Consider the following 60,948-nt stretch of genomic DNA (forward strand, 5'->3'; position numbering starts at 1 on the left):
GCCCTTGTTGTATGAATTTGCCTCATTTGGATATATGCCCAAGAGTGCAATTGCTGGGTCTTCAGCCTGGACTCTTAGGGGAATGCCTGGACCCTACCCAGAGTGAAATGACAGACTCTAGATATCCCCTATGTGGAAGGAATTGGCAATAGGGTGGGAGGCTGGGGGAGAAGGGGAGTGCGGGAGGAGGGGAGTGAGAGGGAACTGGGATTGTCATGTAAAACAAGCTATTTAAAATTAAAATAAAAATGATTTAAAAAAGGGATGAAGAAGGACATTTGATATTTATCAAAGGAAATGTCCATCAAGATGAAGTCTCAATTTTGGACATCTATGCCCCAAATACAAAGGCACCTGCATTAGAGAAAGAAACGTTACTAAAGCTAAAATCGCACATAAAATTTCACACACTACTAGTAAGAGACTTCAACACTCTGCTCTCACCGCTAGACATTAACTCCATAAAGAAACTTAACAAAGAAACAAAAGAACTAATAGAAGTTATGACACAACTGGGTTTAACAGATATCTATAGAACATTCCACCCAAACACAAAGGGATATACCTTCTCTAAAATTGGCCACATAATAGGAAACATAGCAAATATCCACAGATACAAAAAAATTGCAGTGACCCCCTGTATCTTTTTTTTTTGGTGTGATAATAAAAAATTAGATTTTATTTATGGTAATCAAGGAGCAGAAGGGACAGATTTAGAACAGAACCCTACCCTTTAAAAGAAAGGAAACTCTGCCTAAGGCAGTGATGTCCTGGAGGGGTCTCTGTACAAATCAGTAAGTATTTTTTTTATTTTCCAGTTTAAATTTAGATAAGAAACGAGGTTGCTTCACAAGTCAGTTCCAGGTCCCTCTCCCATTCCCTCCCCTCCTCCCGTGCCCTCCCCCCAATCCCCCCCCCGGTTATCCCCTCATTCCCCCAGGGAGGGTGAGGCACTCCATGGGGGTGTCCATAGTCTGTCATTTCATATAGGGCAGGGCCTAGCCCCTTCCCCAAGAGTTCAGGGTGAGAGTGTACCTCACATTGTTCTATGGGAGTCCAAAGTCCGTGTGTATACTTGGGATGGGTACTGATCTGCTGCCCAAGGCTCAATAGATTCCCTAGGCCTCCTCACTGACACCCAAATTCAGGGGGTATTGATCAGTCCCATGCTGGATTCCCAGGGTAATGCCTGGGATTCAAGAGTTAACCTTTGTCTAGTCAGCTGTTTCTGGGGGTTAATCCAGCCCAGTCTTAATCCCTTTGATCACCAGTCCTCCCTCTCTGTTACTGGCTTTCTTGAGTTCAGCTCAGTACTTAACCAAGGGAGTCTGCCTCTTCTTCGATCAGCCACTAAATGAAGTTTCTGTTTCCCAGACTCTCTGGCCATAGGATTGTAGGCTGGCACTCCCCAGATCTATGTCTAAAATCCATATATGAGAGAGTACATGCCATGTTTCTCTTTTTGTGACTGGGTTACCTCACTCAGGATGGTTTCTTCTAGTGTCATCCATTTGCCTGCGAATCTCATGATTCCATTATTTTTTTCTGCTGAGTAGTACTCCATTGTGTAGATGTACCACATTTTCTCTATCCACTCTTCGGTTGAGGGACATCTAGGTTGCTTCCAAGTTCTGGCTATTACAAATAAAGCTGCTATGAACATAGTGGAACAGACATCTTTGTTGTATGAATGGGCATCTTTTGGATATATGCCTAAGAGTGCAGTTGCTGGGTCTTGTGGTAGGTTTATTCCCATTTTTCTGAGGAATCTCCATACTGATTTCCAAAGTGGCTGAATCAGTTGGCACTCCCACCAGCAATGGAGGAGTGTCCCCCTTTCACCACATCCTCTCTAGCATAAATTGTCATTGGTGTTTTTGATTTTAGCCATTCTGACAGGAGTGAGATGATATCTCAGAGTTGTTTTGATTTGCATTTCCCTGATGGCTAAGGATGTTGAGTACTTTCTCAAGTGCCTCTCAGCCATTTTAGACTCCTCTTTTGAAAACTCTCTATTTAGTTCTGCAGCCCACTTTTTAATTGGGTCCTTTGCTGTTTTGGAGACTTGCTTCTTGAGTTCTTTATAAATTTTGGAGATCAACCCTCTGTCAGATGTGGGATTAGTGAATATTTTTCCCATTCTGTGGGCTGCCTTTTTGTCTTTCTGACTGTGTCCTTTGCCTTACAGAAGCGTCTCAGTTTCAGTAGGTCCCATTTATTAATTGTTGATCTCACTGTCTGTGCTATTGGTGTTATGTTCAGGAAGCTGTCTCCTGTACCAATTCGTTCAAGGGTACCACCCACTTTCCCTTCTAAGAGGTTCAGTGTGGCTGGATTTATGTTGAGGTCTTTGATCCATTTGGACTTAAGTTTTGTGCATGGCGATAAACATGGATCGATCCACATTCTTCTACATGCCAGCACCATTTGTTAAAGATGCTTTCTTTATTCCATTGTATATTTTTAGCTACTTTGTCAAAGATCATATGTTCATACGTGTGTAGGTTAATACCCGGGTTTTCAATTCGATTCATTTGGTCTACCTGTCTGTTTTTGTGCCAATACCAAGCTGTTTTCAGGACTATAGCTCTATAATAGAGCTTGAGGTCAGGGATGGTGATGCCTCCGGACGTTTCCTTGTTGAACAGGGTTGTTTTGGCTATCCTGGGTCTTTTGTTTTTCCATACAAAATTGATTATTGTTCTTTCAAGGTTTGTGAAGAATTGTGCTGGGATTTTAATGGACCCCCTGTATCTTATCAGACCTCCGTGCATTAAAATTAGAATTCAACAACAACACAAATTGCAGAAACCCTACAAATTGAACAATGCACAATTGCACCATCCCTGGATAAAGGAAGAAGTAAAAAAAAAGAAATTAAATACTTCCTGGAATTCAATGAGAATGAAGACACAACATACCCAAAATTATGGGACACTCTGAAAGCAGTGCTGATCGGAAATTTCATAGTACTAAGTGCCCACATGAAGAAACTGGAGAACAGTCACACAAGAGAATTAATAGCACAGCTGAATGCTTCAGAACAAAAAGAAGCAAACTCAGTCAGGAGGAGCAGATGGCAGGAAATAATCAAATTAGGGCTTAAATCAATTAACAATAAACCAGGAAAACATTATGGCGAATCAATGAAACAAAGAATTGGTTCTTTGAGAAAATCAACAAAATAGACAAACCTCTGTCCAAACTAACCAGAAGACAGAGAGAGAGCATGCTAATTAACAATATCAGAAATGAAAAGGGGAACATAACAAAAGACACTGAGGAAATCCAGAGAATCATCAGGGCATACTTTGAAAATCTGTACTCCACAAAATTCAAAAATTTAAAGGAAATGGACAATTTCCAGGATAGATAGCACTTGGCAAAACTAAATAAAGAACAGATAAACAATATATATATACATACATACATATATACATACATACATACATATATATATATATATATATATATATATATATATATATAACCCTTAATGAAATAGAAGCAGTCATCAAAAGTCTCCCAACGAAAAAAGCCCAGGCCCAGATGGCTTCAGTGAAGAATTCTACCAGAAATTCAAAGAAGAGCTAATTCCAATACTCTTCAAAGTATTCCACAAAATAGAAGTAGGAGGCTCACAGCCAAACTCTTTTTACGAGGCTACAATTACCTTGATACCCAAGCCACATAAAGACACAACTAAGAAAGAGAACTATAGACCAATTTCCCTTATGAAAATCGATGCAAAAATACTCAATAAAATACTAGCAAACTGGATTCAAGAGCACATCAGAAAAATCATCCACCATGATCAAGTAGGCTTCATCCCAGGAATTCAGGGATGATTCAACTTTAGAAAATCAATCAGTGGAATCCAACATATAAACAAACTGCGAAAGAAAAACCACATGATCATCTCACTAGAAGCTGAAAAAGCCTTTGACAAAATCCAGCACCCCTTCATGATAAAGGTCCTAGAGAGATCAGGGATAACAGGAGCATACCTGAACATAATAAACGCAATATACAGTAAACCAACAGCAAACTTCAAAATAAATGGACAGAAATTCAATGCAATTCCTCTAAAATCAGGAACAAAGACTGTCCACTATCTCCATATCTCTTCAATATTCTACTTGAAGTTCTAGCTAGAACAATAAGACAACAAAAGGAGATCAAGGGGATAAAATAGGAAACGAAGAAATCAAGCTTTCACTATTTGCAGATGATATGATAGTTTACGTAAGTGGCCAGAGAAACTCCACAAGGGAACTCCTAGAGATGATAACACCTTCAGCAAAGTGGCAGGATACAAGACTACCTCAAAAAACTAAGTGGCCCTATTATAAACAGATGATGAAGTGGCTGAGAAAGAAATCAGAGAAACATCACCCTTTACATTAGCCATACACAGCATCAAATATCTGGGGATATTGTTAGCCAAGGAAGTGAAAAACCTGTATACCAAGAACTTTGAGCCTTTAAAGAAAGAAATCAAGGAGGATACCAGAAAATGGAAAGATCTGCCATGCTCTTGGATTGGTAGGATCAACATAATAAAAATGGCAATCTTGCCAAAAGCAGTCTACAGATTCAATGCAATCCCTATCAAATTCTAGCACAATTCTTCACAGACCTTGAAAAAACAATAATCAACTTTATATGGAAATACAAAACACCCAGCATAGCCAAAACAACACTATATTATAAAGGAACTCCGAGAGGCATCACCATACCTGACTTCAACCTCTACTATAGAGCTATAGTCCTGAAAACTGCTTGGTATTGGCACAAAAATAGACAATGCATGCTCCATAGCCCCTACCCAAGAAGTCCTATAAACACTGTACCCTATTCGGTTTGCTGCCTCTTCTCGCCCTAAAGGTAGTTGCCATCCTGGAATTTTCCCCCCCAGTAAACCTCTTGAGGAAGGTTTGTTGTGGGGTGTGACATGTTTGCAGGAGCAGAACCTAGCTATAAAAACATTCACTGGCCAGGCGGTGGTGGCGCACGCCTTTAATCCCAGCACTCAGGAGGCAGAGGCAGGCGGATCTCTGTGAGTTCGAGGCCGGGCTGGACCGATAGCCTCCGAAACAATACAGAGAAACCCTGTCTCGTAAAAACCAAAAAAAAAAAAAAAAAACCAAAAACATTCACTGAACTGGAACAGAGCAAAGTAAATCAGAATGCATTACTTTTGCTGAGGAAATGTTCCCTCAGTGTGTGTATGGGGGTGTTAGTGGTGGAACACAATTCTGCTCTTCCCAGGGAGGGTTTTCCCAGCAGAGCTGGGAAGAGCAGAATTGTTACACCTGCACTGAGAAAATCTTTCCCCAGAGCTGTAAGCTTCTGTGCTTGCCATGACTTTGTGGTATTTTTTGACTCTGGGCTGCCAGGATACCTTTCTCTCTGGGTTGCAATGCTTACAGATACCTACCCCATTATCTACTTTCAATTTTAAAACTTCAGTTTTAAAAATTAACACTCCCAGAAGAAATGATCTAGTCCTTAAAAGACTGACACTCAAGAATTAACCAAAGTCTTGGCCAGTATATGCAAAAGACCCAGGTTCAATCCCCTGGCAATGAAAAGACACAAAATAGTCTTTAAATATCAGTTCATCATTCCATATACATAATTAATATTCTCACCTGATTGTTTTAAATTATGAATGCCAGATTATAAACCATGGTTATCTACTGGTTTTGAGATTTGCGTGAATTTTGCTTTTGTTTTTTGTTTATTTTTGAGATAGAGTTTATGTTACCAAAGCTGTCCTCTAACTCATGATTGTCTTGCCACCGCCTCCCAAGTGCTGGGATCATAAGTATACATACCACACTCTGTTTCATTTTGCTTTCTATATCCATCTTATTCATCATGGCTCTCTAGTTCTTCCTAAAATAACTATTGCAATAGTCTTCTAGTAGTGATGCCCAATGGCTCCTACTTTCTATTTAGAGCACCCCTCCCACAAGGGCCTGCATTCTTCGATACAAGCACCCAATAGAATGATAGAATGCAGGGAGAGAGACATGCCACCTTAAGGAAGCAATTCTACTTCTGTGCCCTTCGGAATATGAGCTGCCACGCGAGAGTGCCAACCCCATGCTGGGGAGACCAGTTAGAAATATCAGTCATGTATTTTTATTTATGTTCATTTTATGTGAATGAGTGTTTTCCCTTTTTGTATATATTCTGTATGTATATGTGTGTCTATGTATGTATGTATGCATGTATGTGTGTGTATTTCTGTGAATATATGTGTGCATATATATGTGTGTATATATGTATATATATGTGTGTGTATGCATGTGTGTGTGTTTGTGTGTGTGTGTGTTTGTGTGTGTGTGTGTGACCATAGAGAGCCCTCTGATACTAGAAAAGCATGTCAGATTCCTGGAATTGGAGTTACAGGTGGTTGTGAGTCACCATGTAGGTCCTTTTTATTCATTCATTTTGCCTTTCACATCATGCATCTCAATCCCATTTATTTCTCATCCCTGTGTAGCCACCCTCTGCCCTTGTATCCTCTCCCCCATTAAGAGAAAAAAGGAAAAGGGAGACTTGTCATGGAAGCTGTAGCATGATATGCTGAGTCACACAGTAAACCCTTTTGTCCATTTATTTTCACATGCAAGTGTTCATAGCAGGAAGTCATTGGTCTGGTTTGAGAACTCTGCTTTCTATGCTGGTCTGGTTTGAGAAGTCTGCTTTCTATGCTGGGCCCTCACTGGAACTCCTCTGGGTTATCCTGCTTTTGCCCTGTGTCATGGAGATCCTGCAGATATGGTTCTGCAGGACTAGTCCCTTCATGTGCTCCAGCATATCACACATGGGATGGATATTGGGGTGGGCCAAACCATACACCCTGTTTCTGGGTCTGGGTAGTTGCAGGATTGGTCAACCCACCAGTATTCCCTTGTCCTCACCACCAAGGTGAGCTCTCCTGAAATGCCCTGACTAATTCACCTCTTGCAGAAATGAGCAAGGGGAGGGGCCAGTTCTCCTGCTTTCATGTCCTCAGGGTCATCTCTACTGTGTTGTTCAGGTGAGGTGTAGGGGCCACTCTCATGAGAGCTGCAGCTGATGAGGGGAAGAAGTAGCTCTCCCACTCTTATTACCTTAGGGCCAACTCTCCCACCTGTCTCATGACAGATGATTAATAGAAACAGCCCTTCCACACTCACAACTTCAGGGCTGGGTCACCCACACATCAGCCATCAGGATTGGAGTGATTGTGCTGCCCTACAAGGTGCAGAGCCTGATCTCCCGGGTGTTGCAGAAACAAATATCTTTAAGCCCTGAGCCATATCTCCAGACCCTATTCTGTATTTTTATAAGGCATGTTATAAAATACATCAACACACATACACACACCAAAGACTGTGTACTCACCTATAATGTACTCAGATCAAAAACCTAAACCTAAACCTAAGTTTGTGATGCTTGGCTGTATCTTGGACATCCAGTACCCAGACTCTCTTCAATCTTTTGTAAACTTCTCATTCCTGTTTAGGGAAATGTTACCAAAGCAAGGCATTGGTGGTGCATCCCTTTAATCCCAACACTTAGGAAACATTGGCAGGCATATATCTGAGAGTTTAAGGCCAGCTTGGTCTACAGAGTGAATTATAGGACAGCCAGAGCTACACAGAGAACATCACCCTCCCTCCCTCTCCCTCTTTCCTATCCCTCTTCTTCCCTCTCCCTCTCCCCCCTCTCTGTTTCTCTCTCACACACAATGAAGAAGAAAAAAGAAAAAGAGAAAGAAAATGTTAACACAAGATGAGTTTTTTATCTCTAACACTCTCAAGTAAATATTTTTCTTTTCAGAATATTTCACAATCAAATTCTGAGGGATGAGACAGATGTACTTCCCATCCACTGTCTAGTCCCATCAGGCTGAGCAGAAGACACCATCACATACTGCTTTTGCTTGATATCAACACCAGTGACCTTACCCCCACAGTCTTGATAAAGCTGCAATACCCCTAACAAGATGCCAAAACAATAATAGTCCAGAATCTGATTTGATATTACAAAATAATCTATGGTGTTAAATGTGTCAGCAAACACTTTTCACCCAAGCCCTCAGAAAGTTGGCACAGGAAAATGGCAATTACAAGGCCAGTTTGGCGCAGTGAAACACACACACACACACACACACACACACACACACACACACAATCTGCATGTCAATCAGAAACAAAACCCTCTCTGTCCCCTGTTCCACCATCATCCTTGCTCTCCTTTATGTAGCATTACAGAAGTGTCATGGAACACACAGCATAAAAGAGGAAGGGAAAGGAAGAGAGATCTGGATTTGGGAAACCACACTGAACATAGCTGTAACATGTTCAATAATTTGTGTGATAAATAACCACCTGGCAGGCTACACTTTTCAAAAACTGAAACATATATTTTATATATTCAATATGCAGAGCATGTGTAGAATGTTTGTACACATGTGTTCATATCTATACTTCAAAACTAAAGTATCCCCGTTTGCTAAAAAGAAGAACTCGAGCACCACATGACTTTACTGAGAACAGTCACATGGTCAGGACCCTTGTAGGATAACAGTATCACAGTCTACACCATCTCTTACTACTTTATTTTATATGTCTGAGTGCTTTGCTGTATTATGTATGTACATACAAGGTGCCTGCAGAGGTCAGAAAAAGAATATCGGATCCCCTGAAACTAGAGTTACAAATGGTTGTGAGCCACCATGTGGGGGCTAGATGAAAAAAAACAAGTCCTCTGCAGAAGAAAAAAGTGCTGTTAATCACTGAGCAATGTGTCCAGCCCCTGCCCCCTTGTTAAATTTTACACCATCTAACCGAAATCCCTACTAAAAAATCAATGATGTAAAAGAATCAGGTAACATAAGAATGTACGCTTACACCGTTTAAAAATGAAAATATGGTGAAACTCGGGAGAGCACTGTATATGTGGGTTCCTCTAGACTATGACTACCGCCCCACCACAGGATACAGCACAGGTGCAGATCCAGCTGTCTCACTGTGTGTCAGCCACAATGCAGTAGTATAGACCAGTGTCTCTCACAGAAACTCAGGGCAGACTCAGAGTGCTGAACTTCCTCTCAGCAGAGATAAACAGAGATGCCAACTCATTTGCCACATGGACCTTATATCCTTGAACAATAAACTGTGGTCCCTAATTGGGAACCTGCCAGTACCAGTAGATATACTTATTTGTAGCGATGCTCGTGTGGCTGCAAAATACATTTATTTCTTGCCCTTCATAGGAGTCCATGGAGAGGGCTGGGTAGTCTCAGTATGGCTCCATGTGGCTGTGGGAGTGAACACAAGCCTCATTCATATCCTAGAAGAAGATGATTATCACCCTCATGCAGTTCCCGTGGTTCTATCTCAAGCAGACCTATTCCTTACTCTTCTTGCTAACCACACTCATGGACCCAGCTTACTTGCCATTTGTGTTTCTGGACAAAACTATCCTTTCTTCTTACTCAAGACATGCCAGGGTCATGCATACAGTGGTACCTGCTTAGTTTTTCCCTTTTTAACATGAATGTGAGTGACCAGTAACCTTACCCAACACCTTTACTACCCACAACACAAAGTCCACATAAAAGCTGAGTAACTGTCAACACAAAATAACACCACAAAATTTTCTTGGACATCTTGAATAAAGAACAGCTGGCCTTCCAATTTGGAAGTCTCTGTCCAGCATTCTCAAGCACAGGTAGCCATTCCTTTTAGTCCAAAAAGAGCTCACCCAAGATCATGAGCACAGTTGCTTTTTGCCAACTGCTTCATATTCTCGTTGTAAGCACAGACTGGATTGCAGTTCCTTTGCTGAGTCTGAGCTTAGACTAGAGAAGGAACCAAGGAAGAAACACAAAAGACACTGTCAGACACCACCTTGCTACTCTCACCTGGGTGTGATCCCCAGAAAACAGCCAATAGCTGGGCAGCAACTGCTAGGAGAGAGACTTCTTTTCAATATTCAAAGCCTCACAGCAAAAGGAAGTTAAAGGGAGAGGCAGCCTCAGAGGGTAGCAGTGTGGATTTCATGTTAAATGTTTGGCAAGGTCTAATCCATACGAGGATTATGAAGCAAGTACATAGCAGGTGAGTTGACTCATGCTCTTCTTTTCCCATCCCTCCTAGACAGCCCCAGAGGGAGGTCAGCTACTGTAGATATCCAACAGTCACAGACTCAGGAGACAATCATATCACTCAACATAATCGTCACGACCTACCATACTGTGCCCTGAAATATACTCCATTGGCCCCTATAAAAACAAGATAAACCAGGAATCCCTAATCTCATCCCCAGAAAAGAACAGATGAAAAGTCTGAACTGGGACCTTTCATATCCTCACATGTGGGTGTCTTTTTTTAATATATATTTTTATTTTTAAATTTAAATTAGAAACAAGGTTACTTCACATGTCAATTCCAGGGCCCTCTCCGTTTCCCTCCCCTCCACCCGTGCCCTCCAAACAACACCCCCAACATCCCCTCATTTCCCCAGGGAGGGTGAGGCCCTCCATGGGGGTGTGCATAGTCTGTCATTTCATCCAGGGCAGGGCCTAGACCCTCCCCCCAAGAGTTCAGGTGAGAGTGCATCTCTCATTGTTGGATGGGAGTCCAAAGTCCATTTGTATACCTGGGATAAATACTGGTCTACTACCCAAGGCTCAATAGATTACCTAGGCCTCCTCACTGACACTATGTGTGTATCTTTTAAGGATCCCTAAGATGACATATCATCTGCTATCCAGGTGCTGTTTAATGGATATCAAATAGAAAGTAGATCCCCTCCCCTGAGGTCACTTTACTAGGTAGCTGGGACATTTTGTGAGGAGCCTTTCATGGAAACAGAGAGAAAATGAGACAACAAACTTATTTTATTAATGTGACTAAGACACCCCAAAAGAGAACCCTCTTGCAAAAATAATAGGAGAGAAGGGAAACTGCATCACAGTTTTAAAAGTACGAAGTAGGCACCACAGTCTACTGCAAACCAAGTCTTCTAAAGGACAAGTTTGAGTACACCATGGAAATACGATTTTGTACAAATGGAAAAATGCATAATTAGGTTAAGATGGTGAAGGTAGTGATAAAGCCTTGTATCACATGGAAGGAATGGGGTTTCTTCAATGAAGAAGCAGCAAAGATCCCAAATAGATGCTTGGGTTTGAAATTTTGTCTTATGTTGTGTAGTAAACATATAAAAAAATAAAAATAAGATTCCAATTAAATCCTTTCTCTTCTTTTTTGTTTAGAAACAATCTTATTTTACAAATTAATCCCAGTTCCCTCTCCCTCCCATCCTCCCATACTCCCCACTGACTCCCCCATCCTTCCCATACTACTTGCCATCCATTCCTCAGGGAGGGTAAGGCCTTCCATGGGGGATCATCAAAGTCTGTCACATCATTAGGGAGAGGCCCTTGGCCCTCCCTCCCCCATATATCTAGGTTGAGAACATGGACCTCCATGGGGAGTGGGCTCCTGGTGTCCATTTGCACACTAGGGATACTCATGGGACCTCTGACAGTGAAATCCTTTCTCTTCTACGAGTTGCTGTGGGCAATGTCTCTTTACAGCAATATAATTGTGACAGGGTGCTTCCCAAATGACTCTACATTGTTTGTGTAAAGTTGACATAAAACTGTGCCTCAAATTGACACACAGTCACATTACTATTTAATGAGGACCTTTCCTTTGTACTCATCCCCCCCAAGATGTCAATATCACACCTTTCAACTTTTAAAATTCCCAGAGTAAACTCAATTAAAAACTCAAACACTCTAAAATTCTGTCTCTTTAAAACATCCAAAATATCCAAAAATCTCTCCTAATTTCAAGTCTTTAAAATTCCAGTGTCTCTCTAAAAATCTTAAGTCTTTCATCTGTAAGCTCTTATAATACTAATAATAACTTAAATACTTTCTTACTCTGAGATGAAACAATTATGACACAGTCATAATTGAGTCAAAACTAAACCCAAGTCCAGCAGGGTACAGTTCAAAATCACTCAGTCTTCTATGGTCCAAATGGCTCATTTCTCCAGTTCCACTTTAAGGAGCACACAAAGCTTGTTTCTTAAGCTCAGGCCAGCACTGCTCTACAGTGCTTGGTGGTCTTCCTTTGGGTGTGGCATCTCCAAAATACTAGAGTCCCTGCTACAACTGGGCTGAACCTTTACCAATAGTCTCTCCTGAGCTCTGTTCAGTGACTCTAATCTTGTCACATGGGACAATACCTCAACCGTTCTCCATAATCCTTTCATACCTTTAAAAAAATAACCTAGGAAGACCTTGCCCATTACCAAGTCCAATAGTCAGCACAAGGTACATCCTGGCTCCCTCTGGACTACAGCTTTTGTGTGCTAACCTTAACACTTCCCAGAAGATTTTGCCTCAGTGATACTGGCCTGTTCTTAATCACAGCTGATGCTTCAGCCCCAATTGGCTAGTATTGATTGCCTCTGCAAAGCAAATGTTCACTTTAGTGGTTTTTATCTCTTGTTAATCAGCCAAATCTTCAGCTCCAGCTGATGAAAAGCACAGATTCTTAATTCAAGGTATTTGTTTTGTTTTTGTTGTTGTTAATTTGGTTTAAGGCTTCTCAGTCTTGGGAAACTTTTTGTTTTTCTTCCCTAGGTTTTTCAAGACATAGCTTCTTGGTGTAGCCCTGGATGTCCTGTCCAACTTTTTGTTTCGTTGGTTCTTTGTAATTTTTTCCATTTCTACTTTATTAATTTTATCCCTGATTTTAATTGTCACTTCCCATCCACTTTTTACTTTTTATTGTTTCTTCTTGGAGAGGTGTTGTTTGTTCTTGTTTTCTCTAAAGCCTTTAGGTGCATCTTTAAGTTATTAATTTGATATCCCAACAGCTTTTATGTAGACATACAGTGTTGTAAACTTTCTTCTTAGGACTGCCTTCATTTTTTCCATAGATTATGATATGTTGTATTTTCATTTCCCTTCAGTTGTAGGAGTTTTTAATTTTTCCTTCTTCATTTCTCCCAAGACCAGTCAGTTCTGTAGTCATTAGTTTCCAGGAGAGTACTTCATGTGGTTTCAGTTGCTGTTGATATTTAGCTTTATTCCATTGTGTCAGACAGAATGTGGGATGTACTCTCAATTTTCCTATATTTATTGAGACTTTCTTTGTGTCGTAATACATAGTGTATCTTGGGGAACATTCCATGGAAAAGAATATTTATTCCTTACTCTTTGGATGTAAAGTTCTGAAGATATCTCTTAGGTCTGTTTGACTTATGATTCATTTCACCCCAGAGTTTCTCTGTTTACTTTTTTCAGATGACCTGCCTATTAGTGAGAGTAGAGTATTGAAATCACACACTGTTGCCCCTTTCTGAATGAACGAGGAATGGATTGGAGGCTACACCAAAGGTGGCGGGAGGGGAAACTGGTTAGTATAAAAAAAGAAATTAAAAAAGAAATAAACAGAAATCATCCACTATCAATGTGTAGTAATCATTCTGCTATTTTATGTCTAATAGCACTTCTTCTATAGACACTGGGTCCTTCTGTGACAGGTGCACATATATTTAAGATTGTAACACACTGTGGATTTTACCTTTATTAAGTGTGAAGTGTCCCTCATTTTCTCTTCTGACTAGTTTTGTCTTGAAGATTTCTTTGGCAGATTTAGAATAGCAATTCCTGCTTTTTTTCCTAGTTTAATTTTCTTTAAGTTCCCCTTTTCATCCTTTTACCCTGAGGTACTAATTATGATTTTTTTTGTGAGGTATGTTTCTTAGGCAAAAAAATTTTTTGATCTGCTACCCTGTTTTCTAATGCATTTAGCCTGTATTTCTATTGGAAAGTTGGTTCCATTAATATTAAGAACTATGAATGGTGTGTGTTAATTGCTACCATATTGTTGCTTTGTGTTTTATTGTACCACTTTTATTTTAATGTTCTGGATTTATTTATTCTTTGTGCATTCTTGAGTATGCTTAACCTTGCCTTTGGATCTCCTTTCAGTATCCTTTATAGTGATCATAAATTTTTAAATCTGTTTTTAAGGTTTGTTTTTTTAATTTTATTTTTATGTTATGTATATTGGCATTTTGCCTGCATTCGTGGCTATGTTAGGGTGTTTGATCTCCAGGAACAGTGTTTATTGACAGGTGTGAGTATCCATGTGGGTGCTGGGAATTGAACTTGGGTCCTCTGGAAGTGTAGCTCTTGCTCCTAACTGCTGAGCCATCTCAGTAGTTCCTTAAATCTGTTTTTTTTGTCATGGAAAGTTTTCCTATATCCATGGATTACTATTATTAATTTGCCAGGTATGATATTCCAAGTCAGCATCTGTGGTTTTTAATAACTTGTAGAGCATTATTCTAATTTCTTACAGTTTTCAATAATCTCCACTGAAAAAATAAGACAGGTGCTCTCCTTTTTCTGCCTGGAACCATGGAGACACTGCTGGAGAAGAAAAAGCAGGTTCTTGCTGTGCCAGAAACCCCTAAGAAAAATCGAAGGAGTTTCGCAGAGTTGAAGGTAAAAAGCTTTAGAGAAAAGTTTTCACTGAAGACACTATGGAAGGCATGGAGCAAGCTTAGCTATGAAAAGGCAAAGAATTACCACAAGGAATACAGGCAGATGTACCAGATGGAGATTCACAAGGTTAGGATGGCAAGGAAAGCTGGAAACTTCTATGTGCTGGCAGAACCTAAAATGGCATTTGTCATCTGAATCCAAGGTATCAATGGTGTAAACCCAAAGGTCCACAAGGTGTTGCAACTGCTCCGTCTTCGTCAGATCTTCAATGGCACATTGTTAAACTCAACAAGGCTTCATTGCAAGGGGGTACCTTAACCTGAAGTCAGTAAACCAGCTCATCTACAAGCGCGGTTATGGCAAAATCAATAAGAAGAAAATTGCCTTGAGAGACAATTCCTTGATTGTTCGATCTCTTGGTAAATATGGCATTATCTGCATGGAGAATCTAATTCATGAGATCTATACAGTTGGGAAACACTTCAGGGAAGTGAATAACTTCTGTGGCCTTTCAAATTATCTTCTCTACGAGGTGGAATGAAGAAAAAGACAAGTTGTTTTGCAGAAGGTGGGCTTATAAGACGGATGAAATAAGGTGTTGCCCAAATGTTTTTTGTAATCTGATCAGTTAATAAACAGTCACAACTATACGAAAAAGAGAGAGAGAGCTGCCTTTTTAATGTAATTCACTTTTTCTTCCTTGCAGCCTTCAATATCTTTATTTATTCTGTACATTTATTGTTTTGAATACAATAAAATATGCAGCTTCTTTTCTGATCCTGTGTATTTGGTTTTCTACAATGCCTCTTAGACCATGAGAGGCATCTCTTTCCATACATCAGAAAAGTTTTCTTATATGATATTGTTGAAAATATTTTCTGGGCCATTGAGTGACCAGGATCTCTTGTTTCTCTATACCTGTAACTCAGAGGATTAGTATTTTTATACTTTTCCAAAGTTGCTATATGTTCTACTTATGAGCAGGGTGGGATCTTATATTTCTTTTTACTGAGTAATCCAGCTCTTCTACTTTGCTTTCAAGACCTGATATTCTCTCTTCCGTTTGATCCGATCTATTAGTGAAGCTTTTCTCTGAATTTTTCACTTTAATTTCTGTGATTTATTTGAGTTTAATTGCATTTTTTTGCTTTTTTTCATTGAGGTTATCTCTTAATTAAATTCTATTTCATGTCTTGTATTTTTAGTTATTCAATTGTGTTTTCAGTCTTTACTCTGGCATTTACCAATATCCTGAGTTCTTTCATTGTGTTTGTTATTGCTGTTTTGAAATAATTATTTTTGTGACATTCAAGTTGCTTTTCTCAAGGAATGTTACTGTGAGAGTACTGATTTTTTTTACAATAATCTGTTGTCTAGATTATATATATATTTTTGCAATGGCATCTGGAGTTATGTCCTTGATAGTGTTTTTTTGGTATGGGAATCTTGTCTGTATTTTGTTTAGGGAGCATTTCGTTTTTTGATCTCCATTTTTTGTTACCCCAACTTGTAAAGTTGTAGATCAGCTAAAGGAGACTTAGGGTTTAGTCTTAGGGTAATTTTGTCTTGATGTTCAAGTGGGAAAATGGAATTAATTTTGTTCAAATAACTCTAGGTGGGGTTTCTAAGACAAGGAACAAACTTTCTTTAGAAATAGGAAACAAGCTGTTTAAAATTAAAATAAAAAAATTAAAAAAAGAAAATTCTCACAGCTAATATTGAGTATAATAAGAAAAATTAAAAACCCAGAGACAGGTTTTAGGGTTCAAACTTCAAGCTGAAGATCAGAGAATCAAAGCAGGTGGCCACTAGCTCTAACCTCTACTTCTGGGCGAAAGGGCTAGCCTGTCCTCAGTGTGGCTGAATACTGAATGCCCTGTTCCTATATACTTCCCTAGAGCTGGGATTAAAGGTGTGGGATCCCAAGTGCTGGGTTAACCTTTGGGTGAGATGTTTGTCTTTTAGACTGGATCAATTTCATGTAGCTCAGTGTGACCTTGAACTGGCAGAGCTCCATCTGCCTGTATTCTGAGTCCTGGAATTAAAGGTATGTGCCACCAATGCCTCGCTCTATGGACTGCTAGTATGACTGCTGGCATTAAAGGTATGTATCACCACTGCCTGCCTCTGTGGCTTGTGGCTAGTTTTGCTTTCTGAATCCTCAGGCAAGCTTTATAAATCATAAATAATATATCACTATACTTGAGGAGTTTGAGGGAGGGTCTTGGAACTTGTTATACAGCACAGTCAATGGAGTTAGCTCTGTAAGTCTAATGTCCCCACCTAGAGATAGCTGATTAGAATGTGGGCCATGGGATTTTTGGAGTTGTCAACAGGAGCCTAGAATTCTTTTCTCTAACAGAGGACCTAGGGCAGACTGTAAGGTTGGGTAGAGTTGGTGATGAGTCTAAGGTTCCTACCTGTAGAAGTGGCTGGGGTGGGTAGCAATGGACTTAGTGTAGCTGCCAGCATGAATCTAGGGTTCCTACTTGGAGATCAGGGGAAGAGGGCATGTTATAGGGAGGAGTGGAGTCTGTGGTAAAAATATGGGGTCCCTACCTGGAAAGAAGACTTGGCAAGGACATGTGGTGCTCAGGAAGGATGGGGTGGTGAGGTTTGTATTAAAAGTATAGGCTCTCTACCTCCAAAGTCTATGATTCTTAACTCAAGACCAGGACCACAAGTGTGTCTTTAAAGTGCTTTTACTTATTTCTTTACTAATTCTATTACTATAAAAAGTTGTTGAAACACTAACTGTATTGGAATATGGTGTTTGAAGTAACCAAAATCTGTGTTCCCTGGCCATAATCATTCGTATTTGATGCTCAAATAAATTTTATGATAGTGCCTTTGAAGGGAGAATAATTTTTATATTAATACTTGGTACTTCTAAAACTGTGTCTTTTTATTCATCCATGACATTTCTCACTTCCACAGGCATTCTCTAAAATTCCAATATCAGCCTTAAGCTTTTGTTCTTTTTCAAGTGTCACTACTTGTATCTTTGATCATTTTTATTGAGTATTAATATACACTTTGAGGAAGCATGTAAACCTTTTGTCTTTGTTTTGTTAATTATTTATTCATTTGATTTTGGTGCTTGGAATTGGACCCAGGACTGCATTCTTGCTAAACACATACCCTGCCACTGAGATGCAACCCAGCCCCTATTTATTTTATTTTCATATAAATCTCTAATGTGATTTGGTCCTGCATATAGTCACCCACGTGTGAATTGCCTAGTTATAAGAGAATGATCCCTATTACTGACCCATAGATTTGTAACTCCATTGCAATTACCTGAGAGATGCCGCTAAAGCAACTGTATCACCTTAAAAATCAGTAAGTTGCAAGTATATTACAATTGATTATAGTCCACACAAAAACTTCATAATGTCCCTTACTATCTGCCCTGGTAACTCAAGAGCACAAAGCAAGCTCATGACTTCCTAAGAGATAACTCAGTTTTCTTTACTTACAGCATCTTGTCATTCAACAAGCCAAAAACTAACCTAAACTTTTGAAACAAACAACTGTGTCCTTCTGAATGTCAATATCCATATTTATTCATACCATTCACCTAGATTCAAGATCTTAGCCTAGCTTCATCCTCCCTCCCATCTGCTCTATACAGTGAATTAAAAGCACTGAGCCTGTAAGCATGTATAAGTGACTTCATATTGTTGACACAGTTCTACCAGGTGGACAAAGGCAGCTTAAAACAGCTGCTGGAACTGATTAGCCTCCCTAAGTGACAGGGAAATTTTACTTCTGTTACAGAAATCTATTTTAAAACAATGTGTTCAAATTCTACAAAGATCTAATACTCTATCCTTCCAATGTCTAATATTTCTGAAATTACAGCAATGAATCTAGGGATTCCTTTTTCTTCCTCCTCCAAGAATTAACTTATAGCTGACATACAGTGCTCTCCTGGGTATGACTAAATTTTGTGATTCTCTCCCTCCTCTGTGAGCATATAATGCAGGGCTCATTGACAATGCTAATTCATTTGCATGAATTAATCACCTTATAACTGTGATACATTTAATGAGGTCCCCTGAGGAACTCAGCTCTCTCTATTAGCTACTCCTCTTTCCCCTAGATAAGTGTTTTGAGGACAGAGTGCAATTAATGAGAGAGGCTATAATGAACCACTAGAGACATCATATTATCGTATCTGAGATGTTGGTGTGAACCAGAAAAACACAAGAGATTAATTTTAAAAGTTATGCTTTCCTTGGGGTTGTTCATCTTAACAGACAATCCGTGTGAATATGCAATTTATCAAAAATAACCAACTCTTGGTTTACAGCTTCCCAGAACTGTATGTGTCTTGTTTTAAAATGCCTAACCTCCTGAGTGTCAGTAACCCGGGAGAGCAAAGGCAAACACATGTCTTCTATCCCTATTCCTTTGTGCCTAACTTCCTTTTTCATTAAGAAAGAACACAGTGTGCATAGGAAACTGTTAGTCTAGTGATTGCTGTGTGCAGATTTAGTCTGTTCATTGAAGTATCTCTTTATTTCCCCCTGAAGCACCCTCTTAAGCTCAATCAGAAATGCAGCTGCAGTTCGAAAAGTGTGAGGGCTTTGGAACTGGAAGGCATTATGCAGTTGACCTGTAGCAAGTCATCCATTTCTTAGTAGAGAGAGCAGGTGCTGGAGATACACAGCTTGTCTAAAGTCATAAGATAGTCAATGTGTTCTATCACTAGAACTTCAGTCTCCTAGCTTAGTGTTCTTCCAGGAAAACATATAAGTGCCTGCCACATGAAGATAGGTCTGAAGAGAAAAATGTTAAGCCTAGATTGCATTTAGTAAACATCATGATTTCCCAAATAATTTGTTAAATGTTTCTAATTATTTGACCTATGTTCTCAGTATTTTTTTCTAAAGCAGATTTCACATTTTGGGTCATTTTCTGCATCTTTTGGTTAGCTATATATTTTCCACATCATTTTTATCAACACATCTTTAATATTAAAATTGGAAAAACAAACTGATATATAGTAGAGTACCATTCAGTCATAAAAAGGAATAAACAATTAATAAAAATAAATGAATATTTTTAAACTTTTTATTTATTCTTCTGTCATAGTATTACATCCCGACTGCAAACCCCCACCTTCTCTTCTTTAAGTCCCTGCCCAGAACCTACCTTCTCCCACAGATCCACTTCCACCTCTGTTTCCCTTAAGAAAATGGCAGGCCTCCTAGGGATATCAAACAATCATGGCATATCACATTATAATAAGACTAGGCACATCACCTCTTATTAAGGCTGGACAAAGTAACTCAGGATGAGGTAAAGGGTCCCAAAAGCTGCCAAAAGAGTCAGGGACATCCAACACTCTCACTATTAGTTGTCCCACAAGAACACCAGCTACACCACCATAACATATACAGAGGGTCTAGGTCAGACCCATGCAGGTTCCCTGGTTGTCAATTAAGTCTCTGTGAGCCATCGTTGTGGGGTATTTTCTTCTAATATTCTTGAGTCCTATGACTCCTGCAAACCTTCCTTTCCCTTTTCTGCAGGATTCCCCACGCTCTGTCTAATGTTTGGTTGTGGGTCTCTGCATCTGTCCCCACTAGTTGTTGGATGAAGCCTCTTTGATAACAATTATGCCATGGTCTGGTCTAGAAGTACAGCAGAATATCATTAGGAATACTTTCAATATGGTCCTTCCCCTATGGACTTTTGGGTCTGCAGAAGCTACAATCACCCAGGAGCTGCCCACCCAACCCAAACCTGAATTAGTAATGGATACAGATGGTGTCCCCTAGCCGGGCAATCAGGTACCATTGTACTAAGTACTGCCTAAGGTCTCTATGTCCAGTCATGGGAGAGAAGAAAGGCAACAGCTCCACCATCCCTTATGGCTGAGGCGGGCAGTGTTTGACAAAGTTCCACCTGTGACCCCAACAAGAGCCCCAACGCTGGGCAATTGGTCACCATTGTGGTTGAGAGAGTCCAGGGTGGGGAGGTAGAAGACAGGGAGAGGAAGAAAGGTCTATAGATTGGGGAAAGAGGTGGATACAGAGATGTGAGGTTGCTGAGGAGCAATCTGATGTGAATGGCCAGCTGCTTACCCAAGTCCAGCAAGGTGTCTGGTCCTAGGCTATGACAAAGGTTCAGGTTTTGGTCTGGGGCCCTGAAGTAGCTAAGGGGGCCTGTCGTCTTGGGCCATGTTGCTGACTGATGGTCATGCTTCCATAGGGATCATGCCACCTTTACCACCTGCATAGCCACCTGTGGTCATGGTGACAACCTGGTCCAGGCTGCTGCTGAGGACCATGTCTGGGTCCATGATCCTGCCATTACCTGGGTCTGTGTTCATATCCCTGGCCCAGGTTGCCACCAGAGCCCACGTGGATACCTGAGATCTGAGCAGCAACCTATGACCATGCTGGTGTCTGAAGGCTGTTCCACTGCCAGTGCCAGACCAATTTAGGTCAGCAGGGCTATTAATAAAGTCATGGTATTGTCCAGACCAGGGTTGTGGCAAAGGGCCATGTCTTGCCACATGTAGAATCTGCGTTGATGTCTGTGACTCCTAGGATCATTGAAAGCCATGTCAGTGCTGAAGGTCTAGGATGCCACCTGGGGCCATTCTGGTGTCTGAGGTTCACACTGCTGCAGGAGCCACACTAGTCTGAATGGCCTGCGTTGCCACCTGGGATGATGGTGGCATCTGTGTCCAGGCTGCTGCCTAGGTTATGTCTGGCTCCATGGCCCTACTGAGGCCAGGGTCTAGGGTGTTGACTGTGGCTTCAGTTACCACCAAGGGCTCTGCAGATGTCTGGAATCTGGTCAGTTACCTGAGGCCATGTTGATGCCCTGGGGTCCATACTAATCTTAGGGGCTTGTGCTGCCACCATGGCCATGGTGGCATCTGGGCCTGGACCAATGTAGGGGAATGTGTTTGGGTCCGTGGTCTCACGGAAGCTGAGGTTTGTGGTGATTTCCATGGCCTGTGCTAGCATGGGAGTTATTGAAACCATGTTGTGCTGGACCAGCCCCACCCTTCACTAGCCCTGGGATGGCTTGTCCTGCCCTTCACTGGATGTTGCAGAAGGCAATCTGGTCCTTGCCCTCTTGGGAGAGCTCTGCCCCCATAGCTACACTCAGGAAGGATAATCCCATCACCTCACCATAGTGTACCTCACCTGGAAAGCATGCTAGAGTTAACTCTGTGGTCAGGGATGCAGGTGAGCCAACCCTGGGGGCAGGAAAGTTGAACCTATCACCCCTTGTATGCCATATGGTGGCATGGGTGAGGGAAAGGTATCTCCCCCTCCCTTTACCACCTGCAATGAGTGAGAGAACCAACAGATGAGAGAGCTGGCCCTGGGGTCATGAGAGTAGAAATTCTAGCCCTGAGCCTCATATGCTGCAGCGTCTTTGATTAGCTTCTGAGCTGCACTCTAGAGCTGGTCCTGTTGTTGGGGATGCAGATGGGCCAGCCCTGGGGACATGAGAGCCTTGAGGTACCATGCATGAGGAAAAGATACCCTTCCCCTCTGCCACTTGCTACCTGTGGCAAACCATAGTGCTTGCCCTGGGGTCACGAGAGCCACAGTGCTGGTCATGCCCTGGGCCAGCCTTACAGGAGAGCAGGCCCTGAACACTGCCTGGGCAGCACACCAGAACTGACCCTGTTGTCAAGGGTGCATATGAGCCAGCCCTGAGGGTGTGACAGCAGGAAAACTGACTCTCCCCCATACTCCCTATAGCAATTGGGAAAGAGGACACTGCACCCTGCCTGGGCAAAATGATAGAACTGGCCCCAACTATATGAGTATGGGGAACCTGTATCTGAAGGCCCCTGAGAGCAGGAGAACAGGCCCAGCTCCTTGCGGTAGACTGCATCAGATGAGCCATGGCAGTGCTGGAGAGCTCATCTAGGAAGCGACAATGAGGGAAAGCTGCAAGATGACCAACCCAGCTACCTAACCACCTAGGCCCAGAACTCAGGCTAACATCAACCCTATCATCCACCGTAACAATCTACCAACTATTGGAACATGTGAATAGGAGGAACCTACAAACACAAAACAGCAGGGCCTTCATGACACAAGACAATAGGCTATCCAAAGGGAGCCCCAGTGAGAGTCCATTACTGATAGTGTAGCAGAAACCAGAGGCCTTGAGCCAGACAAATGACTTGTGGTAATGAGCACTTACAAGTAAAGATGAAGAGACTAAATAAACTGGATGTTTCCATGGGCCATACTACAGATTCCATGGTAAGACTCTTTTTTTTTTGGTTTTGGTTTTGGTTTTGGTTTTTATTGTTGTTTTGTTTGGGTTTTGTTTTTCTTTTAATTTGGTTTTGTTTAGGGGCAGGAAAGTTGCAAGGGCAGAGGGCAATAGTAAGCTTTCTCATCTGACTTTTTAGACCACCAGCCTGCAAATAATGACATAGAGACTTATTAATTATGAAAGCCTGGTCTTAGCTTTGGCTTTTTCCATACTAACCCTTATAACTCAAATTAGCCTACTTCTATTAATCTATGTTCTTCTTCATGGCTGTGTTCCCTCTCCTCTGTGCTGTATGGCTACCTGGTTCCATGCCTCGCTGGAAATGGCCCCTGCAGACTCCATATGCCCAGTTACTAGAACTCTTCACTAGGATCATTCTCAAAGATTCTTGGGAGTTTCCATTGCACTAGGTTTCTACCTCATTCCACATATGCCTACCAATTCCAGTTGTTTCCCCCATTTCTCTCTCCCTCCAAAACCCTGACACCTGATTCTTCTTGTTCCTTTCCCCATCCCGCCCCCAGTGCACCTGAAAATTCTATTTCCCCTTACCAGAGATATCCATGTATCTCTCTTTAAGGCTGCCTTGTTATTTAGCCTCTCTTGGTCTGTGGATTGTGGAAATTTCATCCTTTAATTTACAGCTAATAATTAATTATTAGTGAATACATACTATGTTTACTTTTCTTGGCCTGGCTTAATTTATTTTAGTTCCATCAATTTGCCTACAAATTTCACTGACATTGTGTTTAATAGCTAAGTAATGTTGTACAACCTACAACATTTTCCTTATCTATTCTTTGGCTCAGGGACATCTAGAATGATTCCAGTTTCTGATTATTATGAATAAAGCTGCTATGAACATAGTTGAGTAAGTGTCTTTGTGGTAGGATGGAGTTTCCTTTAGGTATATGACCAAGAGTTGTATAGCTGGGTCTTGAGGTAGACTGATTCCCAGTTTTCTGAGAAACTGCTATACTGATTTCCAAAGTGACTATAAAGTTTTTACTTGAGCCAGCAATAGATAAGTGATCCCCTTGCTATATATATCCTATCCAGCATGAACCATCACCTATATTTTTCATCTTAGCCATTCCAAAAGGTATAAGATGGAATCTCAAAGGCATTTTGATTTCCATTTACTTGAAGAATAAGGATGCTGAACATTTATGTAAGTGTTTCTCATCCATTTGTGATTCCACTGGTGAGAATTCTCTGTTTTGATCCATATCCCATTTTTTAATTAGATTCTTGGTTTGTTGATGTCAACTTTCTTTTGGTTTGTTGATGTCAAGTTTCTTGAGTCCTTTGTTTTTTGTAAATTAGCTCTCTGTCAAATGTGGAGTAGGTGAAAATGTTTTCCCATTCTGTGACTTCCACTTTGATCTATTAACAGTGTCCTTTGCTTTTCAGTTTCATGAAGCCTCATTTATTGCTAGGGCTATTGATGTTTTGTATAAGAAATTGTCTCCTATGCCAATGAATTCAAGGCTATACCTCACTTTCTCTTCTCTCAGATTCAGTATATCTGATTTTATATTAAGATATTTTATCCACTTGTACTTGAATTTTGTGCAGGATGATAGATGTCGATCTATTTTCATTATTCTATAAACTGACATCCAGTCATGCCAGCACCATTTGTTGAAGATGCTTTCTTTTTTCCATTGTATATTTCTGGCTTCTTTATCAAAAGCCACGTTTCCAGAGGTGTGTGGACATGCATCTGGGTCTTTGATTAGGTTCCACTGATCAATTAGTGTATTTTCATGCCAATACCATGTGGTTTTTAATACAGCTCTGAAGGAGAGCTTCAAATCAGGAATGGTCATACCTCAGGAAGGTCATTTATTATACAGAAATTTTTTAGCTAAACTTGTTTTTGTTTGTTTGTTTGTTTCTTTTTCCATATGATATTCAGTATTGTTCTTTCAAGGTCTATAAAGAATCGTGTTGGTTTAAAAATGAAAAACAAAAAAGCCAGGATAGTCAAAACAATCCTGTACAATAAAGGATCATCTAGGGACATCTCCATCCCTGACTTCAAGCTCTACTATAGAACTATAGTAATGAAAACAGCTTGGTGTTGACATAAAAACAGATGGTGTACCATTGGAATCAAATCAAAGACCCTGATATCAACCGACACACCTATGAGCACCTAATTTTTGATAAAGAAGCTAAAAATATAAAATGGAAAAAATAAGATGTGGGGACACCAGACCTTGAGCAGAGACCCACTTCCCCTTCGGCCTGGGAGAAGGCAGCTGCGAGATAATGTTTACTGAAAACAATTCAGTGCTATAAAGCTCTTGATAGGTCTCAGATAAGGGCTTGCTCACTGAAACACCATGACTTTGACACCCCCTAAGGCTAGATGCTTCTTCCTGTTCCCCCTGCTGTTTCTCCCCGATTCTGGGGCCGGAGATTAAACCACCAGCCAGGAGGGTGAGAAGTCTGGGAGAGCTGTTGGAGAATTGTATGTAGATGGATGGCAGAAGTCCTTAAACAGGGAAGCGTTTTTTCTTGGGGGACTCCTCCTAAGCTGACTGGGGAAATATAAAGTTTTCTTAAAGCAACCGACCAGTCTCTGTGTCATCTATCCCGACCACCTCGCTACATTCTCGAATGCAGGCTGCGACAATAAGACGCATTCAACAATTGGTAATGGTATAACTGACTGTCAATATGTATAAGAATGCAAATAGATCTATATCTATCACCATGCTCAAAACTCAATTCCAAATGAATCAAAGACCTCAATATAAATCCATACATACTGAACCTTATAGAAGATTAATGGGAAATACACTTGAACACGTAGGCACAGGAGCTCCTGAAGTACAATCAAAGTGAGGAAGGGTCAATAATATGAACAAAGGAGTCAAGACCATGATGGGAAAATACAGAATCAGCTGACTTGAGCTGGTGAAAGATCACTCACTCCAGTCTGACAAACAAGGAACCTGCATAAGACTAAACTAGATTCCATTAATATAGGTGATAATGGTGCAACTGGGGTAATATATGAAGCCCCTGGCAGTGGGTCCAAGAGCTAACACTTAACGCACAAACAGAATTAGTGGAGCCCATTCTACATGGAGAGATACCTTGCTCAGCCTAGCACAGAGGCATAGAGGGAAAAGATGTGCCTTGGTCCTGCCTCAACAAAATGATGGGACAGATTTAGACTTCCTAGGGGAGACCTTACCTTCCTTGAGGAGCAGATGGGAGAGGGTGAAAGTGGTGGGAGGGGAAGGAGAGAAGGGAAAGGAAAGTGGGATTGGAATGTAAACTAATCAATAAAAAAAGAGTAAAACAAATTGTGTTGGAACTATCATGGAGACTGTGTTGAATCTATAGATTGCCTTTGGTAAGATGGTGATTTTTACTATGTTAGTCCTACCAATCCGTGAGCCTGGAGATCTTTTCAACTTCTGGATATCTTCTTTAGTTTCTTTCTTCAAAGATTGAAGCTCTTACCCTACAGGTCTTTCATTTGCTTGGTTACAGTTACATCAAAATATTTTATATTATTGTATCGGATGATATTTCCCTGGCTTCTTTCTCAGTCCCATTGCTGTTTGTGTGGGTTACTGGATTTTATTTTGTTTTAAGTTTATCTTGCAGTCAGCTACTTCACTGAAGGTATTGATCAGTTGTAGGAGTTGTCTGGTAGAAATTTGGGGATAACTTATGTAAACCATTATATCATCTCAATACTTTGACTTCTTCCTTCCAATTTATATTCCTGTGCTCTCCTTTTTGTTGTATTATTACTCTAGCTAGAACTTCAAGTACTCTATCGAATAGGTATGGAAAAAGTAGACAGTCTTGTTCCTAATATTAGTAGAATTATTTTGAGTTTCTCTCTAATTTGAAATTGGCTGTTGGATTGCTGAATATAGCTTTTATTTTGTTTACATATGTTCCTTGTATCCCTGATCTCTCCAAGACTTTTATCATGATGGGGTGTTGGATTTGTCAGAGGCGTTTTCAGCATCTAATGAAATAATTATGACTTTTTTGCCTTTTCAATTGTTTATATGGAGGATTCAATGAAAGATTTTCATATATTGAACCATCTCTACATCCCTGGGATGGAGTGTACTTGATCACGGTGGATGAAATTTTTAACATGTTCTTGGATTCAGTTTGTGAGTATTTTATTTAGTATTTTTACATCTTTGTTAATGACTAAAATGATCTGTAATTCTTTCTTTGTTGAAACTAGTGTGCTTTGGGCATCAAGGTGATTAGGGCTTCATAAAATGAATTTAGCAATGTTACTTCTATTCTGTTCTGTGGAATAATTTGAGAAGTATTGGTACTAACTCTTTGAAAGTCTGAAAGACTTCTGTGATAAAACCATTTGGTCCTGAGCTTTTTCAGTTGGCAAACTTTTAATGACTTCTATTTACTTGGGGGTCATAGTTCTATTACATTGTTTATCTTATCTTGATTTAACTTAGGTAACTGTTACTTATCAAGAAATTGTTCATTTCTTTTAGAATTTTGAATTTTGTGGAGGACAGGTTTTTTAAAATATAACCTAATTGTTCTTTGGATTTCCCTGTTATGAGCCCCTTTTGTTTCTGATTTTTAAATTAAAATATTCTGTCTTTTAGTTAGTTTGGTTAAGAGTTTATTCATAGTATTGGTTTTCTCAAAGAACCAACTTTTGTTTCATTTAATTAAGAAAAATAAAGTTGGGGTTCAAGTTATTAGTCACATTAGGGTCCTTCTACACATCTTCACCCCAAGTTATAGTATTCCTTTCTTTACCAATTAATGCCTTTACATTAACTGCTGGCATCCTCTGAGGACTTGAATTTTCTCTGTAATTTAGTGAGTCTTATAATTCAGTTTTATTTTCTGAAATTTGGGTTCTGTGACTGGGAGAGGGAAGCTTTTCTTCAAGGTCACCTTAGAAAACCTTGCACTAATTATACACATTTGGAGCAAGTCAATTTATCACTGTGTTCATTGTTGTCCGAGATGCTAGAACTGAGTGTTTTTATCACATAGCTCATCCTTTTTCTTTGTCAGTTCATCTAGAGATGCTAGGAACAACCAACCATCATCATTATTTTCCTTATTTTTCCACAAAATACCAAAAGTTTTACATAGAGAGTTACCAAATCCCTGTTTCTCATAATAGGTGAATCAGTATGTTCAAATTGTTTTGGCAATTTTGTTAAATTAGCTAAAACATGGTGTGTTTTAGTTCATTCCATCTGTAGTCAAGTTGAAAACCAAAAATATCCATCCTGTGTACCCTGATAATTTTATATTTCAAAAAGAATTTTTAGAAATGACTATTACAGGGTGGTAATAACCTGAAAGGGAATAATTTCCACCATGTTCTAAGTATCGATAGAAACTACAAGAAGCAAGCAAGCAAATACTTTTCTATGAAATAAATCAATAAGATAGTAGCCAATCACCTAAAAAGTCTTAGAGACTTTTATTAATAGAAGAGTTTTTAAGCATTTATATGTTGGAGCATTGATTTCATGAAAGAAGAATGGAAGATGCCAAAGCATGAGGCAACTAATGGAGGAGAATGAATAATTATAGCAAAAATACAGAGATTCATCCCAAAACACCTATAAGACTTATACAGCAGAGTTGGGTACAGCTCTGAAGCTCTATCTGTGAGCATTTCCCTGTTGTCTTTAGCACTAACTCTACTTTATTACTTTCTCAAATTTTCTTTACCTTTCACCAACTCCCTCTTACAGCACAAGTCTACTAAAATCGTTATTTCCCAGATGAATTTGTATCATAAATTCTACTTCAAGCTTAGTCAAACTCCCTCAGTCATAAGTCCTTTGTTGTTTCCACTCCATCTCCTGTAGTATTTGAACTAAAGTGTTTTTATGTGTGGTAGTCTTTGAGGTCTTCTCATTGTAAATATTACAGATGAAAAACACATGTCCTTCGCTCCATCCTTCCTTATCCCAGGAGAGGATAGATATTTTTAGGACATTTTAGTTTTAATTAGAAAACTTAATATTAATAAAATTAATTTTTAAAACAGCTGCTACAGATCTATTGGTTGAGTCACGTAGGAGGAGAGGTATCCCAAATTCCCTTGGAGTGCTGGTGTCTGAATATGGAGTCAGGATGACAAAACTGTGGCAATAGGAGGACTACCTTTCATCCATAGAGTCAGTCAGAGAGGAAAACCCACAGACTAGCCATTAAAAACAAAGTCTAATTATTTTGTTAAATTCATTTTGATGTTTATATGAACAAATACACGCATGGAATCAATACTTTAATCTTCAGATCACACTTGTGACATATAAATTAATAATTTTCAGGGAGAATAATTAAGTTTGAAGAAGCTAAGCCAGAGTCTTTAAATTGATCAATTTATCAAGAGAATCTGAATTCAGCTCTTTGCAACAGCAATATCTGCAGCTCCCACACCTACATTACTACATAAACACTAGCACAATTTTTATCTGAAAGTACAGGATTTATATTGGAATGCATATCTATATCCAAAAATCCTTCATATGTTCATAAGTGTCTGTGTAAACTAGTTAAAACATTTTAGACAATCCCAAGTTCTACCAATTTCACTATTTTTATCTAAGTGTTCAAATTCAGAAACACTACATCTGAAAAAGCAGAAATCAAGCTCAAACGGTTTGACTTTTTAAGGTCCTAAAACTATCAAAACTGATTTGAAAGAAAACAAATTGTAATGATCTTATTTCCAGATCAATTGACAAGTGCTCACTGGAGGTGAAAATGATGAGGGAGTGAGGACTGAAATCCTGTTTTCATTGCTTCTCTGACCTTCACAGACATTACTGAAAATGTGGGTGTGAATGAACGGATATACTGTTTATTATATAGTACTACATTCAAGTATGAATACAGTTTTCAGAGTGGACATCTCTTCTGGTAGCATTTATCATATTCATTGATCAGAAAATTAGTGGACTAAGAACAAAATCAATTCATTAAGTACAAATGCCATTGTATCCTCTGTTAAATTCACCATTTTATTTATATAAATTTTTATTTTAAATTCATTTCTTCATTCAAGTCTATCTCTCTAAATAGAATTACCATGCATTACCAAGAAAGTCAGAGTTAACAGCTGTGGACCATAAACAACAAGCCATCAGTGTTTCCCCAAGTGAGGCTCTCATTCTGTCTCATCCTAGAGGGAGGCAAACTCCTTCCCAGGAAACCAAATGGAGACAGTGATTCCACATACCTCATAATACAGGTTGGAAAACAGACTCTTCCTAGTCCTTCACTGTTGTAAGTCAGAGACCAGCATATCAGAGCATCAGGTTACAGAAAGGAGCTGACACAAGATTGCCACATTAAGAGACAGAGTCTTGTGGCCATAGTGGGAAGGGCCCACCATCAGGCCTTGAAGTGGGAGTGAATTAGAAGGAGCTCATATCAGAGGCATGGTGGGACCATGAAGGGTGAGGCAGCCTTGCCTTCCTTAGGAGAGATGCTTAAAGTGGGCAAGTAGCAGAGATGTATGCTATGTACAGCATGATATGGGCTCTAAAAGGAGAACTACACCTGTAAGTGGCCCTCAGAGACACCATACAGAACAAAGTTTGTTACTTTTATAGGCTTTCAGGGGGTAACAAAGCCCTCACTGTTTCATTGTCAGATGCAATCTACATGTATCCTAATTTGCTGTGTACTGCTGTGATAAATGTCATAACCCAAAGAAACTTGGGTAGGAAAGAGTTTATGTGACTTATACATCACACTCACAGTCCATCATTGAAGGAAGCTAGTGTAGGAACTCAGACAGAAACAGAGGCCATGGAAGAAAACTCCTGTTCAACTACCTTTCCTAATCTCCCAGAACCACCTGCCCAAGGGCAACACTGCCCAAATTGGGCTGAACCCTCCTGCATCAATCATAACTCAAGAAAATGACATACAGACATGCTTACAGACAGTTCTGATGGAAGATTTTCCTCAGTCGATGTTTCTTTTTTTTTATTTTAATTTTAAATAGCTTGTTTTACATGTCAATCCCAGTTCCCTCTCCCTCCCCTCCTCCCGCACTCCCCTTCCACCCTCCCTCCCACCCTATTGCCAAATCCTTCCACATAGGGGATGTCTAGAGTCTATCATTTTACTCTTGGTAGGGTCAAGGCACTCCCCTAAGAGTCCAGACTGAGAGAGCATCTCTCTTTGTGCTATAGGCACATGAAGACAGATTGTATACCAGGGATAGACACTGATCCACAGCTCAGAGCCCCATAGGTTGCCCAGGCCTTCTCACTGACACTCACATTTGGGGGGTCCAGATCAGTCCCATTCTGGCCTCCCCACTGTCGGTCTGGGGTCCAAGAGCACTCCCCTGTTCAGATCAGCTTTCTCTGCTGGTTTTGCCAGCCCATTCTTTGCCAATTTGCTCATCATTCCTCTCTCTCTGTCACTGGGTTCCTTGGGTTCAGTTCAGTGCTTAGTTGTGTGTTTGCCTCTGCTTCCATCAGTCCCAGGATGAAGGCTCCCGGATAGTTATAGACATCAAGTTCATTATCAGGAATGGGCATTCGAGGTGGTCCTTCCACTATTGCTTAGCTTGCCAATTGATGTTATACCTTTAGATCACTCGAGGTCACTCTGGTGCCTGATCTGTCTTCGATCCTATGATTCCCTCTTCCCCCTATTCTACCCCCACCCCCTCAGCTTCCTGTTCCCCCATGACCAACTCCCTTTCTCTTTACCCCCTCTATTCTTCCCAGGTCCCACTACCCCCCCCTCGCCCTGTTCCCCATCCATTCAGAGGATCTTGTCTCCATCCTCTTCTCTTGGGTACTATGCATATATGCATATCTTTTAGGTTCTTTCCTGTTTCCCAGACTCTCTATCTGTGGAAGTGCAGACTGGCACTATCCTGATCCATATCTAAAATCCATATATGAGTGAGTACATACCATGTTTGTCTTTTTGCGACTGGGTTACCTCACTCAGGATGGTTTCTTCCAGTGCTATCCATTTCCCTGCGAATTTCAAGATTCCATTGTTTTTTTCTGCTGAGTAATACTCCATTGTGTAAATGTACCACATTTTCTCTATCCACTCTTCAGTTGAGGGGCATCTAGGTTGCTTCCAGGTTCTGGCTATTACAAACAATGCTGCTATGAACATTGTGGAGCAGATGCCCTTGTTGTATGAACCTGCCTCATTTGGATAAATGCCTAAGAGTGGAATTGCTGGGTCTAGTGGTAGATTAATTCCCATTTTCCTGAGGAATCTCCATACTGATTTCCAAAGAGGCTGTATGAGTTGGCATTCCCACCAGCAGTGGAGGAGTGTTCCTCTCTCTCCACATCCCCTCCAGCATAAATTGTCTTCGGTGTTTTTGATTCTAGCCATTCTGACAGGAGTAAGATGGTATCTCAGAGTTGTTTTGATTTGCATTTCCCTGATGGCTAAGGATGTTGAGCACTTTCTTAAGTGTCTCTTGGCCATTTTAGCCTCCTCTACTGAGAATTCTCTATTTAGCTCTGTACCCCACCTTTCAAGTGGATCCTTTGTTGTTTTGGAGACTTGTTTCTTGAGTTCTTTGTAAATTTTGGAGATTAGCCCTCTGTCAGATGTAGGGTTAGTGAATATCTTTTCCCATTCTGTGGCCTGCCTTTTTGTCTTTTTGATTGTGTCCTTTGCCTTACAGAAGCTTTTTAGTTTCAGAAGGTCCCATTTGTTAATTGTTGATCTCAGTGCCTGTGCCACTGGTGTTATGTTTAGGAAGTGGTCTCCTGTACCAACTCGTTGAAGAGTATCTCCCACTTTCTCTTCTAAGAGTTTCAGTGTGGCTGGATGTATGTTGAGATCTTTGATCCATTTGGACTTAAGTTTTGTACAAGGCGATAAACATGGATCTATCTGCAGTCTTCTGCATACCACTACCCAGTTATGCCAGCACCATTTGTTGAAGATGCTTTCTTTTTTCCACTGTACAGTTTTAGCTTCTTTGTCAAAAATCAGGTGTTCATAGGTGTGTGGGTTAAAATTAGGGCTTTCGATTCGGTTCCATTGGTCTACCTGCCTATTTTTGTGCCAATACCAAGCTGTTTTCAGGACTATAGCTCTATAATAGAGCTTGAAGTCAGGTATGGTGATGCCTCCTGAAGTTCCTTTATTGTATAGGGATGTTTTGGCTATCCTGGGCCTTTTGTTTTTCCATATAAAGTTGATTAATGTTCTTTCCAGGTCCTTGAAAAATTGTGATGGAATTTTGATAGGGATTGCATTGAATCTATAGACTGCTTTTGGCAAGATTGCCATTTTTATCATGTTGATCCTACCAATCCAAGAGCATGGGAGATCTTTCCATTTTCTGGTATCTTCTTTGATTTCTTTCTTCAAAGACACAAAGTTCTTGATATACAGGTCTTTCCCTTCCTTGGTTAACATTATCCCCAGATATTTGATGCTGTTTTTGGCTATTGTAAAAGGTGATGTTTCTCTGATTTCTTTCTCAGTCACTTCATCATCTGTATATATTAGGGCCACTGATTTTTTTGAGTTTACCTTGTATCCTGCCACATTGCTGAAGGTGTTTATCAGCTCTAGGGGTAACCTTGCGGAGTTTTTTGGGTCACTTATGTAAACTATCATATCATCTGCAAATAATGAAAGTTTGACTTCTTCTTTTCCTATTTGTATCCCCTTTATCTCCTTTTGTTGTCTTATTGCTGTAGCTAGAACTTCAAGTACAATATTGAAGAGATATGGAGAGAGTGGACAGCCTTGTCTTGTTCCTGATTTTAGAGGAATTGCTTTGAGTTTCTCTCCATTTAGTTTGATGTTAGCTGTTGGTTTACTGTATATTGCTTTTATTATATTCAGGTACGTTCCTGTTATCCCTGATCTCTCTAGGACCTTTATCATGAAGGGGTGCTGGATTTTGTCAAAGGCTTTTTCAGCATCTAGTGAGATGATCATGTGGTTTTTCTTTCGCAGATTGTTAATATGGTGGATTACATTGATAGATTTTCTAATGTTGAACCATCCCTGCATTCCTGGAATGAAGCCTACTTGATCATGGTGGATGATTTTTCTGATGTGTTCTTGAATCCGGTTTGCAAGTATTTTATTGAGTATTTTTGCATCAATGTTCATGAGGGAAATTGGTCTATAGTTCTCTTTCTTAGTTGTGTCTTTGTGTGGCTTGGGTATCAAGGTAATTGTAGCCTCGTAGAAAGAGTTTGGCAGTGAGCCTCCTGCTTCTATAGTGTGGAATACTTTGACGAGTATTGGAATGAGCTCTTCTTTGAATTTCTGGTAGAATTCTGCACTGAAGCCATCTGGGCCTGGGCTTTTTTTGTTTGGGAGACTTTTGATGACTGCTTCTATTTCATTAGGGGTTATAGGTCTGTTTAGATTATTTATCTGTTCTTGATTTAGTTTTGGCAAGTGATATCTATCCAGGAAATTGTCCATTTCCTTTAAATTTTCAAATTTTGTGGAGTACAGATTTTCAAAGTATGCCCTGATGATTCTCTTGATTTCCTCAGAGTCCGTTGTTATGTCCCCTTTCTCATCCCTGATTTTGTTAATTAGCATGCTCTCTCTCTGTCTTTTGGTTAGTTTGGACAGAGGTTTGTCTATTTTGTTGATTTTCTCAAAGAACCAACTCTTTGTTTCATTGATTCTTCTCAATGTTTTCCTGGTTTCTACTTGATTGATTTCAGCCCTCAATTTGATTATTTCCTGGCGTCTGCTCCTCCTGGGGGAGTTTGCTTCTTTTTGTTCTAGAACATTCAGCTGTGCTATTAATTCTCTAGTATGACTGTTCTCCAGTTTTTTCATGTGGGCACTTAGTGCTATAAACTTTCCTCTCAGCACTGCTTTCAAAGTGTCCCATAAATTTGTGTATGTTGTGTCTTCATTCTCATTGAAATCGAGGAAGTCTTTAATTTCTTTTTTTATTTGTTCCTTTACCCAGGGATGGTGCAATTGTGCATTGTTCAATCTCCATGAGTTTGTAGGGTTTCTGCGATTTGTGTTACTGTTGAATTCTAATGCTAATGCATGGTGGTCTGATAAGATGCAGGGGGTTATTCCAATTTTTTGTATCTGTGGAGATTTGCTATGTTTCCTATTATGTGGTCAATTTTAGAGAAGGTTCCATGTGGTGCCGAGAAGAAGGTATATCCCTTTGTATTTGGGTGGAATGTTCTATAGATGTCTGTTAAACCCAGTTGGGTCATAACTTCTATTAAGTCTTTTGTTTCTTTGTTAAGTTTCTGTCTGGAGGTCCTATCTAGCGGTGAGAGCGGAGTGTTGAAGTCTCCTACTATTAGTGTGTGAGATTTTATGTGCATTTTGAGCTTTAGTAATGTTTCTTTCACGAATGTAGGTGCCTTTGTATTTGGGGCGTAGATATTTAAAATCGAGACTTCGTCTTGATGTATTTTTCCTTTGATGAATATGAAGTGCCCTTCTTCATCTCTTTTGATTGATTTTAATTTGAAGCCTAATTTGTTAGATATTAGGATTGCTACGCCCGCTTGTTTCTTGGGGCCGTTTGATTGGAAGATCTTTTCCCAGCCCTTTACTCTGAGATAACGTCTGTCTTTGGTGTTGAGATGTGTTTCTTGTATGCAGCAGAAGGAAGGGTTCTGTCTTCGTATCCATTCTGCTAGTCTGTGTCTTTTTATAGGTAAGTTGAGGCCATTGACATTGAGGGATATTAATGACCATTGATTGGTGATCCTTGTTTGCGCTTGATTTATTGTTAGTGAAGTTATTTTGTGTAGTTTCTCCTCCCTTTTTCTTTTAGTGTTTTGTAAAGTATGATTCTATATTGCCTGTGTCTTTGTGAATGTAGTTATCTTCCTTGGCTCTAGGTTTTCCTTCTAGCATTTTCTGTAGAGCTGGATTCATGGATACGTATTGTTTAAATCTGGCTTTGTCATGGAATATTTTGTTTTCTCCATCTATGGTAATTGAGAGCTTTGCTGGATATAGTAGTCTGGGCTGGCATCCTTGTTCCCTTAGCGTTTGTAGGACATCTGACCAGGATCTTCTGGCTTTCATCGTTTCCATTGAGAAGTCAGGTGTAATTCGGATAGGTCTGCCTTTATATGTTACTTGGCCTTTTCCTTTAGCTGCTCTTAATATTTTCTCTTTGCTCTGTAGGTTTGATGTTTTGATTATTATATGGCGAGGTGACTTCTTTTTCTGGTCAAGCCTATTTGGTGTTCTGTAAGATTCTTGTACTTTCATAGGCATATCTTTCTTTAGGTTAGGGAAGTTTTCTTCTATGATTTTGTTGAATATGTTTTCTGTACCTTTAAGTTGAAGTTCTTCACCTTCTTCTATACCTATTATTCTCAGGTTTGGCTTCTTCACGGTGTCCCATATTTCCTGAATATTTTGTGTTAAGGATTTGTTGGTTTTGAGATTTTCTTTGGTTGACGATGCTATGTCCTCTAATGAGTCTTCAACACCTGAGATTCTCTCTTCTATCTCTTGTATTCTATTGGTGATGCTTGCATCTGTAATTCCAGACCGTTTACCGAGCTTTTCTATTTCCAGCATCCCTTCATTCTGTGTTTTCTTTATCGTTTCTATTTCAGCTTTCAATCCTTCAACTGTTTGAGCTGTTTCCTTAATTTTCTTGGTTGTTTTTTCTTGGTGCTCTTTAGATTCTTTGAGAGATTTGTTTATTTCTTGAATTTTCCCCCATTTCATGGATTTTTTTGTTTGTTTTTTCTTCTATTTCTTTAAGGGATTTCCTCGTTTCTTCTTTGAGGCTCTCCATCATCTTCATGAAATAATTTTTAAGGTCTGTCTCCTCTTCTTCATCTATGTAGTGCTTTTCAGGTCTTGCTGGTGTTGGATCCCTGGATTCTGGTGGGGTCGTGTTGGTGTTTCTATTGCTGAGTGATCTCTTATTCTGTCTTCTTCCCATCTCTTCTTCCAGTGGGTGCTGGTGGGGGCTTTCTGTTTCCACTGGTCTCCTTCCATACTGCAGCTGAAGCTGAAGCTGGCCTCGCTGGGGTTGGGGTCTTGGAGGGGCTGATCTCTTTCCTGAAGCTGGGCTCGCTGGGTTGGGGTCTTGGAGGGGCTGATCTCTTTCCTGTGTGGGCGGCTCTTCTGAAGCTGGGCTCGCTGGGTTGGAGTCTTGGAGGGGCTGATCTCTTTCCTGTGTGGGCGGCTCTTCTGAAGCTGGGCTTGCTGGGTTGGGGTCTTGGAGGGGCTGATCTCTTTCCTGTGTGGGCGGCTCTTCTGGAAGCCGGGAGCAGCCCCGAAGATGGAGGGGGATGGGTGATGGGCGGGTGGTCCCAGCCAGAGACCCAATCTCACCTGAAGCTGGGCTCGCTGGGTTGGGGTCTTGGAGGGGCTGATCTCTTTCCTGTGTGGGCGGCTCTTCTGGAAGCCGGGAGTGGCCCCAAAGATGGAGGGGGATGGGTGATGGGCGGGTGGTCCCAGCCGGGGACCGAATCTCACCTGAAGCTGGGCTCGCTGGGTTGGGGTCTTGGAGGGGCTGATCTCTTTCCTGTGTGGGCGGCTCTTCTGGAAGCTGGGAGCGGCCCCGAAGATGGAGGGGGATGGGTGATGGGCGGGTGGTCCCAGCCGGGGACCCAATCTCACCTGAAGCTGGGCTCGCTGGGTTGGGGTTTTGGAGGGGCCTGTGTGGGCGGTTCTTCTGGAAGCCGGGAGTGGCCCCGAAGATGGAGGGGATTGGGTGATGGGCGGGTGGTCCCAGCCGGGGACCCAATCTCACCTGAAGCTGGGCTCGCTGGGTTGGGGTCTTGGAGGGGCTGATCTCTTTCCTGTGTGGGCGGCTCTTCTGGAAGCCGGGAGCGGCCCCGAAGATGGAGGGGGATGGGTGATGGGCGGGTGGTCCCAGCCGGGGACCGAATCTCACCTGAAGCTGGGCTCGCTGGGTTGGGGTCTTGGCTCAGTCGATGTTTCTTATTCCCATGTGACTCTATTGGGCAAAACCAGCCAGCATGCCAAGGGAAACAAAAGACTTGGGTGCCTAGTAGGGGCATGAATTTATCTTGCCATTGAAAGCAAGAGGAATTGGCTTCATTCTCCCCCTATCGACCCACCCACACAGCCTGAATGCTCAAAGTAGGGTTGTCCTTACAGAGGACAGATTACTGGAGAGTGTGGCCAGATTTCTGGGAGGTAGAGCAGCAAGTAGATGGTCTCTTACATAACATCTACCATTGATTATTGTCTCAAGATATTATCAGGATCAATGGGAGAGAAAAACCCAATGAAAGAGTTCCTGCGAGGCTACCTTAAATACCCTTCCCTGATAATCAGATTGATGACTACCTTAAATGCTATCCTAGAGACTTCATCCAGTGGCTGATGGAAGCAGAGGCAGGCACCCACAGGTAAACACTGAACGGAACTCCTGGAACCCAGTTGCAGAGAGGGAGGAATGATGAGCAATGGGGTCAAGACTGGGCTGGTAAAACCCACAGAAACAGCTGATCTGAACAAGGGGTAGCTCATGGACCCCAGACTGATGGCTGAGAGGCCAGCGTGGGACTGATCCAGGCCCCCCAAATTTGGGTGTCAGTAAGGAGGCCTCAGCAATCTATGTGACCTTGGGTAGTAGATCAGTCATCTGAATGGACTTTGGGAGCCCATTCCACATGGATGGATGCTCTCTCAGCCTAGACATATGGAAGAGAGCCTATGCCCTGCTCTGCATTATATGACAGACTTTGGAGACCCCCATGGAGGGCCTCGCCCACCCTGGGAAGTGGAGTTGGGATTGGATGGGGGTTTGGGAGAAGTGGGGAGCAGGGGGAAGGGGATGGAGAGGGAGCTGAGAATGGCTTGTGAAGCAAGTTTTTTTTCTAATTTAAATAAAAAATAACAAAAAAGAGAAAGAGCTAGGACAAAAGTCTGTTTAAACACTATAACTGTTGTTTTGAAAATAATAGTGGTTTTGTGTCCTAAAGGATAAGCCCATTGGTGGGGTTGTGGCAGGGACCTGTAGAAACACACACTCCATGCTATTACTAAAGCCAAGATTTAGAGATTGGAAACAGGTTACAGTTCCTATAGCCAGTGTTTAATCAAACTTGGTTGTCACAGCCATCCCAAGAAAGATACACTTACCAGTCCCTAATAAGTCAATTAAAAGAGTCAGTTCAAATGCAGAAAATAGAAAAAGGAGATTTTCACAGTAAGTGATGTTGGATATGTGTGTCTCTGTTAAAAGAATGAGAGATAAATGAGGAAGAAAAAGAGCTAGTTAAAGAATATCTGTTGGTGGGTGTAATGCACATGATGTGCTACTTAAGCTCACTGAGGAGCTGACTCTGGAAGCTATGTTGCTCCCCTCCACACACACACTTTATACCCAAGTATGTTTAATATCAAGTGTACTCCAAGAATCTATGTCTGGGAATGGCCTGACCCAGAACTCTGTAATAGGGGTCAAGAAAAGTCAGACAGACCAAGGGTGAAAACACTGATTTCTTGAGCTGAACCATTTCCAACACAGGTTACTGTGTTTTATTACATGACATAAAATGCCTGTAGTGAGAAAGAGAAGGCAGAAGCTCAGCTGTGGGAAGCTCAGACACAGAGAGTGAGATCATTCAGGAGCTCCAGCTGGATACCTAAATGTCTATGGTCAATATCTGCTAGATGTTGTAAGTGCCTGGTTTAGAAATGTCACCTCTACCTGTGGCTTTTTGTCCTTTTATCAGGAAGTCTCATCTGAGAGGACACTGTGTTCCTGGGACTGCCTGTATTAGTGGTTTGCACTGGCAACCTCAGTGATGCTTCCTCAGTCAAATGCTAAGTGATTTTATTTTACGTGTATAACTGTTTCTCTGCATATATGTATGAGCACGTTGTGCATGCCTGGTGATCACTGATGCCAAAAGAAAGAATTAAATTTTCTGGAACTGGGGTTAGAAATACATGTGATCTGGCATGTGGGTGATTGGGAACCGAACTTGGTCCTTGACTAGAAAAGCAAGAGCTATTACCTCTGACCCATTTCTCCAGGCCCAATTCTGTGGGATGTTTTGAGCACCTGATTTGACCATGTTTTGCTGTCTATCTGTCTGTCTGTCCAGCCATGTGTCACTAGATATCTATTCTTTTACTTTGGTTTGCCATGCACTTAATAAGCATACTCATTCAAAACTGAAAGTGTAACTATCGTGGATCATTCCCCAAACCAAAAAAAAATAGGGATAAATAATATACAGGAATATAATTAGCCTGAAACATGTATGGCTACTAAAGAACAAATCCTATATCTAACATGAAAGAAGAGATAATTTGAACTTTTAGTGAAATTTTTATGATTTATCTACTTTTGCTTCATATGCACTATTATTTTGCCTGCATGTATATATGTATGAAGGCATCAGATCCCCTGGAGTTGGATTTACAACGGCCTGAGTTGTGGGTGCTGGGAACTGAAGACCTTTTGAAGAGCAGCCAATGCTCTTAACCAATGAACCATCTCTCCAGCCCCAATAATATCCAATCTCCCATAAAATATAATGAATAATATAATGAACAAAATAAAATATAATATGATATTCTTCTGTTTGAGAACAAGAGACAAAACATTTATATCTTGTACTTGTCATTCTGGCACAGGTCAAAAAAGTAAGAAATTATATATTAAGCACTCAGAAATATTTATTATTGCTAAATAAGCATGAAACAAATTGGAAAAAGTACTATAAAAACTATTTCCATTGTTCATATACATTGTTAAAGATCAACTGTTGAGTCATGTTACAATGCTACTGTTAATTTTTAGAGAGACTTCTAACTTCCTCTGAAGGTGGCTGAACCAGGTGACTTCCCCAAAAATGATGGATAAAATCTCCAATTACCCCATGTTATCACCAGCACATATTTTCCTTTTGTCGTCATCCTCATCTTCATCCTCATCCTCCTCCTCCTCATCATCTCTTATCCAACTTTTGTATAAAGCAATATTGTGGTTTTGATATTCATTTCACTAATAACAGATGTTGATTATATTTCAGAAATTTCTTAGGCATTTATATATCTTTTCTCTCTACAATGCTTGAAGTTTTTTTTTAACTAAAAGCATTTTGTTCATACAATATATTTTGATCATGTTTTCCCCCTCCCAATTCCTCCAAGATCCTTACCACCTCCCTATTCACCCTACTTGTTGTATGCTCTCTCTCTCTCTTCCTCTCTCTCATTCAAATAAAAACAAAAAAGAGTACACAAAGACAGGAATTAAAATATATAAGCATATAGCTTACTATGGACTAGTCTCTGTGTTGGACAACTATACGAGCTTAACTTTAGTGTGGTTAAGATAGCCTGTGAAATACTAATTGCAGATAATTTCTTGGGTAGGAGTGGGAACCCATATCCATTTCCCCCTCTCAGTGCTGTGACTATATCTTCCACCTTTTTAAGACCTGTGCATAGTGCCACAAGCTTGGTAGTTAATACAGGTATCAGTCGTGTTGTGTCTGGAAGACACTGTTTTCTTAGAGTCATCCATCATCTCTTGCTCTAAGAATCTTTCCACCCCTGCTTCTGAATAGACCCCAAATCAATGAGAGGAAGGGTTGATTAAAGCATCACATAATAGACCCCAGATCAATGAGAGGAAGGGGTTGATTAAATCATCACATTTGGGATTTGAGTTTTTCAAAGTCTCTCACTCTCTGCATATTGTCCACTTGTGGGTCTGTAGGTTATTTACATTTACTAGAAGGATAAACTTCTCTGATGATGACTAAGTGATGCTCTGATTGAATATAGCAGGATGACAAAAGGAGTTTTATTGCTATTTTCCTATAGCGCAAGAGTAGTATTGATTTTTACCTCAGTCCCATGGCTTATCCATTCTCAGGTTCCTGGCCACTTGAACAATGGGTTCTAGCTAGTGGAATGGGCCTTAAATTCAATCAAAAAGTAATTGGGTACTCCCATGATGGTTTCATACTATTTCACTAGTCTATCTTGCAACAATTCATCAGTAAACATTGGGGAGAAACCAGTGGTAATGTGTGAGACATTAACTGGGATTTACATGCACAATTAATATATGGATATTATATGTATATGGTGAATTAATAAAGACTGTCAATGAAATGCTCTGCTCAGAATCTTCCTTAAGGTAGTTTTAATGTCCTTGTTCCTCAGGCTATAGATGAAGTGATTCAAGATAGGTGTGACTGCAGTGTACATCGAGGAGGCCACTGCATTACTTCTTGGGGAAAGTGACAGAGATGAGCTGAAATACACCCCTAGTCCTGTTCCATAAAACAGACAAATAACAGACAAATTAGACCCACAGGTGGAGAAGGTTTTGTGCTTCCCACTTGATGGTGATGATTGCATGTTGGAGGAAACTATTTTAAAGTAAGATAAAATGATTCCTGAAATAGGAAGTAACCCAAAGAGAGCACCTACACAGTATCTGACTATGTTATTGGTAAAAATATCCAAACAGGAAAGTTTAAGTAGTTCAGAAGGACCACAGAAGAAGTTGGAAATTTAAAAAATCCTTACAGTTGGAAAAATTTAATAATGCCACATAATGCATCATTAAGTCCACAAGGCTAAGGAAAAAAGAACCTAGAATTAAGACACCGCAGTGACTGGGATTCATAATGACCCGATAATACAGAGAATGGCAGATGGCCACAAACCTGTCATATGACATCACAGCCAGAAGCATGTTATCCATACATGCAAAAATTACATACATTGACATCTGTGTCAGGCAGTCCACATAGGAGATGACTGGGCAGTGAGTCTGGATGTCCACAGTCACCCTTGGAACAGTGGTGGAGATGAAACCAATATCAACCATGGACAGGTTAGAGAGGAAGAAGTACATGGGTGTATGGAGATGGGAGACAGAGCTAACTGTCAGGATGATGAGCAGGTTTACAAACAGGGTCAAGATGTATATGGACAAGAATAGGCCAAAGAGAACAGGCTGTAGGTATGGATCCTCTGAGAGTTGAATTAAGTGGAATTCTGGTACAGATGTGGTGTTCTGCATGTTTTTATTTCTTGAACATCTTTTGGAGGAAATCAAAAATGTTGTTAACAATGGGACCAGTATGTATGTAGAACTTCTTTACAATTTGAGTCAAGTAAGTACAAATGTTGATTATTTTTCTCAAGATTACTGTGACATCATCAATAAATACTCAGTTTTGTCCTTAGCGCACATTGAATACAGTAATCTAGATGATGTGAGGCCAGAATTACTGTAAGTAGCTGGCCTGTAGTCACAGAAAAAGGAGGCCAGAAAGTACAAGTTAGAGGTAGTAAGTTATATCAATATACAAAACATATTCACATAATGAGGAACATTCATAGAAAATTTAATTAATAAACTTGGTCATATGATAGTTAAGGTGTGTCAGAATTACTATTAACATGTCCTAATTTACATAAATAAATAGCAGAGAAAAATAATTCAAAACAAATATGTCATTCTTTGGTTCTGCAGTGGTTTGGTTTAATTTTGGTTTCTATTTCATTATTTTTAAATTTCAAATTATAATATATTAAAAAATTCTTCCATTTCACCTCTTCAGATTCCCCATATAACTCACCTCACACTGTTTCACATTCTTAGCTTTGTGTCCATTCATAATTTCATGCCTATATGTATATTTTCATGGAATACTATTCATATAGTTTTAAGAAAATATCCAGAGGTCTTAACAATAGGTATCTTTTTAGCCTTTCATGTTTTCAAACTACAGATGATGTAGGGAACTGACCTGGTTTCCTCATTGGAAACTTAGTGGCTGAGACTCGAATGGTGGAGGATGTTGACAGCATCAAAAATATCCAGAAAAATAAAACACAGAATGTATATATATCTACAAATACAGCACTTCAAAGGGTGTAGCCAAATGAGTGCATATTTGCTGAAATCCTTCAGGGAACATGATAAGACCATGTCTCAACGTACAAAAAAGACAATATGGACCTAGGGAACTAGAACAGCCTGAGTTGAATTATGGTTTCAATGTTCTCAGACTCTTCCAATTGTAAATCAGACGAATACCCGCAGTTCACACAGCAGAGATGAACATTCCCTTATAAAAGATCCAGAAACCATGAGGCCAATTTTTTTAACACATGGACCAATTTTTTAAGAATAAAGTATTATGAAATGGCTGTTTACTAAAAACATCATGTTGTGTTGTAATCACGCAAATAATTCAGACAAGAGTTCACTCATTTCTACCTGACCACCTACTACATGTTACACAGCAATACTATCTTTGTCTGTTATCTTGTATAAAATAATTATTATCAAGCTTATTATTTTGGGATTCAGAAGAACTATTCAGATGAAGTAAGAGCCATAAAATATAGAGCTCAGATGTTCCAACCAGGGAAGTCCTTAGTCTCTCAAACACATCCTAGCTTTCTTCAAAAGTAAAGTTAATAAATCACCCTTACCAGCATAGCCACAGAAATTTACTATGATTAGGAAACAACTTAGTTGGGCATATTTTATGCTCTCATAGGTCACAGGAGTGTGGGGAAGAGACACTGTGGATAGTTCAATGATAATTTGAGGACTGCCATTGCAACTAAGAACATCAAATACCAATAGAGAGGCTCAAATTTTTATAACAATTATTATGCCATCATGCTGCCAAAATTATCATAGGAAGAAATAATAATTCTTGTACTCTCTTCTTCATCCTCAATTCCCTTAGAACTTACATGAATAAACTGTGGGCCTGCAGGTCCTACATAATTTTAGAAACTCAATGCACAGAGCTGGTAATTATTCATACTGGTCCACAATATTGCAATCTCTAAGGAATTTCTGGGGTTAACAGAGGAAGCAGGAGAGATGTTGAATGTTCTCAATGGGTTAGTTATGAGGATTTTGTTTACTTACTAAATTTTACAGTTCCTGATTTATTTCAGTTTAGGATCTCTTTAGTAATTATTATTATTATTATTATTAAATTTTACTAAATGCTCTCTTCTGTGTATGCAGAAACTTGTTTCTTTCCTGTATGGCAATCTGAAGGCCAGAAATTCACCATGATTATCCCCAAGATTCATGCCAGAGAGATCAGTGCCTCCACTTGTTGTGCCAACCAAGAGAGGGACCCCCAAAGCTTCAAGGAGCCAAGACACTTGAACCCAAGCACAAGAATGTTTTTATTTCGAAAAATCAGCTATCTGTGGCTCCACTCTGTCTGGAGAGCGGGAGCCCCAAACCACAAATGCAAGTTATTTTTAAGAGCAAAACGGGAAGTAGAAAAAAGGGGGGTGGGAGAAAGGGTCATGATCCCATGTTACAAAATTTCATACAAAATTATAAATTTTCTATAGAAGTTTTTCAAAAGACAAAAGGTATTGAACAAAGAAGCTACAACTGTTGTTTATTCAAGTGTGGCTGGTGGTGACACAGTTGGTGATGGGTTTAAGTTCCCTTTTTCTTGAGGGAATGGTTTGAGGCCTCCTGTCACATAACCTAGGGTCAGAGTTCCCTTGCTTAGTTAGTGTTTTTTTCATTTTTCTCATTACAAACTGACACATATAAGTCGCTAGAACTCACTGACAATGGTAAGTTGTGCTTCTTGGGAAAGGGTCTAAAAGGCAGTTGAACACATCAGTAAGACTATTGCACCTGCTCTGAGTAGAAAGAAACTGGATGTTGTGGAACAAGAGAAGATGGACAAACTGATCATTGAGATGGACAGCACTGAAAATAAATCTAAATTTGGTGCAAATGCCATATTGGAAATGACTCTGCCTGACTTAAAAGCTGGCACTGTTGATAGTGGGATGTTCCTGTGCCCACTCATCATTGGCTTCTCTGGCACCCCTGAAATCATCCTGCAGGTTCCAACTTTCAATGTGATCTATGGTGGTTCTATTGCTGACAACACACTGGCCCTGCAAGAGTTCATGACACTGTGGACATGTCCAGGTTTCTGGTAAGCCATAAATAGTGGAGCAAAGATTTCCCACAACCTGAAGAATGTCAAAAAGAAGAAATAAAGGAAGGAAGCTACCAATGTGAGTGATGAGGACAGGTTTGAGCATAACATCATAGAGAACAAAGAATACTTGGAGCTACTGAAGGCTCCATTGTTAAGGCCAACTACATTGACCAGGGTGTCACAGACTGGGACATGGCAGCCTGTGAGTTCCTCAGATCTGGCAAGTATGACCTAGGTTTCAAGTCTCCTGTTTATTCCAACAGGTAAATCACTCTGGACCAGACTGCTGACCTGTATAAGTCCTTCCCCAGGGAGTTTCCTGTGGTGTCCATTAAAGACTCTATTGAATAGGACAACTAGGAAGCTTGGCAGAAATGCACAGCTATTTCAGGCATTCAGGTGATTGCAGATAATCTCATGGTAACCAGTCTAAGTGGATTGCCAAGGCTGTGACAGAGAAGTCCTACAAATGCCTCCTGCTCCTAGTTAATGAGAATGGCACTGGGACCAAGTCTCTGCAGGAGTGTAAGCTGGCCCAGTCCAATGGTTTGTGCATAAACAAATTCCATTGCTATGGGGACACTGAGGATAATTTCATCACTGACCTTGTGGTGGGATAATGCACTGGGCAGATCAATACTGGTTCCCCTTGCTGATCAGAGCCCCCAGCCTAATACAATCAGATGCTTAGAATCTAGGAAAGATAGTCAGTGATATGCAGCTTGCTTGCAGGTCCTGCAAGAATCCACTGAAAAAGTAAGGCATAGACTGGAGATCCCTGGATTGCCAATTGCTTAGACCCTGTACTTGATGTCATGGAAATGGCTTAAGGTTGGTCCTGTGATGGCCTCTCCCATGCCACAGCTTCCTTACATGTTCTAAGCCACACTTGACTATCTGGAGCCCCGCTAGAAACTGCAGCTTTGAAATCATGTAGTTTGTCCAAATCATTTTTTTCTGTCACATAACTCACCAGCTAGTGTCTGGACCCTCATAACTCCAGTGTAATCTCTAGCGTTGCCACAGACAGACCCTACCTTGGTGGTTCTACATGCAAAATAAAACCTCAATAACACCAAATTAAATTACTTTTATACCTTCAAAGTTTTTGCTATTTCATTCTATTTTCATTTTCATAGAAATCATTACTCATTTCCTCTTTATTCATATTCTCTATAAGATACTTAAACATATTCATAATTGCTAATTTTGAAGTCCTAGTATTGTGCCTCATCTATATTGTATTTCTCAATGCCTCCAGGAATAGGGTTACTGACTTTCTGGAAGAGGCATGTTGTCTTGGCTGTGCATGTTTGTGTCTATACACTGAGGTCTAAGCATCTGGAGCTATGAAGTGTGAGGTGTTTCTTAGTGTTGGTATCTGGTCTGTCCTTGGTAGGTGGATGTTCCATTCTTTGGTTGCTGTTACCCTCCCTAGGCAAGTGCAGTGGCTCTGGGGTCTCTGGTAAAGAGTACTTCTATGGGTAGAACATTGGCAGAAAGGAATGGAGATGGGCTAGAAGGAAAGGCTAAGTAGACTGTGCAGAAGAGCTGGTGTGGGTATGTCCACACCAAGGCCACAGTTCCCAGGGAATGTAGGTGTGGTAGAAGGAGGGGTTGTAGCATTTAATAAGTCTATAGAGACAGGGTTAAGGGCACAAAATGTAGAGTCACGTACAAATAGTGTTTGATTGGGAGGAGGGGCACCTGCAAAAAGCTGTAACAGGACTAGGAGTAAAGTCTGGAGAAAGTATAATGAAGGACAGGAAGAACAGTGAGAACTGCCTACCTGAGTTTCACAACAGTATGGCCACAGGAGCATCCTGTCAGAGAGTGTTTGTGGAAATTAATAGCCCACAAAATGGAATGAAGATGGAGTGGAAGGGAAGACTCAGGTGGTCAGCAGGAAAGACCCAGCTGATCCTGAAGCAAGTAACAAGAGTCCCCAGGAGGTAGGGAGAGATGAAGGGCTCCTGCAAACAGGCTTCTACAGGACTGTGAGAATGGAAAACATGCATTGTTTCTTTGTATTATTCTCTCTTTTTTAATTCAACCCCAAGTTGTTTATTTCCTATCATCTACTCCTCCTGGGTGTTTGTGCTTCTTCTTGTTCTAGAGTTTTCAGACATGTTATTAAGTTAATCCTGTGAGATTTATGTAGGCATTCTTTATGTGGGCACTTAGTGCTATGAACTTTGCTCTTAGCAATGCTTTCCTTCTGTCCCATAATTTTGGGTATGCTGTGCATTCATTTTCATTGAAATCTAGGAAGTTTTTAATTTCTTTCTTCATTTCTTCCTTGACCCAGTGGTTATTCAGGTGATATTTGTTCACTTTCCATGAGTTTGTAAGATTCCTTCATGTGTGTTGTTATTGTTTTCTGACTTTAAGCCGTGGTGTTCTGATAAGATAGAGGGGGTTATTCCAAATATTTGTGTCTGTTAAGATTTGCTTTGTTGCTGCCTACATGATCAATTTTACAAAAGGTTCCATGAGGTGCTGAAAAGAAGGTATATTCTTTTGTGTTTGCGTGAAGCGATCTGTAGATGTCTGTTAAGTCCACTTAAGTCATAACATCTGTCAGTTCTCTCATTTCTCTGTTAGGTTTCTGTCTAGTAGACCTATCCATTGTTGAGAGTGGGATGTTGAAGTTCTCCCACGGCTAATGTGTGAGGTTTGATATGTTAAATAAGCTTTAGTCATGTTTCTTTTACAAATGTAGGTAGCCTTGTACTTGGAGCATAAATGACCCTCTTCATATTTTTATTAATTTTAGTTTGAAGTCTATTTTGTTAGACATTTGAATATGTACAGCAGTTTGCTTAAGTCCCTTTGACAGGAAAATCCTTACTCAACCTTTCATGCTGAGGTAATGTCTGTCTGTTAGATTTTGGTGTATGAAACAGAAGGATGGATCCTGGTTTTCAATCCATTATGTCACCCTTTTTCTTTTTATAGGATACTTTAATTCAATGATGTTAAGGCATGGTAATTTCCAGGATTGTTATTCCTTTTCTTTTTGTTTGTTTGTTTGTTTGTTTTGGTGGTGGTGGTGGTTGTAATATGTATGTATTTCCCTTCTTTGGGTTTTACTGGTGTAAGATTATCTATTGATTTTAGTTTTGTGGATGCAGCAAACTTCCTTGGGTTGGAGTATTCCTTCTAGTACTTTTTGTAGGGCTGGATTTGTGGATAGGTATTTTTAAAATTTTAAATATTATGATATTTAATCGTCTATGGTGATTCAAAGTTTCTCAGGGTATAACAGTCTGGGCTCTGCATCCAGGGTCTCTTGCTTTCTGCCAAACTATCAAGTACCTTCTAGCTACTAGAGTCTCCATTGTGAAGTCAAGTGTAATTCTCATAGGTCTGCCTTTATATGTTACTTGGCCTTTTTCCTTTGCAGCTCTTAATATTCTTCCTTTACTCTGTACGCATAGTGTTTTAATTATTTTGTTGTAAGGGAACGTTTTTTCTGGTCCAGTCTTTTTGGTATTCTATAAGCTTCGTGTACTTTCATAGGCATGTCCTTCTTTTGGTTGGGAATGTTTTCCTCTATTATTTTGTTGCATATACTTTTTTGCCTTTGAGCTGGGAATCTCCTTCTTTGCCTATTTAAGTTCGGTTTTTTCATGTTGTCCCACATTTCCTGGATGTCATGGGTTGAAATTGGTTTGTATTTAACATTTTATTTGACTGATGAATCTATTTCCTCTATCATATCTTTAACTTTTCTAACTTTTGTATTCTGCTGTAGATGCTTGCGTCTGTAGTCCCTGTTCACTTATCCAGAACTCCCTTGGTTTGTGTTTTTTCTTTCAATATAGTTTATTCTGATGAAGTTACAAAAGTAGATACTTTTTTAAAAGTACAGTTAACAACTTAGAAAAATAGAATAAAGCCCCAAAGTTTTAAAAATACAGCATAAATTTCTTTCCATGAGGAATATTTTAAGTTATTTTACATGGTAACCAAGACTACCTTATGCAAACGATTTTGATGCAGACCAACACAAGACGCTGTTCTATAACCAGTCCATAGCAGACTGGCCATCTGTTTGGCTTTACCTGTATGACACATTCTGATGAGAAAACCGTGAGATTTCAATGCAGCTGTTTCAGTAAAATTACTAATGCCACCCATATGTGCTCCAAAGTCCTTCCGCATCAAAGCTGAATATAAAAACAAGAAGACCAAAAGACTCCTCTCAGTCTTTGCCAGAATGTTCACTGACCTCAGGAGGAAAGAACATGACTGTGGAAGGTACTCAGCATCTCATGTCCAGGCTGGCACCATGACTGGAAACATACTTGGAGGATACACACTCTTCGGGCCTGATTTGTTTATGCTTCTGAGTTAATGATGTCATGTCTAAGAAGCTCTACTACTATATGATATTAGGGCTTAGAGAGAAGTCAAGAGTACAAGCAGGAAACCTCAACACCAGGACTGTGCCTGTGCTTTTGCCTCAAGTCATGAAGAACACAGACCTGTAGTTCTCCAGTGATAGTGTGATAGAGCTCTGCAGACCAGGGTAAAAGAACCCTTGGCCAACTGGTTGCTGGTAAGTCACTTTATTCAGTCAGCAGAACAGCAGCATAGTGGCTGTCAACACAAAAACTGAATCACAATGAAGTATAACTGTTTTTTTTAAATCTATCATTGTCCAAGTTTTTAAAGTCCTAGAAGTTAAAGCACCACAGGGCTAAGGTAGAACTCACCAGGCAATTGGAAGCCACTGCAACAAATCAGACAGGACATCTGACTCCTACTTGGAGGGAAGGAGGCCAGGGAATAAGCAGATAAACCCAGGACAGACTGATTAGTTCGGGTGTTAAGTAGCATCCTCTAGCCATGCTCTGCCTCAGAAGTGAGCAAACAGCACAATGTGTGCACTCTGCTAGTAAAGGCAGGTCGATTTTGGAGTCTGGCACTATTTTCACTTAGAAAGGAAAAACAGGGCAGGGACACACACACACACACACACACACACACACACACACATACGCACACACACAGAGTCACTCAAGTTTCAAAACACCAACAAGGTTTTTCTTTATGTTCCATTAGAGCTGCCTCCGTATCTTGAGCTCAGTCATGGAGAGGACATTTCTGTCACTAATATACATGCAAAGGAAAGATAAATCTTTGATTTGAGAGTGCAAGATATAATAAAAATGATTGAGCCCTGGTTGAGAAAGAATTTCACTTAAGCAAATCAAATGGTGTCTGTGGTTAAGGAGTGATGCTTCTTTGTGGCATCTAGAAGCCTGGTTCCTATCTGCAAATGACTGTCATACACATGCACAACAGCTGACATCTGGACCTTTGGAAACACCTGGGTTAGGAGGTGTTTCCAAGCTGTCCTTTTTTCTCTAAGATGATATCCCACCTTGAAATCCTCTAGCAGTGATATATAGTTTCAGCAAAAGTAAGACAAAACAATTCCTGCAAAATTCTAAGCATATTTAAGGACATACTAAAAATGAGTTATTAAAATTGGAGTTTCTAAGGAATTCTTTCTTGTATAGTTTAGTGGAATCAAAAATACAAAAACCTCATATCTAACCTTTCTAAAGCCACATAGGCCACATAGGCAGCCAGTGAGCACTGTGCAAGTTCCAGTTCTGACACAGAGTGCTGATAGCGCTGCCAATCAGGCAAGTGTCCAGGATACTTAGGATGTCATGTTCACCTGAGGAGGCAGCCAGAACTGACTAGATCAAATGAAAAGCAGGCAACATCCTCAATAAAGGAGTCTTTTATCCTGGTAGGATAAGGAAATTTTCAAGTTTTGATACAAAGACAAAGTAGGAGAGGACCCCTAGAGCTCAATGCGGCCTTTGTGTAGTAACAGGGTGAAGCAAGGTGGTTGTTAACTCACTCCCCTTGTTGGGTCTCCAGCTCTCCCTCTAGCAAGCAACAGGGAGACCTTCTGCAGTCATACACACCCTCAAGCTATGTTTTTCCTTATTGCATAAAGTCTGCATTCTTCACATAAACATCAGGTTTCAAGCTGCAATAAAAACATGGAATTGTATAGGAAATAATCAAGTATTCTAAATATTTTTTCTACTGTCCCCTCCAGAACTGCAAGGCCTCACAAATCATCAATGAAACAGTGGCTTGAGGCCTGAATCTGTCACAGTTTTTTGGAGTTCTTGATCTCTGCCAAAATCTAAGTGAAGAGTTTCAAAAAGAGCACCTGCAAGGCCAACATCAGAAGACATAAAGACTGTGTCTGTCTATACATCTTCATCTAGACAGAAAAAACATAATCACAAAAAGGTTTAAAAATTCGATTAATATAACTTTGGTTAATCTCATGCCATATATGCCTGTGATTTAAGCCTTGTGGATTTTGCAAAACAAACTGTTTTCAGCAAAAAGTTCACCATGTAGTCCAGGCTAGCTTCCAATGTTTTATCCTCCTACCTCTGCCTCCACAGTGTCAGGTAACAGGCATACACCATCATGCCTGGATACAAAATATATACTCTTATCTATAAACACCAGGACACAGACAGGAGCCTAAAAGGCTATCTAAGGTGAATCAGAAGCTTTAAATGCTGTGATTAGAAATGGAACACCATTTCAGTTTGTACAATGAAGCAAAACTGATCTGTGTTAGGAAAGTTTTTCTAGAAATTAAAGTTATGGCTGAAAATTCTTAAAGTCCATTATGCTGTCACATGGAAATACTCAAATCACTTTCTTTTTTATTATTATTTATTTTATTATTATTTATTTTAAGTTTAAATTTAGATTAGATACAAGGTTGCTTCACAAACCAGTTCCAGGTCCTTCTGCCTTTCCTTCAACTCCTCCCATGCCCTTCCCCCAACCCTCCCATTATCCCCTCATTTCCCAAGGGAGGTGAGGCCCTCCATGGGGGTGTCCATAGTCTGCCATTTCATCCAGGGCAGGGCCTAGACTCTCCCCCAAGAGTTCAGGGTCAGAGTGCATCTCACATTGTTGGATGGTAGTCCAAAGTCCGTGTGTTTACTCGGGATGAGTACTGATCTACTGCTCAAGGCTCAATAAATTACCTAGGCCTCTTCACTGACACTCACATTCAGGGGGTCTTGATCAGTCCCATGCTGGATTCCCAGGCATCAGTCTGGGATTCAAGAGTTAACCCTTGTCAGGTCAGCTGTTTCTGGGGGTTAAACCAGCCCAGTCTTAATCCCTTTGGAAAATTCTCTATTTAGTTCTGCAGCCCACTTTTTAATTGGATCCTTTGATGTTTTGGAGACGTCCTTCTTGAGTTCTCTGTCAGATGTGGGATTAGTGAATATTTTTCCCATTCTGTGGGCTGCCTTTTTGTCTTGCTGACTGTGTCGTTTGCCTTACAGAAGCTTCTCAGTTTCAGTAGGTCCCATTTATTGATTGTTGATCTCACTGTCTGTGTTACTGGTGTTATGTTCAGGAAGCTGTCTCCTGTACCAATTCGTTCAAGGGTACCACCCACTTTCTCTTCTAAGAGGTTCAGTGTGGCTGGATTTATGTTGAGGTCTTTGATCCATTTGGACTTAAGTTTTGTGCATGGCGATAAATATGGATCGATCCGCATTCTTCTACATGCCATCCTCCAGTTATGCCAGCACCATTTGTTGAAGATGCTTTCTTTATTCCATTGTATATTTTTAGCTTCTTTGTCAAAGATCAGATGTTCATCCGTGTGTGGGTTAATATCCGGGTTTTCAATTCGATTCCATTGATCTACCTGTCTATTTTTGTGCCAATACCAAGCTGTTTTCAGGACTATAGTTTTATAGTAGAGCTTGAGGGCAGGGATGGTGATGCCTTCAGACTTTGCCTTGTTGAACAGGTTGTTTTGGCTATCCTGGGTCTTTTGTTTTTCCTTACCAAATTGATTATTGTTCTTTCAAGGTCTGTGAAGAATTGTGCTGGGATTTTAATGGGGATTGCATTGAATCTGTAGATTGCTTTTGGCAGGATTACCATTTTCACTACATTGATCCTTCCTATCCAAGAGCATGGGAGACCTTTCCATTTTCTGTGGGCTTCTTTAATTTCTTGCGATACAGGTCTTTCACTTGATTGGTTAGCATTACCCCAGGGTATTTTATGTTGTTTGTGGCAATTGTAAAGGGTGATGTTTCTCTGATTTCTTTTTCAGCCCTTTTATCATCTCTATATAGTAGGGCTACTGATTTTCTTGAGTTGATCTTGTAGCCTGCCATTTTGCTGAAGGTGTTAATCAGCTGTAAGAGTTCCCTGGTAGAGTTCTTTGGGTCATTGATGTAAACTATCATATCATTTGCAAACAGTGAAAGATTGACCTCTTCCTTCCCAATATGTATCCCCTTGATTCCCCTCTGTTGTCGTATGGCAATGGCTAGAACTTCACGTACCATGTTGAAAAGGTATAGGGAGATTGGACAAAATCACTTTCTTAAACAAAAGATCAGGAACAAACTACAGGTTCATCATAAGGTTACAACAAACGCAGTAACTGGACGGGGTGGCCACACAGCACCTCTAGCTAACTTGGCTGACTGTGGCTCTTGTTCTGACGCTATCTGGCCCATTGTAGCTTTGGGACAATTTTCTGCAGACAACAAAATGGGCCTTTTGATCCTGTTTTCTTATAGTCATTATCACTAGTTCATACCAGACAGCAATGAAAGAGTGCTAGCAGTAAATAGAGCAAGAGACGAGAGTAACTGTGTTCTAGAAGAAACATTTATCTGTCTTTAGATCCAAGCTTCTCAATTAATTCCTGAAGTGGTGCCAACTCACGCCTATCAATCAGAATAAACTCCTGAACAAAGAAAATAAAGTGCTTAAAGGAGGTGTTAAGGGAGGAATCCTCTTGCAACTACATCATGGAGTGCTGGTGGTAAATATGGGTGTAAACTCTGAAGAGATGCTGCAGAATAGTCTTTGCCACAAACATAAAGTTTTGGGAAATGGGACACTGATCTTTGAAGGGTTTCATCATGAAGCTGAGCCTGAACCCAAATCATCAAATAGTCGATACATTTTGGTGCAGAACACTTGATTTGGCCTTTTAATATTAGTACCATCTGCCCAACGGTATTCATGCCTGGGACCTGCAGACATGACTGAGAAGCTTGCCTCAGTGCAGAATTCTGTAATGGTTCCATACAACATGTTGATCTGATTGAAGAAATCCACAATGTTAACAACAATCCACTCATTGAGGTCCTCTCCCTCTGGCAACATGACAGATTGCCTCAGATTTCCACTTCCCAGAGTGGTTTCTGCATGTTTTAAGAGTTCATACTGATGGGAGCCTTCAGGAATGTTATTCTTTGGTTTGAATGTTTTGAAGAGCGGTAAGTGTTTTATCGAATTCTTCTGATTTTTTTTGTCTTTTCCTCAATTTCTTGAAGGGAGTTTCATTTCATCATTAAGGGCATCTATCATCTTCATAAAGTTATTTAGAAGGTTTATTCTACTTTATCTCCTTTTGGGTGTTCAGATTTTCCTGATGTAGGATCACTGGGTTCTACCGGTGTCATATTGCCCTTTATGTTGTTAAATGTATTCTGACACTGGAATTCACCCATCTTTTCTTCCAGCTTGTGTAGATGGTGCTGGTGATGTTAGGGGTTCCTATACTTCCAACTGGCATGCATGGTTCTTGTGTCTATATAGTCTGCTGATATTGCCAGAGAAGGCTGTCCACAGAGTAGGTAATGGGGGAGGTGTGATTGGGCAGTAGAGTGGGACATGTGAGAACAGAGTCCAGTGAGTGGCAGCAGTGGTGGTACAGCATGCCCACAGGTCTCTCAGCATCTGGCCTGCTGATGAGGTCCACACCAGAGTGGGACCTTGCTTGGGTTGGGAAGGGAGAGGAAGATTTATATTTATTATTATTATTATTCAAGTCCCTTCTGAATTTTATAATCTTAATTGAGAGGCCAGGTACTAGTGTAATACTTCTGCTGCCTTCATGTTATTTGCTCTCTTTCCTTGTAATTTAACATTCTTTTCTGCATTTGTAGTGGTTTGATTTTTGGGTGTTATGGGAAACTTCATTTCAGGTTATATAAATTTGGTGTTCTGATATGCTTCTTGTATTTTGACATGAACCTCATTTTTTTCTGTTTTGGAAATTTTCTCCTATGGTTTTGTTGAAATATTTTCTGTGCTCTTTACCTGGGATTCTTCTATTTCCTCTACTTCCATTATTCTTAATTAGGTAGTTTTACTATGTCCCAGGTTTCCTTTGTGTTTGTGCCTGGGTTTTATACATTTAGCTTTTTCTCTGCCTAGAGTACCTTTTTCTTATTGTCTTGTCTGCAATGTCTGGGAATTTCTCTTCCATCTCTTGTAGACTTGGTGAAGCTTCTCACTGTAGTTCTTAGTCTAGTTCCTAAATTTTTCATTTCACAGCTCACCTACGTTTAGGTATTCTTTAATGATTCTATTTTTGTTTTCATGTCTTGAATACTTTATTTTATTCCACTGTTCATTTTTGTATTTAAGCACCTCAAACATGTTTGTAAATGCTAATTTGAAGTCCTTGCCCTGTGCTTCCAGAATATAGCATTATGCAGGACTTATTGTATTGTTGTTGCTATTTATTGTATTTTTGGATATTATGATTATGTATTTACACTGGTATACGCTTGGGATGATTGTCATTTTAGAAGGTGATATCTGGTTTTGTCTATGTTAGGTGAGGTTCTTTTCTTTTGTTTCAGATTCCTGCATTGGCTCTTAGGAAAGCCTGGTGCCTGTGGATTGCCTGGTTGGAAACGCTTATGAGATATTGTCATGTGTGTTCACTAGATGTTCCCAGCAGAATGTGATTTTAAATATTGGGAACTAACTTTTAGGTATAAGTTGTTCCAGAAGTGGGAATGTGCAGTGTCAACAGTTAGAAGGAAAGTGGTGTGTGTCAAAGGATCTTCCTAGAACCTTTGAAATGCAGGAGACCGGGAATAGAGGCTACAACAATTAATCTGGTACAAGGGTGGGGAATAAGACAGTAGATTGGATTTGAAGGAGAGGTGGGAACAGTGAAGATGCATACCTGTTTCCAGGGACTGTGTGGCTGATGGATTTCCAAGGAAATGTTTTTGGAGCTGGAATCTGAGACTAAGAGATATGGTCCTGATCTATCTGCCAGTTCCACTGGAGCTAGGAGCAGATAGTCTGTTATATAATTTCTCATGTTTCTATACAAAGCTAATAATTGGCATTTAATGGCACACTACTGGAATGAAAATCATATTATATAAAAGACACACACAATTAGGGTGAACTATGACCACTTCATTAAAAATACCATTCAAAGATTCTCACACATTAACATAAATCCTTTTCAGTCAAAAAGAGTTGGAGTTATTTATATTTACCCTAGCATGTTGTGAGGCAATAATATAGCAACTCTCTGTTAAAAATAACTAAAGCCCCATACAATATTTAAGGGCTGTATAATCTAACTATCCAGTTAAATTTAATAGTTCATGATGACAAGGTCATTGTGTTTTTTTTTCCCAAGCAGTTTTCCTAATATTGGAAAGTCATACTTTGTGATAGCACCATCTTATTTGAAACAAGATTAACTAACTTGTGTTTATGTAATGAAAGTTTCCTTTTAATACACAATTTGAACTTGGTAGTAGATATGGTATCTGTGCTTTTTATTAAAATATGTATTTAAACTTATGTAGTAAGTGTTCCATTATTGAGCAATGCACCTTCAAGAAAATATAAAATATTGAAATATTGAGAAATCATTTTAATTTGTATAATATGTATTTATAGGTACAGCTCCATTACCCCCCTAATAAGTCACATGGAACCACTCTTATATTCCCATACCTCTGTTCAACATTCCACAGTGACTTGTTGATGAAGCTTTGTGCAAGCTGTGAGCACAACCTTTAAACCTGTAGAAGACTTCAAAACTAAGAAGAGCAGGAGATTTTTGCAAGCCAAGCATCTCATCCTTCATTAGCAGATTTTACTCATATCAAATCATATGCATGAATTTTAATTCTCTCACTTCAAATAACAGGCTCCCTATTTTGACAGCTCACAGTATGATATACTTTGGAAAAAATAAACTAACAAAATACAATGTATATCATAAGTAAACCCAGTAACAGATACCACATATATTATCTGGGGGTAATATTTGCCATTCTTCTGTGAATACTGTTATACAAATTAATTGATTTGTTTAAATATTTTAAAAATGGGACATATATATATAAATTCAGCAGTTCCCACCACCCTCCCTCCCTACTTCGTATGTAGCCACCCTTGCTGTCTTTCAAATTCATTGCCTTCTTCTCTAACAGCTGATATGTCTCCTGCTGCCAAAACAACCTCTTTGTCTAAGGATGAGGCCCACTGAGCTTTCCCTTTCCACATTAGTATGTAGGTCCATGTCTTCCTAGTTCAGGTCATGTTTGGGAAGCCTGGTTGACATCCTGGTTCTCAGTCATTTCTAAAACAAAATTTAGCAGACTGATCTCATTCAAATGGCCCCTGAGCATAGGTTTTAGTTGTTCATGACACTGATACTATAAAAGGTTGTTCAGCAATGTACACCATTCATTCCTTGGAAAGTATCATATCTCCAAATACAATTTTTTGTAATGTTTGCAAAATTAACCATTCACAATACATGCAACTTCAATAACCACAACTGCATCTTGAAATATTGTGAAGTATCAGTTAGCAATATGTGAGACATTAACAGGGACTTACATGTACAGTTAATATAATGATATATGGTGAATTTATAAAGAATGCCAATGATTAGAATGATCTGCTAAGAATCTTTCCTAAGGCTGTTTTAATGTCCTTGTTCCTCAGGGTGCAGATGAAGGGATTCAACACAGGTGTGACCACACTGTACATCACTGAGGCCACTGCATAACTTACAGGAGATTGTGAGAGAGAGGAGGTGAAGTGCACTCCTATTGCTGCCCCATAAAACAGGCAAACAATGGAAAAATGAGCCCCACAGTTGAAGAAGGTTTTGTGCTTCCCACTAGAGGACGATGATCTCATGATGGAGGAAACTATTTTAAAGTAAGAGAAAATGATTCCTGAAATAGGAAGTAACCCAAAAAGAGTGCCCATACAGAATCGTACTATATTATTTGTGACAGTATCAAAATTGGCAAGATTAAGAACTTCAGAAGGACCACAGAAGTTAGAAATTTCAACATAATCCTCATTGTTGAAAAACTTAATACAGCCACATAGTGAAAAACTAATTCCACAAGGCTAAGGAGAAAGCACACTAGAAGTAGTACACAGCAGCGACTAGGATTCATAATGACCTGGTAATACAGAAGGTGGAAGATGGCCACAAACCTGTCATATGACATCACAGCCAGAAGCATGTTATCCATACATGCAAAAATTACATACATTGACATCTGTGTCAGGCAGCCCACATAGGAGATGACTGGGCAGTGAGTCTGGATGTCCACAGTCACCCTTGGAACAGTGGTGGAGATGAAACCAATATCAACTATGGACAGGTTGGAGAGGAAGAAGTACATGGGTGTATGGAGATGGGAGACAGAGCTTACTGTCAGGATGATGAGCAGGTTTCCAAACAGGGCCAAGATGTATATGGACAAGGATAGGTCAAAGAGAACAGGCTGTAGGTATGGATCCTCTGAGAGTTGAATGAAATGGATTTCTGGTACAGATGTTATGTTCCACATGGTTTTATTTCTTGAACATCTTCTGGAGGAAATCTATTATTTTTAACAATGGTACCAACAAGCATGTAGACTTTCCTTACACTTTGAGTAAAGTAAGTACAAATATTGGTTATTTTCTCAAGTTTATTGTCACATCATTAATAATTATTCACTTGTGGCAAATGCCATACTGTAAATAGTCTTTTGTTCTTACTTCATGTGCTACCTGTTATGACAGCCAAATTGAATACAGCAATCTAGACGATGTAAGGCCAGAATTACTGTAAACAGGTGGCCTGTAGTCACTGTAAAATAAAGAAAACACATTTAAGACAAAATGGGTATTTCGTAGAATCCTTACTATAGGTAAACTGTCAACAGGATAAAATGAAAACTTGAAGCTATTAAACATAGGTTTTTTACTATAATAATATGGGTAAAGTTTATTTTTCTCATACTGTATCTTACAGTGTAAAGTCCAAGTCTCTAAATAATAATTTATGTTTCCTACCCAGGATATTTATTCAGGTTCCAATGTCTTCTATAGGTTTTTTTTCCTTTGGCTTAAAAAAGTCCTCTATTGTTTGAGTATTTACTTAAGTAAGCCTTTTTTAAAATCTTATTTAGATTTTAAAACCTATTAATTTACATATTCCTTATTTCCCTTGTAAATATGTCTTAGTTAAATCCAAATTATCACAGACCATTTCTGTTCACAAAAGCTGAAATGTCCAGTGATGTGAAAAATAATGAAATGTAATTAAATATAGTTGAAATCTTATGCTGCAAATCTAATTTGGGGATATGATCTCCACAATATATAAATAAAGTATCTGATATAGAAACACGATTTTCAAATGTCTAAACAATGACACTGATTTCCTAAAGTGAAGTCCAGTTTGAATCAAAGCTCTAGTTTCAGAGCCCTTCTCCTCAGACAGTACAGTGATCCCCTTTTGAGTCAGGCCTGGTGCAAAGATGTCCATTTTCTTACTTCAGTTACAGAGGAAATTTCTGGTTCAATTTTATATCAAAGCAGACTGAATTGCTCAAAGTACAAAAGGTTGAAAATACAGAAAATATTAGTGATGTAAGAGTATAGGCAATACTCTAATGGATCCTAATACCCCTTTTCTGTTTTATACTATAAACTATTGTAATTTTGATATTATCACATATGACTATCATACACTTTGCATGATGTTTATCCCACTACACCCATGAAAGACATCCTCCAATATTTGCCATTAAAACTGGTGAATTCTACCTAGGTACACTTCTTTCAAGATAATGCATTATGGGATGCTCTCACATGTTGAATGTATTTCTATTTGTCTCCAATGGTGAAAACAGTGGCTGTTGTTGGGAATCAATGAATTCAGAGACCACTTATGACTTTTTCCATAGCAACATGTTCATACAAATCACAGTATAACAATGTACCTCTATTTGGAAAATGATATTTTGCATTGCATTTCTTTGTCCAAATTAAAAATCCTATGAATATAGA

The 60,948-nt window shown here is 39.8% G+C and overlaps 1 protein-coding gene and 4 pseudogenes across 1 annotated transcript; 2 read left to right on the forward strand and 3 right to left on the reverse strand.

Moving 5' to 3' along the window:
- Positions 1–14,455: 14,455 nt before the first annotated feature.
- On the forward strand, positions 14,456–15,136 carry LOC121137810 (annotated as a pseudogene).
- A 26,769-nt stretch (positions 15,137–41,905) lies between these two features.
- LOC121137811 lies at positions 41,906–42,833 on the reverse strand (annotated as a pseudogene).
- A 2,530-nt stretch (positions 42,834–45,363) lies between these two features.
- On the forward strand, positions 45,364–46,463 carry LOC106022671 (annotated as a pseudogene).
- A 7,993-nt stretch (positions 46,464–54,456) lies between these two features.
- Positions 54,457–55,947, reverse strand: LOC101823785 (annotated as a pseudogene).
- Positions 55,948–58,536: 2,589 nt separating this feature from the next.
- Positions 58,537–59,459, reverse strand: LOC121132730 (olfactory receptor 18-like). Its single transcript, XM_040740511.1, is given in 2 exon segments — positions 58,537–58,953; positions 58,956–59,459. Coding segments are annotated over 2 exon segments (921 nt in total).
- Positions 59,460–60,948: the final 1,489 nt, after the last annotated feature.

The sequence above is a fragment of the Mesocricetus auratus genome, unplaced genomic scaffold (assembly GCF_017639785.1).
Source record: "Mesocricetus auratus isolate SY011 unplaced genomic scaffold, BCM_Maur_2.0 Super-Scaffold_100707, whole genome shotgun sequence".
NCBI classification, from domain to species: domain Eukaryota; kingdom Metazoa; phylum Chordata; class Mammalia; order Rodentia; family Cricetidae; genus Mesocricetus; species Mesocricetus auratus.